This window comes from Anomaloglossus baeobatrachus, chromosome 5, assembly GCF_048569485.1.
Source record: "Anomaloglossus baeobatrachus isolate aAnoBae1 chromosome 5, aAnoBae1.hap1, whole genome shotgun sequence".
Classification (NCBI taxonomy): Eukaryota; Metazoa; Chordata; class Amphibia; order Anura; family Aromobatidae; genus Anomaloglossus; species Anomaloglossus baeobatrachus.
Window position 1 is genome coordinate 226,005,057 of NC_134357.1, and position 72,089 is coordinate 226,077,145.

A 72,089-nucleotide genomic window follows, 5' to 3' on the forward strand; every position below is an offset into this window, starting at 1 on the left:
CCTATTGAGTATCTTTGGAAATAGCTGAAACATGCCGTTTGGAAAAGGCAACCTTCAAACACGAGACAACTGGAGCAGTTTGCTGTTGAGGAGTAGGCCAAAATACCTGTCGAGAGGTGCAGAAGTCTCATTGACAGTTACAGGAATCATTTGATTGCAGTGATTGCCTCAAAAGGTTGTGCAACAAAATATTAAGTTAAGGGTACCATCATTTCTATCCAGGCCTATTTCGTGAGTTTTGTTTGTTTTTTTTTAAATTCTGTGAAAGCATGGTTGAAAAGCAATGTGTGACTTTCATTTGTTCCTCTTCATATTTCATTTTTTTAATTTGTTATTACTTTTGTCAGATTCAAGTTATCTCTGTGACCATTGTGGCTTCTTCTTTCATTAAACGAGGGGTACCAAAAATTTTGACCACATGTGGAATATCCCCCCACACACACTGCCCCTCTGTATATTATCCCCCCACACACACTGCCATCTGTATAATATCCCTCAAGTACATTGCCCCTTTGGATACTATCCCAGACACAAGCTGTCCCTCTTTTTATATATATCTCTTCTCACACACAAACTGCTCCATTGTATACTACCCCCTCACACACACACACACACATTACCCCTCTGTATAATATCCTCCTGGTATATATGTCCCCTTCCTGGTATGTATGTCACCATCCTGGTTTATTCTCCCCTTCCTGGCATATATGTCCTCCTCCTGGTATATATGTCTCAATCCTGGGACCCTCCTGGTATACATGTCCCTATCCTGGAATCATATATCCCATCCTGGTATGTATATCTCCCTCCTGGGCACATTCTGATATATATGTCCTCATCCTGGTTTTTGTCCCCTTCCTTGTATATATGTCCCCTTCCCCTGCGCGTGTGTGTGTGTGTGTGTATATATATATATATATATATATATATATATATATATATATATATATCCCCTCCTGAGCACATTCTTGTATAATGTCATCCTTATCCCAGTTTTTGTCCCCTTTTTGTATATAGTCTATGCCCTCTTTCTTGTATACATTTCCTTCCAGGGCCTCTCCTTTTATATTTGTCTGCCGCAAAAAAATAAAAAATAAGACATTTTACTCACCTTCCCGGGTCCCACATTGCGCGGCATCCTCTCTCACCCGCCATTCACATAGGCTGGCTGTGCACCCTCCGACGGGCATCCAGCTAAAGTAAGGCAGGGTCTGGGGACTACGGGACCCCCCACCACCCCCGGCGATCTTCAGCTCTTTGAGCGCCTACAATTCCCCAGTGGATATTGCGTCCTCACCACCTCCGCATTGCCCGCAGCACTGTCATGAGGTGCAAAGTGATGAACTCAGCACGGTGGGCTGCAGGATGATGCACCGCCAGCTTGCTTTACTCCACTCGCTCTGTTTCCAAGCACATGGCTAATTTGCATGCGATGCCCTAGAAGGGCTTCAGAGGCACCGTTGTCATACTCAGTGGCTGAAGCAACACTGCTGGGCCCCTCTGCTGCAGCTGCGACTGGGGCTCGTTAAGAGGGGGGGGGGCCCGTCCGGCTTAATAAAGCTAAGTAATTATCCTGGTCACGGCCAGGCTCCCCTATCTTCACTGGGCCCGGTACACCAGTCATGGTTGTAATGCCCTGATGGTGGCCCTGTTCTCTGTGCTTGTTATATGAGAATGTATATTGAATATGAGAACATTATAGAGAAACGAGCACATGTCCCATATAAACAGTGTTATAGTTTATTCCTTGTGCCTATTATATGGGAATGTACTAGAAATATGTGCAGATTACAGAGGAATGGTCACACATCCTATATACACATGTGAGAATACAAAATATTTATTTATATGCTTTTTACTGTGAGAATATATATATATATATATATATATATATATATATATATATATATATATATATATGCTTTTCTACAACCAAACTTTCTTTTTTATATGAGTTAGAAGGAAAACTCTGTTTTTGGATTACTGTTGGTATCAGGAAACTAAGTATGTGTATATCAAGGTCAGCAGCTGACGATTGATAAAAAGGAACGGAATGCAGATGTTGAGATCAAACACTGGCTATCTGTGCAAGTCCAAATTTATCACCTGAGGTGCTACTGTCACGACCTCACTGCCAGCGGATCCAGGAAGGCGGTGAGTGTCCAAGAGTAGAATGGACCCACTGGACCACAGGGGGAACCCGGACTTATCCTTTAGTAGATGGAGGGGCTTGACTAAGTGCCCGCTGCAAGGCGGGACGCCAGGTGCCACTCCCAGGGCAAGAGACCGGGACTATGGCAGCTGAGCGGGTCAGGGTGACAGCCGGACTGGGGGAGCAGAACACAGAGCAGGAACCTGAACAGGAACGAGCAAGGTAAGGACCAGCAGACATAAGGCACGAAACACCAGGAGTAGGATGTCAGGCATGGGTCCACAGGCATAGGTCATGGACATCGGGTCAGGCTCCAGACATCGAGCAGAGGTCATCAGACACCGGACATCAGGTACAGCAAGAACGGACCGCAACAGGGCAGTGCAGGCACTGTGGACCACAGCAGAGTGATGTCGGCACAGCAGGTACATCCAGACTTCAGGTTATATAAAACACAACTTTATTCACAGGACATGGCAGGATATCAGGATACATCACACGACAGGAACACAAATACAGGGCACAGGACCAGGCTGGAGTCCAGGGGGAATGCCAGTAACCAGATACACTGGTCCCTGAATATGCAGATACCTGAGCATGCTGGGACAATGGTTAACCAGACTGCAAACAGGATACCAGCTTCAGACAGGTGACCACACTCAGGGAGTTAACTGGACTCAGGAACAGAAGACCCCAGCCCTTCAGGAATACAGGAACAAGGACCAGGCTGGAGTGTTGTGAATGTCATCTGAGGGGGTGATGGTTTGGAGCTCTCTCTGGTGATCAGGACTGGGGGTGAAGCTGACTGTGCCTCAACAGGTGTGGGAGTTAATTGTAAGTTTGGGAAGCCCAATTGCAGATCAGCCTAGTTTATATATTAGAGCAGTGTCTGCTGGTTGGGGCCATTTATTGTTGTTCTTCAGTCTCTGAATTGGCTTGGAGTTGTCTTTCCGTTTTTCCTGTACCTGTCCCATTCTTTGCTTTATTGCCTGAACCACATCTAAGGGTGTTTGGTTGTTTTTATTGTTTTGCTTAAAGTCTGTTTTCTGGCAGGAGAGGAATTGTCTTTCTGTTTTGATGAGCATGGGGGTTCTCCCTCAGCAGGTCCCACTGCAAGAAAAGGAAGATTCTCCCTATTCTATTTGATTATTTGCACTTTTGTATTTCTTGTGGGGTTTTCTGGTATTTTATTTTTCTCATTATTTACAAGAGCACCTGATATAGTGGGGAACAGTCCGTGTGGTCTCAGTATTTTTCTTATCAGGAGATTGGTATTTTTCTGCTGGGTTTTTGCACTGATCGCAATCAGTTATGTGTCCTGTCCTGTTCTATCTAGGAAGTCGGGCCTCGCCTTTGCTAATCTATATTATCTTATCCTATCTGTGTATTGTGTTTTCTTACATCACCTTTGGATTTATATGTTGTGGGCTTGCTATTCCTTTGGGGACTATTCTGAGGCAAGATAGGTTTCCTCATTTCTATCTGTGAGGTGTAGTAAGTTTCTCCGGCTGTGACGTGGTGTCTAGGTGTGTTTAGGAACACTCCACGGCTACTTCTAGTGTGGTCTGACAGATAGGGGATTGTGGTCAACTCAGGTTCCAACTACTCTTGTGTTTTTTCTGCTGATGGGATTGTTGTGATAATCCACGGTGACCAGATCATAACAGTATAATCGGCCACACAAAAAACAGGTACTCAAAAGAAGGAATTTTTTTTCTTTATTCTATATATTTTTCCTCTTATTTTTGGGTTCCGTGGAAGATCTTCTGCTGGTATCGATACTAAACAATTGGCTAAGCGTGTTGAACATCTCTCCTCTGAGGTTCAGGCAATATCAGCTTATCTTAGACAGACACCTGTTTTAGAACCTAAAATTCCTGTTCCTGAATTGTTCTCGGGAGATAGGTCTAAATTCCTGAACTTTAAAAATAATTGTAAATTATTTTTTGCCTTAAGACCTAAGTCCTCAGGGAGTCCTGTGCAGCAGGTTAGGATTGTCCTTGTTGCGCAGTGACCCTCAGGACTGGTCCTTTCCTTTGGCTCCTGATGATCCAATTCTTGCTACTGTGGATTCCTTTTTTCAGGCCCTGGGATTGTTGTATGATGAACCCAATGTGATTGATCAAGCTGAGAAAGCCTTGTTGGCTTTGATCCAAGGTCAGGATTGCGGCACTTTTTCGGAAGGGTCTCGCGGATACAGTGAAGGATGTTATGGTGGGATTTCCTATCCCTTCTAGTCTTGATGCCTCTATGACTTTAGCCATTCAGATTGACATGTTTACGCGAGCGCAAAACGATACTTGCTGATGTATTGCTTGCGGAACAGTCTTCAGAGCCTATGCAGTGTGATAGGGTTCTCTCTAATGCTGAGCAGCAGGGTTTTAGACGGAAGAATAAGTTGTGTTTCCATTGTGGAGATGCGTCTCACCATATTTCTGTCTGCCCTAAATGGGAAAAAAGATTTGCTCATTCGTTTACTGTGGGTACTGTGCAACCTAAATTTCTTTTGTCCGTCTCTTTGATTTGCTCTTTATCCTCATTTTCGGCTATGCCCTTTCTTGATTCAGGGGCCGCCCTGAACTTGATGGATTTTGAGTTTGCTAAGGTTTTCCTAAGTTTTCCTTGAGTTTGCTAATTGTGGTTTTCCTATGGTGCCTTTGCAAACTCCTATTCCTTTAAGGGCTATTGATGCTACTCCCCTAGCTGAAAATAAATCCCAGTTTTGGACTCGGGTAACTATGAAGGTTGTGCCAGTTCATCAGGAGGTTTGTAAATTTTTAGAATTACACAACTTGCATGATATTTTGGTACTGGGATTCCCTTGGCTGTAGACCCATAATCCAGTTCTAGATTGATAATCCTTGTCTGTGATTAGTTGGGGTTGTCAATGTGTGCATAATAATCTTTCTGTGTTGTCTATTTCTTTTCAGCCACACGATGTACCTGAATATTTGTCAGATTTCCTTGAGGTGTTTAATGAGACTGGTTCTGATTCCTTGCCTCCCCACAGGGAGTGTGATTGTGCCATTGAATTAGTGCCAGGTTACAAATTTCAGATCATAACACTGGAGTCCAGGGGGATTGCCAGTATACTGGACTCAGGAACAGAAGACACCAGCCCTTCAGGAATACATAGCAGGTTACAAAGACACATACAAAATGCTCTGCCCCTCCTATCAGGGGGCAGAGCCTTAAATACCTGGTGCCTCTCAGCCATAGGCTGGGGACACCTTAGCAAGGTGCGCACATCTCCCTATAAAAAATGAGTGTGCACGCGCAGCCCCTAGGCATTAGAGCAGGAAACCCCTCACAACATGTGCAGAGCCTGCAGCCTAGGTGGGAGCAGCCAACAATGACGTGGGCATCAACCGGCAAACACAGCTGGGGACTGCATTTATACGCGGCGGCAGAGAAGAGGGAAGCAGGTACACTGCACAAGGTACAGAGGGATGGCGGCATCCCTAGAATGCCGGTATGACAGCTACAAGCCAAAAACTCTGCAAGATATGGAGTTGAAGATACAGGAGGGGCTGGAGGGGCAGTCCTTTTAGGGGGGACTGTGGGAATACAAAATATTTTTCTATATACTTTTTCTGTGACTATAAATATATATATATATATATATATATATATAATTTCCTATAAACAAACTTTTTTTTTTATATATATATATATATATATATATATATATATATATGAGTAAGAAGGAAGAGTCTGTTTTCTGATTACTGCTGGTATCAGGAAAGCAAGTATGTCTATATCAAGGTCAGCAGCTGAAGACTGAAGACGGTATGCGCAGGCTGTAGCAGTGCATGCCATGACCAAGTGGGCCCGCTCATTTCATATGCATGCATCCTCCCGCCCATCATCTCAGCGCTGAACTCGGCTCTGACAGGTGGGCGGGATGATGGACGGGGGATGTGCGCATACTTAGCAGCCGGCCCGTGTAATCACCCCTGGCAACTACAACCTGGAGTGATCATATGTGATCATATGTGGCTATATTCACTGTCCCCACGCATCATCATCAGCGCGGGGGGCAGTGAATAAGTACGGTATACTCACTGTTCCCTGCAGTATCGCGATGTCCTCCTGTTTGCCGGCCCGCTGATCTGTGCAGAGAGCGGTGAGCACAGCAATGACATCATTGCTGATCGCACTGCTCCTCACACTTCAGCAGGCAGACAGAAAGGAGGACATCGCAATGCTGCAGGGATCGATGACCGGCTCCACACAGGTCAGTGGCGCTGCTGCTGACACAGACACTAAGACGAGCGATGCTGCTGGAGTGAGGAAAGGTGAGTATAAATGTTTATTTTTTTTGTGTGCCACGGGATGCAGGTTATATACCAAAATGGGGGTATATAGCAGGATGAGGGTATTTATCAGGATAGGGGTATATAGAAGGATGGGGGTATACAGCAGGATGGGGGTATACAGCAGGATGGGGGTATATAGCAGGATGGGGGTATATAGCAGGATGGGGGTATTCATCAGGATGGGGTATATACCAGGATGGGGGTATACAGCAGGATGGGGGTATATAGCAGCATGGGGGTATATAGCAGCATGGGGGTATTTATCAGGATGAGGGTATTTATCAGGATGGGGGTATATAGCAGGATGGGGGTATATAGCAGAATGAGGGTATTTATCAGGATGGGGGTATTTATCAGGATGGGGGTATATAGCAGGATGGGGGTATATAGCAGGATGGGGGTATTTATCAGGATGGGGTATTTATCAGGATGAGGGACATATATACAAGGATGAGGATCATATACAAGGCAGGAGGATCATTACCAGGAAGGGGTACCTTAGTTAGAGAATTTGGAGACATTACCCCCATAACAGTGTTAGCAGCAGATCCTCACCCCATAACAGTGTGTCATGACCACATTTTTTGCTTAAAATTTTGTTTTCCTATTTTCCTCCTCTAAAACCAGGGTGCGTCTTATAGTCCGGTGTGTCTTATAGTCCGAAAAATACGGTATATATCTGCCTTCCCATTTTATCGACTTATAAAAATGATTTTTTTTTCTTCATTTAATAAATAATCACTCTCCCAACATGACATTAGAATATTAGCAAGCGCTGGAGAGGACTAAGGCGGGCTTTGCACGCTGCAACATCGCAGGCCGATGCTGCGATGCCGAGCGCGATAGTCCCCGCCCCCGTCACAGCTGCGATATCCTTGTGATAACTGCCGTAGCGAACATTATCGCTACGGCAGCTTCACATGGACTCACCTGTCCTGCGACCGTCGCTCTGGCCGGCGACCCGCCTCCTTATTAAGGGGGCGGGTCGTATGGCGTCACTGCGACGTCACACGGCAGGCGGCCAATAGGAGCGGAGGGGCGGAGATGAGCGGGATGTAAACATCCCGCCCAACTCCTTCCTTCCGCATATCATACGGAAGCCGCAGTGACGCCGGTAGGAGATGTTCCTCGCTCCTGCGGCTTCACACACTGCGATGTGTGCTGCCGCAGGAACGAGGAACAACATCGGACCGTCGCGTCAGCATAATCATGGATTACGCCGACGCTGCACCGATGATACGATTACGACACTTTTGAGCTCGTTAATCGTATCATCGAGCCTTTACACACTACGATGTCGCATGCGATGCCGGAAGTACGTCATTTTCAATTTGACCCCACCGACATCGCACCTGCGATGTCGTAGTGTGCAAAGCCCGCCTTACCACCCATTCGACATCCCAGGACCTGGAGAAAAAAATTGTTTGTCAAATAAAAAATAATTATGTGACAACAAAAAATAAATGGATTTTACAATGAAGTCTACTACTATTACAGGAAACATTGTATATTGCTTCATAAATCTCTGTAAACATTCCAAGGTTTTATCATGGGACATTGATGAATACAGAGATTTTACATCACTAATAACCCACGCATATTCATCAGACCAATGCATTTGATTAATAATATGCAACAGATGTTTCGTATCCTTATAAATGTTGGTGTTATGGATACCAGTGGTTGCAAAAATCTGTCTATCCAGGAGGGTAATCGTTCTGATAGTGACCCTTTACCTGCAATTATAGGACGTAATGGTGAGGGAAATTTTCACTTATGAAGTTTGGGAAATCCATGAAATATAGGAATCACTGGATAGTTGTTAAACAGATATTCACATTCAGGCTTAGATAAAAAAAACCCTTCATCTAATAATCCTTTTAGTTCGTTCTTAAAAACTGCTGTCGGATCTGAGCCCAATGTTTTATATGTGGCCGGATCCGACAGCATTTTCTTAATTTCCAATTCATATACAGGTCCGCCATCAGGGCATTACTACTGTGCCTGGTGTACCGGGCTTGGTGAAGAGACGGGACCTGGACAGGCCCGGGGGAATTACTTTGTTAAGCCCCGGGCAGGCCAGGCCTCCCCTCTTCACCGGGCCCCAGTCACAGCCCCAGCAGAGGGGCCCGGCGGTGTGGTTTCAGCCACTGCACACAGGCTAAATTGCATGCAAATTAGCCATGTGGCCGGAAGCGAGGCAGTGGAGCAGAGCAGGGAGACGGCGCGTCATCACACAGCACTGTGATGAGGTCATCACTCTGCGCCTCATCACAGTGCTGCTGCGGGCAACGCGGAGGTGGCGAGGACGCGGCATCCTGCGGGCAAAGGTTGGCGCTCGGTGAGATGACAATCGCCGTGCTTAGTGGGGGGCGCCCCTGCCTTGCTTTAGCTCAAATGTTGGAGCCACGGGCCTGTGATGAGTTTTTCTGCGGCCCCCGGGCAGATTCCCCAGGGCAGTAGTACTGTGTGCAGCCCCCCCAAACAGTGCTGTGTGCAGCCTCCCCCACAGTGCTGTGTGCAGCCTCCCCCACAGTGCTGTGTGCAGCCTCCCCCACAGTGCTGTGTGCAGCCTCCCCCACAGTGCTGTGTGCAGCCTCCCCCACAGTGCTGTGTGCAGCCTCCCCCACAGTGCTGTGTGCAGCCCCCCCACAGTGCTGTGTGCAGCCCCCTCCAGTGCTGTGTGCAGCACCCTCCAGTGCTGTGTGCAGCACCCTCCAGTGCTGTTTTCAGACCCCTCCAGTGCTGCGTGCAGCACCCTCCAGTGCTATTAATGCCCCCCAGTGGTGTGTTCCCTCTAATGCTGTGTAACACCCCCAGTGATTTTTGACCCCCTAGTGAGGCTCTGCAATTGCTGTCCGTGCCACCCAGTCCTGTTTGTGCCTCCCTAGTGCTGTCCGTGTCCCCCTAGTGCTGTCCGTGCCCCCCTAGGGATGTCTGTGCGCCCCCCTAGTGATGTCTGTGTGCCCACCTAGTGATGTCTGTGCGCCCACCTAGTGATGTCTGTGCGCCCCCCCAGTGATGTCTGTAATGTAATTTTTTGAGGGAAATACTTAAATCGGGAACAACTTCAAGGGTGCTAACACTTTTGGCCGTGTGTTTGTGTATATATGTATATATATGTGTGTGGGTGTATACATACATATATATATATACATATATATATATATATATATATATATATATATATATACTAGAAGGTGGCCCGATTCTACGCATCGGGTATTCTAGAATTTACGTATTGTGTAGTTCATGTATGATTTTTGTTATATATATATATATATATATATATATATATATATATATATACATGTTGTTGTGTGTAGTTACCAAGTGTTTGTGTAGGGCGCTGTACATGTTCTGGATGTTGTCTGGGTGTGATGGGGGGTGAGAGCGGTGTTGTTTGTGTGTTGCGTTGTTTGTGGAGCGCTGTGTGTCTGTAGCGTTGTGTGTGTGTTGCGCAGTTTGTGTGTGTGTGGTGTGTTTTGGGGGGAGGTATGTTTTGTGCAATGTGCGTGTTGTGCAGTATGTGCGTATATTTGTGTGTGCAGCGTTGTCTGTGTGTGTGGGTGTCTGTGTAGGGCAGTTGTTTGTGGTTCCCAGTGTGTGTGTGTGGTGTGGTGTGTTGTGCAGTGCGCGCGCGCGCATATGTGTGTGTGTTGGGGGGAGGTGTGCACTTCCCATCGTGCTCCATCCCCCATGCAGCGCACTCCCCATCGTGCTCCATCCCGTATGCTGCGCACCCCCCATCGTGCTCCATCTCCGATCCTGCGCACTCCCAAACGTGCTCCATCCGCCATGCAGCGCACTCCCCATCGTGCTCCATCCCCCATGCTGCGCACTCCCAAACGTGCTCCATCCGCCATGCTGCGCACTCCCCATCGTGCTCCATCTCCCATGCTGCGCACTCCCAAACGTGCTCCATCCGCCATGCTGCGCACTCCCAAACGTGCTCCATCCCCCATGCTGCGCACTCCCAAACGTGCTCCATCCGCCATGCTGCGCACTCCCAAACGTGCTCCATCCCCTATGCTGCACACCCCCCATCGTGCTCCATCTCCCATCCTGCGCACTCCCAAATGTGCTCCATTCGCCATGCTGCGCACTCCCAAACGTGCTCCATCCGCCATGCTGCGCACTCCCAAACGTGCTCCATCCGCCATGCTGCGCACTCCCCATCATGCTCCATCCCCCATGATGCGCACTCCCAAACGTGCTCCATCCGCCATGCTGCGCACTCCCCATCGTGCTCCATCTCCCATGCTGAGCACTCCCAAACGTGCTCCATCCGCCATGCTGCGCACTCCCAAACGTGGTCCATACGCCATGCTGCGCACTCCCAAACGTGCTCCATCCGCCATACTCCGCACTCCCCATCGTGCTGCATCCTCCATGCTGCGCACTCCCAAACGTGCTCCATCCGCCATACTCCGCACTCCCCATCGTGCTGCATCCCCCATGCTGCGCATTCCCAAACGTGCTCCATCCGCCATGCTGCGCATTTCCAAACGTGCTCCATCCCCCATGCTGCGCACTCCCAAACGTGCTCCATCCGCCATGCTGCGCACTCCCAAACGTGCTCCATCCCCCATGCTGCGCACTCCCAAACGTGCTCCATCCGCCATGCTGCGCACTCCCAAACGTGCTCCATCCGCCATGCTGCGCACTCCCCAACGTGCTCCATCCCCCATGCTGCGCACTCCCAAACGTGCTCCATCCGCCATGCTGCGCACTCCCCATCGTGCTCCATCTCCCATGCTGCGCACTCCCAAACGTGCTCCATCCGCCATGCTGCGCACTCCCAAACGTGCTCCATCCGCCATGCTGCGCACTCCCAAACGTGCTCCATCCGCCATACTCCGCACTCCCTATCGCGCTGCATCCCCCATGCTGCGCATTCCCAAACGTGCTCCATCCGCCATGCTGCGCATTTCCAAACGTGCTCCATCCCCCATGCTGCGCACTCCCAAACGTGCTCCATCCGCCATGCTGCGCACTCCCCATCGTGCTCCATCTCCCATGTTGCGCACTCCCAAACGTGCTCCATCCGCCATGCTGCGCACTCCCAAACGTGCTCCATCCCCCATGCTGCGCACTCCCAAACGTGCTCCATCCGCCATGCTGCGCACTCCCAAACGTGCTCCATCCCCTATGCTGCGCACCCCCCATCGTGCTCCATCTCCCATCCTGCGCACTCCCAAACGTGCTCCATTCGCCATGCTGCGCACTCCCAAACGTGCTCCATCCGCCATGCTGCGCACTCCCAAACGTGCTCCATCCGCCATGCTGCGCACTCCCCATTGTGCTCCATCCCCCATGCTGCGCACTCCCAAACGTGCTCCATCCGCCATGCTGCGCACTCCCCATCGTGCTCCATCTCCCATGTTGCGCACTCCCAAACGTGCTCCATCCGCCATGCTGCGCACTCCCAAACGTGCTCCATCCGCCATGCTGCGCACTCCCCATCGTGCTCCATCTCCCATGCTGCGCACTCCCAAACGTGGTCCATCCGCCATGCTGCGCACTCCCAAACGTGCTCCATCCGCCATGCTGCGCACTCCCCATCGTGCTCCATCTCCCATGCTGCGCACTCCCAAACGTGGTCCATCCGCCATGCTGCGCACTCCCAAACGTGCTCCATCCGCCATGCTGCGCACTCCCCATTGTGCTCCATCTCCCATGCTGCGCACTCCCAAACGTGGTCCATCCGCCATGCGGCGCACTCCCAAACGTTCTCCATCCGCCATACTCCGCACTCCCCATCGTGCTGCATCCTCCATGCTGTGCACTCCCAAACGTGCTCCATCCGCCATGCTGCGCACTCCCCATCGTGCTCCATCTCCCATGTTGCGCACTCCCAAACGTGCTCCATCCGCCATGCTGCGCACTCCCAAACGTGCTCCATCCCCCATGCTGCGCACTCCCAAACGTGCTCCATCCGCCATGCTGCGCACTCCCAAACGTGCTCCATCCCCTATGCTGCGCACCCCCCATCGTGCTCCATCTCCCATCCTGCGCACTCCCAAACGTGCTCCATTCGCCATGCTGCGCACTCCCAAACGTGCTCCATCCGCCATGCTGCGCACTCCCAAACGTGCTCCATCCGCCATGCTGCGCACTCCCCAAACGTGCTCCATCCGCCATGCTGCGCACTCCCCATCGTGCTCCATCTCCCATGCTGAGCACTCCCAAACGTGCTCCATCCGCCATGCTGCGCACTCCCAAACGTGGTCCATACGCCATGCTGCGCACTCCCAAACGTGCTCCATCCGCCATACTCCGCACTCCCCATCAGGCTGCATCCTCCATGCTGCGCACTCCCAAACGTGCTCCATCCGCCATACTCCGCACTCCCCATCGTGCTGCATCCCCCATGCTGCGCATTCCCAAACGTGCTCCATCCGCCATGCTGCGCATTTCCAAACGTGCTCCATCCCCCATGCTGCGCACTCCCAAACGTGCTCCATCCGCCATGCTGCGCACTCCCAAACGTGCTCCATCCCCCATGCTGCGCACTCCCAAACGTGCTCCATCCGCCATGCTGCGCACTCCCAAACGTGCTCCATCCGCCATGCTGCGCACTCCCCAACGTGCTCCATCCCCCATGCTGCGCACTCCCAAACGTGCTCCATCCGCCATGCTGCGCACTCCCCATCGTGCTCCATCTCCCATGCTGCGCACTCCCAAACGTGCTCCATCCGCCATGCTGCGCACTCCCAAACGTGCTCCATCCGCCATGCTGCGCACTCCCAAACGTGCTCCATCCGCCATACTCCGCACTCCCTATTGTGCTGCATCCCCCATGCTGCGCATTCCCAAACGTGCTCCATCCGCCATGCTGCGCATTTCCAAACGTGCTCCATCCCCCATGCTGCGCACTCCCAAACGTGCTCCATCCGCCATGCTGCGCACTCCCCATCGTGCTCCATCTCCCATGTTGCGCACTCCCAAATGTGCTCCATCCGCCATGCTGCGCACTCCCAAACGTGCTCCATCCCCCATGCTGCGCACTCCCAAACGTGCTCCATCCGCCATGCTGCGCACTCCCAAACGTGCTCCATCCCCTATGCTGCGCACCCCCCATCGTGCTCCATCTCCCATCCTGCGCACTCCCAAACGTGCTCCATTCGCCATGCTGCGCACTCCCAAACGTGCTCCATCCGCCATGCTGCGCACTCCCAAACGTGCTCCATCCGCCATGCTGCGCACTCCCCATTGTGCTCCATCCCCCATGCTGCGCACTCCCAAACGTGCTCCATCCGCCATGCTGCGCACTCCCCATCGTGCTCCATCTCCCATGTTGCGCACTCCCAAACGTGCTCCATCCGCCATGCTGCGCACTCCCAAACGTGCTCCATCCGCCATGCTGCGCACTCCCCATCGTGCTCCATCTCCCATGCTGCGCACTCCCAAACGTGGTCCATCCGCCATGCTGCGCACTCCCAAACGTGCTCCATCCGCCATGCTGCGCACTCCCCATCGTGCTCCATCTCCCATGCTGCGCACTCCCAAACGTGGTCCATCCGCCATGCTGCGCACTCCCAAACGTGCTCCATCCGCCATGCTGCGCACTCCCCATTGTGCTCCATCTCCCATGCTGCGCACTCCCAAACGTGGTCCATCCGCCATGCGGCGCACTCCCAAACGTGCTCCATCCGCCATACTCCGCACTCCCCATCGTGCTGCATCCTCCATGCTGTGCACTCCCAAACGTGCTCCATCCGCCATGCTGCGCACTCCCCATCGTGCTCCATCTCCCATGTTGCGCACTCCCAAACGTGCTCCATCCGCCATGCTGCGCACTCCCAAACGTGCTCCATCCCCCATGCTGCGCACTCCCAAACGTGCTCCATCCGCCATGCTGCGCACTCCCAAACGTGCTCCATCCCCTATGCTGCGCACCCCCCATCGTGCTCCATCTCCCATCCTGCGCACTCCCAAACGTGCTCCATTCGCCATGCTGCGCACTCCCAAACGTGCTCCATCCGCCATGCTGCGCACTCCCAAACGTGCTCCATCCGCCATGCTGCGCACTCCCAAACGTGCTCCATCCGCCATGCTGCGCACTCCCAAACGTGCTCCATCCGCCATGCTGCGCACTCCCAAACGTGCTCCATCCGCCATGCTGCGCACTCCCCATTGTGCTCCATCCCCCATGCTGCGCACTCCCAAACGTGCTCCATCCGCCATGCTGCGCACTCCCCATCGTGCTCCATCTCCCATGCTGCGCACTCCCAAACGTGGTCCATCCGCCATGCGGCGCACTCCCAAACGTGCTCCATCCGCCATACTCCGCACTCCCCATCGTGCTGCATCCTCCATGCTGTGCACTCCCAAACGTGCTCCATCCGCCATACTCCGCACTCCCCATCGTGCTGCATCCCCCATGCTGCGCACTCCCAAACGTGCTCCATCCGCCATGCTGCGCATTTTCAAACGTGCTTCATCCGCCATGCTGCGCACTCCCAAACGTGCTCCATCCGCCATGCTGCGCACTCCCAAACGTGCTCCATCCGCCATGCTGCGCACTCCCAAACGTGCTCCATCCGCCATGCTGCGCACTCCCAAAGGTGCTCCATCCGCCATGCTGCGCCAGCATCAGCCTCTCCGTCTCCAGCATCAGCCTCCCCATCCCAGCCTTCCCCAGGATCAGCCTCTGTCCTCTCAGCCTCCTCCAGCACGCCGTGCTCCTCTGCCGACACTCACAGATCCGATCGCATACACTCACACACACCCACCCGATCGCATACACTCACACACACCCGATCGCATACACTCACACACACCCGATCGCATACACTCACACACACCCACACCCCCCCACCCGATCGCATACACTCACACCCACCCGATCGCATACACTCACACACAAAGACACACACACTGACGATATTGCACATACGCGCTGATACTCACAACATCCGGAGATATCACATGCTTCTGGCCATGTGATCCCCCGGCAGGTCCTGGAAGCTCACAACAGCACAGTATCGCTGCCGAGAAGCAAGCGATATCCCAGGATGTTGTGAGTATTTGGATGCGATGTGATGTGTGAGGTGTGTGTGAGTGTGATCTGATTTGTGTGTGTGTGTGTGTGTGTGTGTGTGTGCTGTTATGTGTGTGTATGTTCCGCAGCTGCAGGACCTTGATGTGTGGATGCGATGTGATGTGTGTGTGAGGTGTGTGTGAGAGTGAGTGTGAGCCGGTGTACACTGGTAACTATGATACACATCGGGTAACTAAGGGACCTTAGTTACCCGATGTGTATAATGGTTACCAGCTTTCACGGCCTCCGTCAAGATCCCAGCATCGCAAGGTTATGTCTGGCGCTGCCGGGATCCTGACGGAGCCGGTGTAGAAGCAAGCGATATCCCAGCATGTTGTGATGTGTGAGGTGTGTGTGAGAGTGAGTGTGAGAGTGAGTGTGATCTGATGTGTGTGTGTACTCACCTGGGAATCGGAGCTCCGTGTCAGTTGGGCCAGAGCGAGCGTGCATTGCGTGAGGGGGCGGGGCCTGCAGAGAGCCGGGGCGAGAGGCCAATCCGTGTGGGGGGGCGGGGCCATGGCGAGCCCAGCGGCCAATCAGCTTTGTGTCACCATAAGGACACAATTTCGGAGCATGACAGACAGACAGATAGACAGAATAAGGCAATTATATATATAGATATATATATGTATATATATACACACACACATATATATATATATATATATATATATATATATATATACTAGAAGGTGGCCCGATTCTAACGCATCGGGTATTCTAGAATTTATTGTGTAGTTAATGTATGATTTTTGTTATGCTATATATAGATGTTGTTGTGTGTAGTTGCCAAGTGTTTTTGTAGGGGCTGTAAATGTTCTGGGTGTTGTCTGGGTGGGGGTGTGTGAGAGCGGTGTTGTTTGTTGGAGCGCTGTGTGTGTGTTGTGTTGTGTTGTTTGTGGAGCGCTGTGTGTCTGCAGTGTTGTCTGTGTGTGGTGCTGTGTGTGTTGCTCGGTTTGTGTGGGTGTGGGGTGCGTGTGTGTGTTTTGGGGGAGGTATGTTTTGTGCAATGTGTGTGTGTTGCGCGGTATGTGCGTATATTTGTGTATGCTGCGGTGTTTGTGTGTTGGGTGTTGTGTGTGTGCGGCGTTGTTTGTGTGTGTCGGTGTCTGTGTAGGGTGGTGTTTGTGGTTCCCAGTGTGTGTGTGGTGTGTTGTGCAGTGCGCGTGTGGCAGTGTGTGTGTGTTTTGGGTGGAGCTGTGCACCCCCATCGTGCTCCATCCCCCATGCTGCGCACCCCCCATCGTGCTCCATCCCCCATGCTGCGCACCCCCCATCGTGCTCCATCCCCCATGCTGCGCATCCCCATCGTGCTCCATCCCCCATGCTGCGCACCCCCCATCGTGCTCCATCCCCCATGCTGCGCAGCCCCCATCATGCTCCATCCCCCATGCTGCGCACCCCCCATCTTGCTCCATCCCCCATGCAGCGCACTCCCCATCGTGCTCGATCCCCCATGCTGTGCACTCACCAACGTGCTCCATCCCCCATGCTGCACACTCCCCATCGTGCTCCATCCCCCATGCTGCGCACCCCCCATCGCTCTCCATCCCCCATGCTGTGCACCCCCCATCGCTCTCCATCCCCCATGCTGTGCACTCCCTGTCGTGCTCCATCCCCCATGCTGCGCACTCCCCATCGTGCTCCATCCCCCATGCTGCGCACTCCCCATCGTGCTCCATCCCCCATGCTGCGCACTCCCCATCGTGCTCCATCCCCCATGCTGCGCACTACCCATCGTGCTCCATCCCCCATGATGCGCACTCCCCATCGTGCTCCATCCCCCATGCTGTGCACTCCCCATCGTGTTCCATCCCCCATGCTGCGCACTCTCCATCGTGCTCCATCCCCCATGCTGCACACCCCCCATCGTGCTGCACAGTCACACATCAGACAGTATACACGCACACATCTGATCGCATACACTCACACCCCACTTCTGCCTGTGCCCTCCAGTGGGCGGTCCCAGCAGCTGTGCTGCACGCCGTGCTCCTCTGCCTTCTGCCGACACGCACACACCCAATCGCATACACGCACACACACGATCGCACGGGAGCCCACACCAGCGTACGCCGGCAACCCCAGCAATGCGAGGGTATTTGTCGGCTGGGTTGCCGGCGTACGCTGGTGTGGGCTCCCGGGGGTACAACACTCACCTGGGAGTCGGGGCTCCGTGTCGGTTCTGGAAATGCGTGCGGGGGGCGGGGCCAGGGCGGGCGTTACTCGATGTGTACCATGGTTACCAGCGTACCCCGCCTCACGCACGCACGGGAGCCCACACCAGCGTACGCCGGCAACCCCAGCAATGCGAGGGTATGTGTCGGCTGGGTTGCCGGTGTACGCTGGTGTGGGCTCCCGGGGGTACAGCACTCACCTGGGAGTCGGGGCTCCGTGTCGGTTCGGGGAATTCGTGTGGGGGGCGGGGCCAGGGCGGCCGTGCAATGCGTGAGGGGGCGGGGCGTGGCCGAGTTGCCAATACGTGCAGGGGGCCGGGGCGAGAGGCCAATCCGTGGAGGGGGCGGAGCCTGGGTGAGCGGCCAATCCGAAGCTTGACGCGGTAACGACAGAATTTTGGAGCAAGACAGACAGACAGACAGAATAAGGCAATTATATATATAGATACACATACTAGCTGTAGTACCCAGTGTTGCCTGGTATAGTAACTGTCTCTTTGTCTCTCTCCCACTGTCCTTCTCTCCCAGCCTCTGCCTGTCTGTCTCTTTCCCTGTCTATCTCTTCTCTTTGTGTCTGTCTCTGTGTGTCTGTCTCTGCCTCTTTCACTGTCTGCCTCTTTCCCTGTCTGTCTCTTTCCGTCTTTCTCTCTGTCTTTCTCTCTTTCCCTGTCTTTCTCTCCCTGTCTGTCTCTGTCTCTTTCCCTGTCTTTCTCTGTCTCTTTCCCTGTCTTTCTCTGTCTCTCTTTCCCTGTCTGTCTCTATCTGTCTCTCCACCGAAATCATATCACCTCACACATAAGCTTCTTATACTAAGAATATCCTCCGTTACCTATAGCAACCAATCACAGCTGCTATTAATAACCTGTAGCTCGCAGCTCCATTAACTTTAATGGAAGCAGGTTTTTTGGAGAGTAACTGTAAAGCGCGGGGTTAAATTTTCCACTCAAAACAATAGTCTATGACAGTGATGGCGAACCTATGGCACGCGTGCCACCAGGGACACGCAGAGCCCATTCTGCTGGCACGCACGCTATCGCCTAATCCTGCCGGTTTGATCTGCTAGTGCAGTCGCGCCGGCAGATCAAAACTGTGTTGGAGCGGAGGAGACATTTCTTCTCGCTCTGACACTCCTCCTCCCCCAGGATGCAGGTGTGTTGAAAATGAAGAAAACGATCCAGCTGAGTGACCAGGTGATTTATTCAGTGCAGTTCAGACAAGGCATATGGTCGTGGTTAACGCGTTTTTGGCTTAACGCCCTTAATCATAATATAATCATTATGATTAAGGGCGTTAAGCCAGAAACGCATTAACCACGACCATATGGCTTGTCTGAACTGCACTGAATAAATCACCTGGTCACTCAGCTGGATCGTTTTCTTCATTTTCACTGTTGTGCGGCCAGGGCAGGGCTGGATCCGAGTCTGAGTCACGGTGAGGTCAGCCGTGGGTGAGCTGGATTCCTTTACATGCAGGTGTGTTGCCTAGGAGACGGAGGAGCGTCAGTGAGCGGCGCCGGCGTAATGAGGTCTTCTGGACGCGTGGGCACTGAGGAGCCAGCGGCGCGCACCGGGGGAGCGTGTGCAGGAAGGTGAGTTGTGTGTTGCTTTTTTTTTTTTTTTTTTTTTTTTATAACTCGTGTGCGGCTGTGCCAAGGTGGGGATGGGGGGGCCAGTGCCAGCATGGGGTGGCGGTGGGGGAACGCACCTGCCAGCATGGGGTGGGGGTGGGGGAATGCACATGCCAGCGTTGGGTGGGGGTGGGGGAACGCATATGCCAGCGTGGGGTAGGGGTGGGGGAACGCACATGCCAGCGTGGGGCGTGGGGAACGCACATGCCAGCGTGGGGGTGGGGGAACGCACATGCCAGCGTGGGGGTGGGGGAACGCACATGCCAGCGTGGGGGTGGGGGAACGCACATGCCAGCGTGGGGTGGCGGTGGGGGAAAGCACATGCCAGCGTGGGGTGGGGGTGGGGGAACGCACATGCCAGCGTGGGGTGGCGGGGTACAGCGATTGAACCCCCATGATCGCCATGACTAAAAACGCTCAAAAAGAAGCAGTAGAAATAACACGCAAACGCATCAAAAAATGCTCGTTTTTCAGTTGCTTTTTTTCGCTCCAAATATGCGTTTTTATGTGCAGATTTTCTGCACATAAAAACGCAATGTGGGCACATAGCCTAAAGTAGATTTGATGCAGTATGTCCTGGGAGGGTGCTTTATCTTTACAATACATGAGCTGACTTCAGCAACCAATAATTGGTGGATGAAGTGAGGAGAGCAGGCAGGGGAGTAACAATCACAAACATAGAGATTATTACCAGGCCCAAAGGTACAGGGGACACGCCAACCCGAGCTCCTACTTCAGCTGGATGTGCGTCTGAGGGCGCACATCCAGCTAAAATGCATCACAGCACATAGACCCGCTGGGTCCCTGCACTGCGATAAACGCTGCCGGGCAAACAGTGGCTGGTAGCTGACGTTTATATCATGACTGGGGGCAGTGCATGGTAGGACTGTCATGCTTTATAGCACACACTCCGATGTCAGCTGCAGGCCACTCCGCGCTCGCTAAAGAGGACACTGGGAGATGTGGGAGCAGAGGCAAAATGAGTAGAATTTTTTTAATTATGCATTAGAGACAGTCCCAGACCATATATACCAGGATTGGGGATATATATACCAGGATGAGGAACATATACTGTATATCAGGATGGGAGACATATATATATTAAGATGGGCCCAGGATGTGCGACATTTTAACTAGGATCGGCCCAGGATTGGATAACTATATACCAAGATGGGGACGTTATATACCATGTATACCAGGATGGGGGACATGTATACCAGGATGGGGACATATATACCAGTATGGGGGACATATGTACCAGGATTGGGAAAATTACTGCATAATGAAGGGGGGGAAGGGGCAATTAATATGTCTTTATAGGATTTAGAACGCTACAGGTGCTCGTTCATCTGACCAAAGTCCGGAGGGGGGCCCAGGTCCAACTTTTGCACCGGGGCCCATTGCACTCTAGTTACGCCACTGGTGAGGTTCCTCGCTCCTGCGGTGTCACACATAGCGATATGTGCTGCCGCAGGAACGACGAACAACATCGTACCTGCAGCTGCAACGATAATTGGGAATGGACCCCCATGTCACCGATTAGCGATTTTGAACATTTTTGCAACGATTCAAAATCGTTCTTAGGTGTCACAAGCAATGACATCGCTAATGCGGCCGGATGTGCGTCACAAATTCCGTGACCCCAGCGACATCGCTTTCGCGATTTCGTAGCGTGTAAAGTGGCCCCAAGGGAAAAACTGGGGTTAGGTATTTTACCCGTGTATATCTTTCAAATCACTATCAATATTTTCTTCCTGAGACTTCATAATTTATATATTAGTAGATGACGATATTTTATAGTATCTAGACATACCACTATTAGTAGTAATACCACTTTCACATTTCTCCTTATTTTCCTCATAAAAATGTCTCTTAATAGTGATACCTCTTATAAATTTATTAACATCTCTAATAGTTGAAAACAAATTAGCCCTTTTTGCAGGTACAAATGATAAACCTTCATTTAGTAGTTCTACATTCTTCTTGGATGCCCAACCCAGAGCCTGATCAACTCCAACGGACTACGGTAAGGCTGTATGTGCACGTTGTGTTTTTTCCCACATTAGCGCTGCGTTTTGAACTTCAGCGTTTCAGTGCCAAATTGCATGCGTCCTGCTTCTCCAGCAAAGTCTATGAGAAGTCCTAAAATTCAATGCGCACGCTGCGTTTTTGAACGCAGCATTTTGGATGCCAAAAATCGCTGCGGAAAAAAAAGCAGCATGTCACTTCTTTTGTGCGTTGTAGCTGTGTTCTCCACCCATTGAAATCAATGATGTGGGTCAAAACGCAACCAAAATGCACTTGGACTGTATTTTTCCTGCGTTCCACATGCTTTTTTGACAAACAAAAGGCAGGTCTTTTCAGTCTCTCTCTGTCAATGTCGGTCAATCTCTCTCCGTCGGTTGGTCTCTCTCTCTCTCTGTCTGTCTCTCTTTCTGTCCGTCGGTCGGTCTCTCCCCCTCTCTCATACTCACCGATCCCCGATCACTGACACGGCGCTGCACAGCTGTCACACAGCTCCGGTGGCTTTTCCTCTTTTGAAAATGTCGGCCGCTCATTATTCCATCTAGTATTCCCTGCTTTCCCCGCCCACCAGCGCCTATGATTGGTTGCAGTCAGACACGCCCTCATGCTGAGTGACAGCTGTCTCACTGCAACGAATCACAGCCGCCGGTGGTCGGGTCTATATCGTGCAGTAAAATAAATAAATAATTAAAAAAAACCGCCGTGCGGTCCCCGCCAATTTTGATACCAGCTAGGGTAAAGCCACACGGCTGAAGGCTGGTATCCTCAGGATGGGGAGCTTCACGTTATGGGGAGCCCACCAGCCTAACAAAATCAGCCAGCAGCCGCCCGGAATTGCCGCATCCATTAGATGCGACAGACCTGGGACTCTACCCTGCTCATCCCGAATTGCCCTGGTGCGGTGGCAATCGGAGTAATAAGGAGTTAATGGCAGCCCATAGCTGCCACTAAGTCCTAGGTTAATCATGGCAGGCGTCTCCTTGAGATACCTTCTTGATTAACCTGTAAGTTAAAGAAAATAAACACATACACCTGAAAAAAATCCTTTATTTGGAATAAAAGACAAAAAGACACCCTCTTTCACCACTTTATTAATCCCCAAATACCCCTCTAGGTCCGACGTAATAAACACGAGGTCCCGCGACGCTTTCAGTTCTGCTACATGAAGCTGACAGGAGCAGCCACAGACCACGACTGCTCTCTGTCAGCTCTACGCAGCAATTGAAGTGAGCCGCACGATCAGCGATGACATCACTCATTTTACCTGCGGCCACCGCTGGATCCTCCAACTGTGACAGCAAGTCGCCCGAGTGACTGAAGTGAGCTGGGTGATCAGCGATGATGGCACAGGTGAGTTGCTGTCTCGGGTGGAGGACTCCAGCTGGCTGGGGGTAACTTGAGTGACGGGACCGCTGCTCACTTCAGTCACTCAGGGGATTAGCAGTCACCGGTGAGTCCCTTACGGGTGACCGCTAATCAGGGCGCGACACACAGATAGAGCCATGATATGACAATGAAGTTGGGTGAAGTTCATCCGAGTTCATTTTCATCGCGCAAATCTGTCTGTGTCTGCTGTCAGTGGGCATGTAACTGTTACATCACCACCGGAGTCCACTCCAGCGACTTCTACTCCGATCGCCAGGTGACTCCGTGTTCCTGCCGTGGATGGTGCTGGTGATGAGAGGAGTCGATGCCAGCGGCACCGGTGGGCGCAGGCTCTGATTATCCACTGGGCTGGGTTATCTTGGGATCTGCAGTACCACTGGCTGACTATAGGTGGCGTGTGTCTTCCAGCTGAAGTTACCATCATTCAGCTACAGCCAATGGGAAGACACCACACCCTTCTTAATTCCCCTCCTGTCTGCTGACCTCTGCCAGAGATAGATCTGATATTCTGGCTCCTGTTCTGTTTTGTGATTCTGGTGTCCTGCCTGTTGTTTTTGTACTTCGCTGCCCGATCCGGTTTTGACCTCTGATTGTTTCTGATTACGTCCTTGCCTACTGATTCTATCCCTGTTCTGCAATTCCTGGTTTGACCCTGCCTGTCGACTACTCTCTTGGACTGCTACCTTCCACAGGTAGTGAACTCCAGGGCCCTGTGTAATTCCAAATCTCTGTATAGGGGTTAAAGGGTTTCAGGGTTCTGGGGGTCCTGCTTGGTGAGTGGCTTCCTTCGATCCTGTCCATTACAACCCGTCTGAGTGTGTGGATCCAGGCAGGCGTTACAGTAACAGAGCTGAATTGCTGGGGGAACGCACTGTCAAAAATGCATCCAAAACGCATGGAAAATGCATCCAAAATGCATGTGTTTTGGATGCATTTTTTTTTGACAAACGCAGTGTTTACATTTGTCCAGTCTGTCAGAGGGTGCGTTCTTTTCCGCACTGCACAGAACGCACATGTGACGCCCTGGACTAGCCAGTTCGTCCCAGGTAGTCACACACACACACACTCCTCCCTAAAAAGGTGACAGCAGCCAAACTACAAAACCTTGTCACCTCCCTCCAGGTTTGATGTCCACACCAGGGGGTGGAGCCAGGCGGCTGGCTCCACCCACCAAGGAGTTCACAGGCCTGGAGGTGGGAAAAACACAGTTGAGGAGAGATTAACTTGGACAGTGGAGTGGAGTAGTCAAGTTCAAGGGCAGACCTGTGACCAGGCCTTCCATAGTCTACTCAGGTGTCTGGGTTGGAGCCCAGTCACCTCTGGCAAGGAGGCAGACGGTGGTGGCCGCCTGCAGGAGCTGGGATTACAGCCAGTGGAACCGTAGGGAACGGTGACGGGCGGTGACCCAGTATGAGGCCCAGAGCCAACAGGGCTGAGTCAAATCAACTGATTGAGGACTGGACTTAAGGACCTATCCCACTTAAGACCCGTCTGAAGACAACAGCCCAACCATACAGGGTAACGCCACCGCTCAGGCATAGAGACCCAAAGGGCCAGCGTCTGTGGCAAAGAGGGCTCCCCTGGCACAAACCAAGCCAGGGAGCGGACTACCGTTGCTCAGGCATAGGAGTCAATACAGATTACACAAGTTAGGTGCAGGAGAAAGGTGGAAACCATCAACCTATTAAGGGGAGAAAACTGCAGCCGGCTGTGGGCACCGTTCACCATCTTGTTTGGTTTACCAGAGACTACAGCGTGTTTATTCATAGTGAGTACAACAGTGCCTTCGGGTCGCGCACCGCACCGCACCGACACCCCAGAACACGTCCACTTCCTCGCCTCAGCACCTCCCTCGGGCTCCCGGGACCATCATTCCCCTACCCACAGAGGGGTCAACACCAAGCTGCGCAACACCGTCCCCGGGAGGCCTAGTCAACGGCAGCGATGGTGTCCATCCATTCACCACAACCCGTGGGTGGCGTCACGAACTCAAATTCCCTACAAACCACCGCGGCTCTGGCCGTGGACTGGACCTCCCCACCGAAGTCCCTACGTGCAGCGCCAACCCCCCTTTCAGAGCGACGTGACCAGCGGGTCCGTGAGGAGCTCGAGCCATCTACCGACGAGCACGGATCTGAGCAGCTCTGCAGCCGGCCGAGCCACGGGGCGGTACACACATACCCTAAGAGTTTTGATTTTTAATCATTCTCTTATCTGTGTCCTTGGACGGCTCTCATTAGCCTGGGGAAGTCTAGTCTGTCTCGTGAGTCTACTATCTCTACAACAGGATTCCCTTCTTCCTGGGTGACCTAAGGCTACATGCGCATGCTGCATCTTTTGTGTTCACAAACTGCAGCCAAAACTGCAGCCAAAACTGCACCCTGTCAGAGAGAGCCTGGAAATGTCACAAAACATGCTTGCAATTGTAGGTACGTTTTTGCTGCGTTTTCGGTGCGTTTTTGGTGCGGTTTTTACAACATGCATTTTTGCTGCGTTTTTGTGACAAATGTTGACAAAAACGCAGGAAGAATGAACCTGCTGCATTTTTTTGTCACAAACATTTGACAAATAAAACGCTGACACATAAACTGCACTGTGCGCATAGCAAATCTGACTTCTCATAAACTTTGCTGGGAAGTCAAATGTCAAAAAGTTCTGACAACAAAACTGCAGCCAAAAACGCAGCAAAAAACGCAGTGTGCGCATGTAGCCTTAAGAACCGGAAAAGGTTGTAGGCTACTTGCGCACGCTGCATCTTTTTGTGTTCACAAACTGCAGCCAAAACTGCAGCCAAAATGCAGCCAAAACTGCATCTTGTCAGAGAGAGCCTGGAAATGTCACCAAAAACGCATGTAATTTTAGGTGCGTTTTTGCTGCGTTTTCGGTGCGTTTTTTGTGCGTTTTTCACACCATGCGTTTTTGCGACAAATGTTGACAAAAACGCAGGAAGAATGAACATGCTGCATTTTTTTTTTGTCACAAACCTTTGACAAAAAAACGCTGATAAATAAACTGCAACGTGCGCATAGCAAATCTGACTTCTCATAGACTTTGCTGGTTAGTCAAATGTCAGAAAGTTCTGACAACAAAACTGTAGCCAAAAAAGCACCAAAAATGCAGCAAAAAAAGCAGCGTGCGCATGTAGCCTGAGGGGCACTTTGCACACTACGACATCGCAAGCCGATGCTGCGATGCCGAGCGCAATAGTGCCCGCCCCCGTCGCAACTGCGATATCCTTGTGATAGCTGCCGTAGCGAACATTATCGCTACGGCAGCTTCACATGGACTCACCTGTCCTGCGACCGTCGCTCTGGCCGGCGACCCGCCTCCTTATTAAGGGGGTGGATCGTATGGCGTCACTGCGACGTCACACGGCAGGCGGCCAATAGGAGCGGAGGGGCCGAGATGAGCGGGATGTAAACATCCCGCCCACCTCCTTCCTTCCGCATATCCTACGGAAGCCGTAGTGACGCCGGTAGGAGATGTTCCTCGCTCCTGCGGCTTCACACACAGCGATGTGTGCTGCCGCAGGAACGAGGAACAACATCGGACTGTCGCGTCAGCGTAATCATGGATTACGCCGACGCTGCACCGATGATACGATTACGACGCTTTTGCGCTCGGTAATCGTATCATCGAGCCTTTACGCACTACGATGTCGCATGCGATGCCGGAAGTACGTCATTTTCAATTTGACCCCACCGACATCGCACCTGCGATGTCGTAGTGTGCAAAGCCCGCCTTAGTGTCTGTCTGCTGAAATTGTTCTCGGGGATATGTCTAGCTAGTTGTGTTTTCTGATGCTGATTTTTCTGTGTGATTTTTATTGTGTAGACCAGGTATGCTTGATTGGTAGTAGTGGCAGGCTTAAATGTCATAAGGCCCGTTCAAGGTGTACGCCATTGCTGCAGATTTCGGTCTAGCTGTCTTCTGAGTAGTGGGAAAAGGCCAATCAAGGTCCTGGCTGGGTGTCCCCCTGTGTGGACACGGGTGTCCCCCTGAGTGGACATGGGGTTAGGTTTCTGTCTCACAATTCACAATTGGGAGGGGAGGAGTCCTGCGAGGATAATTTGCGTATTCCCAGTGCCATCTGGGATAAGTGAAGAGTCACCGCGAGCTCAAGGAGAACCGGGTTTTGGCCGTTACAGCCGGAAGGAAGACTTCTGAAATCCAGGGGAGGAGTCTTGCGAGGATAATTTGCATATTCCCAGTGCCTTCTGGGATAAGTGAAGAGTCACCGCAAGCTCAAGGAGAACCGGGTTTTGGCCTTACAGCCAGAAGGAAGACTTCTGAAAACCAGGGGAGGAGTCCTGCATGGATAATTTGCATATTCCCAGTGCCTTCTGGGATAAGTGAAGACTAGAGTCACTGCAAGATCAAGGAGAACCGGGTTTTGGCCGTTACAGCTGGAAGGAAGACTTCTGAAAACCAGGGGAGGAGTCTTGCGAGGATAATTTGCATATTCCCAGTGCGAGGGTACTGAGAATGTAGAGTCCCTATGGGTGGAGATAAGGGGAGGGAGAATGAATAATAAAATAGTGATAGGGGTGTGTTATAAGACGCCGAATATTATGGAAGAGGTAGAGAATCTCCTCATAAAGCAAATTGATAAAGCAGCGAGTCTCGGAGAGGTAATTATTAGAGTTGAGCGCGGTTCGCGGTTCTCCAGTTCGCGGTTCGAGTGATTTTGGGGGGTGTTCTAGATCGAACTAGAACTCGAGCTTTTTGCTAAAAGCTCGACAGTTCGAGTTACTTCGAGAACGGTTCTAGCAGCAAAAGCAGGGCTTTTTACAGCTACAGTGTGCAGGGAGCCATCGCTGGCAGGCTGCGGTAAGCTGGAAACCAAGATAAACATCGGGTATCCAAGCAAAGCGCTTTGGTTAGTAACCCGATATTTATCCTAGTTACGTGTGCAGGGAGCCGACACTTCTCCGCTCAGCTCGCTCCGCCCCCTCCTGCACGCGGCAAGTACATGTACACACTCACACTCACCTGTACCCAGCCATGCGGTCCTCGACGCTGACGTCCTGAGCGCCACATGGCCCCGCTAGGCTCCACCCACTTCGCCGCCAGCACACATGGCCCCGCTAGGCTCCACCCACTTCGCACTCCGCTGCCCGCACACATGGCCCCGCTAGGCTCCGCCCACCTGGTACTCTGCACACATGGCCCCGCTAGGCTCCACTCACCTAGCACTCGGCACACATGGCCCCACTAGGCTCCGCCCACCTAGCACTCTGCACACATTACCCCGCTAGGCTCCACCCACCTGGCACTCTGCACACATGGCCCCACTAGGCTCCCCCCACCTGGCACTCTGCACGCATTACCCCACTAAGCTCCGCCCACCTGGCACTCTGCACACATGGTCCCGCTAGGCTCTGCCCACCTGGAACTCTGCACACATGGTCCTGCTAGGCTCTGCCCACCTGGCACTCTGCACACATTTCCCCTCTAGGCTCCGCCCACCTGACACTCTACACACATGGCCCCGCTAGGCTCCGCCCACCTGGCACTCTGCACACATTACCCCGCTAGGCTCCGCCCACCTGGCCCTCTGCACACATTACCCCGCTAGGCTCCACCCACCTGGCACTCTGCACACATGGCCCCGCTAGGCTCCGCCCACCTGGCAGTCTGCACACATGGCCCTGCTAGGCTCCGTCCACCTCGCACTCCACACACATGGCCCCGCTCGGCTTACCTGCGGTGATGAAGTCCCGCCCTCCCGACCTCAGCGCTGTCACTGTCCTCCATGGCCGCCGCTTGTCACATCACCTTCTCTCGCTTCTGACCCGAGACTGTCACTAGCGGTGATGTCACGGGCCGCTCGCGATACTTGGCTGTGAAGGTCATTGAAGTCAGTGACGGGTGCTGTCAGCAGTGCAGGAGATCACCGTAGTTAATGTACCTCGCTGACAGCAGCACTTGTCATCCCCTGCAGTGACCTGGGCTGACCTATTGATGTTAGCTCCGGTCACTGCACAGCCAATGGGGAACATCCTGCTCTTCATTGACTGGGACAGTGTGGATCGTCATGGGAACCCCTTGGATTACAGCAGACCTGGATTTGTTTTTCTTTCTAATAAATTGGTGAAAGATGGAATGTGTTGGGGATTGTTTTTTCAAATAAAAATGTGTTTGTCGTCTATTTTTTTTTATTACTGACTGGGTTGGTGATGTCGGGTATCTGATAGACGCGTGACATCACTAACCCCAGGGCTTGATGCCAGGTGACATTACACATCTGGTATTAACCCCATATATTACCCCGTTTGCCACCGCACCAGGGCACGGGATGAGCAGGGGCGAAGCACCAGGATTGGCGCATGTAATGGATGCGCCACTTCTGGGGCGGCTGCGGCCTGCTATTTTTAGGCTGGGGAGAATCCAATAACCATGGACCTCCCTAGTCTGAGAATATCAGACCCCAGCTGTCTGCTTTACCTTGGCTGGTGATCCAATTTTTGGGGGACCCCCACGTGTTTTTTTTTTTAATTATTTATTTAATTTAAAATAACAGCGTGGGGTGCCCTCAGTTTTGGATTACCAGCCAAGGTGAAGCTGCCAGCTGTGGTCTGCAGGCTGCAGCCGTCTGCTTTACCCTAGCTGGCTACAAAAATAGGGGGAACCCCACGTCATTTTTTTTTTCATTTTTTTGGTTAAATACAAGGCTAAGCACCCCTTAGTGCCACATGAAAGGCACCAAAGGGTGCAGAATTACAAAATGCAGGAGAGTGGGACATTATGTGTCTTTCTGCCATTATAATGACAGAAAAGACTAATATGAACTGTACAAGCACAAGAAAATCACCAGAGCTCTCTACGCTGTGAAAAGCAGTAGAAAATGGCACTGGAGTGAACATGTGACCGCCTCATGTAGGTTGAAGCTATGGATCTGTACCGCCCTGGGGGCTCGGCTGCTCTCCGCCGAGATGCTCGGATCCGGGCTCGGGTTGTCGGTGGCTCGAGCGCCTCCGGACCGAGGGCCACGTCGCTCTGGAAAGGGGGGGGTTTGGTTGTTTGGTTTGGGGTGGACCGGTATCACGGCCGGAGCCGCGGTGACCGGTAACAGTTCGTGACGCCACCCACGGGTCGTGGTGAGGTGATGGGCACCACTGCTGCGGGGGCTCGTCCGGGATCGGTGGTGGGTCGCAGCTAGGTGTTGACCCCTCCGTGGGTAGGGGATTTGTTGGTCCCGGGGCCAGGTGGCAGGAGCGGGGGGTTGCAGGACGCAGGGGCTCGCTTGCAGCGCGGTGCCTGATGGCACTGGTGTACTCACGATTAAACCACACAGAGTCAATGGTAAACCAAGTTCGGTGTAGATCGGTGCCCGCAGCCGGGTACATGTGTCCCCAGTGAGGTTGGTGATGTCGCCTTTCTCCTGCACCTTAAAATTTGCTATAGCGACTCCTATGCTTCAGCAACGGTAGTCCGGTCCCCGGCTTTTGGATACCGGAGGAGCCCTTTTGCCTGCAGCCGCTGGCCCTTTGGATCTCTGGCCCATGGCGTTGTCTCTTATCGAGAATGGGTGGGCTGTTGTCGTCTATCGGGACTTTGGGTGGGAATGAACCCCTGAGGTCCAGACCGCAATCAGTAGATTTGTCTGAGCCCGGTTGCTTCTCGGCTAGAACGGGGTCTGAGTACCCTGCCTGGTGCTCCGGTTGACTTGTTAGCTCCCCGGTTCGGGTCTGAAGGGTTACCACCCACTTCTCGATCCCTACAGTTCCGCAGTTCAGTCCCTGACTGGACTCCTGCAGACGGCCACCACCGTCTGCCTGCCTGACCATTCCACGGGGTCCTAGGCTCCGTCCTAGGCCCCTGACTCTCAGCTCGCTACTTTTACTCCTCTCCCCACTCGACACACTTGTCCTTTCCCTGCCTCAGGCCAGCAGACTCCTCGGAGGGCATGCCTATCCGCCTGGCTCCGCCCACCTGGTGTGCCTTGCTAGACCTGAGGGAGGCGGTCAGAACTTGTTGGCTGCTGGTGCCTCACTGGGGTGGGGGTGTGTGTGGTGTTGTGTGTTGTTAACTGTGACCCCTGGGGGTCCAGGGCATCACAGATCCTGGGTAAATTTATGTATTTTCCCTCCTTAAGTTTTTTTGCAGTACGCAAACAAACGGAAGGCACACGGATGACATACGGACCGTATATGGAACAGAAACGGATGCCACACAGATGCACCCGTAAAAAAAACTAACCGTTTTTTGCGGACCACAGAAACGGATCGGTCGTGTGAATGTAGCCTTATTCTGATCTGCCGTTTATAAACAGCAGGCAGAAATAAGTGAATAGCGCCCCCCAGCGTCAGAAAATCTCCGGGGTTTCAGGGGGTAGCTGAGACCCTGGAGATCATGATTTAGGCCGGTTTTTCCGGTCCTCGCTCACGTGATCACCGGTATACACCGTATACCGATGGTCACGTTACAGTAAATGACAGCGTCGGTAAAAAATTATTTATCTCCCATCTGGCATAAACAAATATGATAAATTTCCTCCCCGGTCCCCTCCGGTCCCCCGGTGTCGCCAAAGTGCCCCCCTGACCCCCTCCTGGAAATCCAAGATGGCCGCGCGCACAGCAGCGCGCCGGCCGCATTCACCCTACTCCTCTGATTTCTGTCGCATGTGCCATGACACATGCGACAAAAAACTCCTCCCCAGGCCCTGCCAGGTCACCCCCTATAACCCCACCGGTGTTCCCCGGTGTCCCTTGGTACCTGTGCAACGTTGATCCCCCACGGCCCTCTCCTTCACAATAGACGCTGCCGCATGCACGGCTGTTAGCTCAGCTTCCTGTGTTCAGACACAGTGAGTGGTGGTTATGCATCTGTAAGCTAAATGGGCGGCACGGTGGCTCAGGGGTTAGCACTGCAGTCTTGCTAGTGCTGAGGTCCTGGGTTCAATTCCCACCAAGGACACCATCTGCAAGGAGTTTGTATGTTCTCCCCGTGTTTGCGTGGGTTTCCGCCGGGTACTCTGGTTTCCTCCCACACTCCAAAGACATACAGATAGGGAATTTAGATTGTGAGCCCCAATGGGGACAGTGTTCCCAATGTATGCAAAGCGCTATGGAATTAATAGCGCTATATAAATGAATAAATTATTATTATTACTGCAATGCCCTGCTCATGAGATAAGGAACATAGTTGATCAGGAGAGCTATATACTACATTTCCAAATTTGATTTTATAGTTGCCCTGCTGAACGACTACCAAACATGAGAGTCCGTTATACGCCACAAGAAAACACATCTAAATAGTGAGCTCTGTTGTTTAGTATTCATTTAGCTGGATAACTAGACTTAATGGGTATTCCATCTCCAAGATCCTATCCCGAATATATAGTAGGTGGAATAGCAATAATATCAGCAAATACAAATATTTGGAAATGTAGAATAGTTCTCCTGATTAGGCATCCCCTTACCTCATGAGCAGGGCATTGCAGCTTTGGTAGCAACCGTTACGACATGGACTCTGCTGCTGTGGACTCGGGGAGAGTGAGTGCAGATTCATTGCACCCACACTCCTCACATGGAGGGTCTGCACTCCTAGAAAATGGGGGATACGTTCCCTGAGTGTCTCCCCCCATATTCTAGACGGTCGAGAGTCGTCGTGGGACCCCCTTATTTTTTTTCTTACAATAAATTGGTGAAAGAGGGAATGTTTTGGGAAGTGTTTTTTCAAATAAATTTTTTTTGTCGATTTTTTTTGTTAGTACTGACAGTTTATGATGTCGGGTATCTGATAGACGCCATGACATCACAAACTGCTGGGCTTGATGTCAGGTGACTTTACAGCTAGTATCAACCCCATTTATTACCCCGTTTGCCACTGCACCAGGGCACGGGATGAGCTGGGGTGAAGCGCCAGGATTGGCGCATCTAGTGGATGCGCCACGTCTGGGGTGTCTGCGGCCTGCTATTTTTAGGCTGTGAAGGCCCAATAACTATGGACCTTCCCACCCTGAGAATACCAGACCACAGCTGTCCGCTTTACCTTGGCTGGTGATCCAATTTGGGGGGGACCCTACTTCTTTTTTGTAATTATTAATATTTATAAAATAATTATAAAAAAAAGAGCCTGGGGTGACCTCCACATTGGATCCCCAACCATGGTAAAGCTGCCAGCTGTGGTTTTCAGGCTAAAGCCGTCTACTTTACCCTAGCTGGCTATCAAAAATGGGGGGACCCAACGTCATTTTTTTTTTAACTATTTTTTAAATAGAAAAAATTAATGGGCTTCCCTGTATTTTGATTGCCAGCCAAGGTAACGCCAGGCAGATGGGGGTGGCAACTCATAGCTGTCTGCTTTATCTGCGCTGAGAATCAAAAATACCGCGGAGCGCTACATCATTTTTTGATTTATTTTTTACAGCACTGTCATGTCAGGCAATCAAAATACAGGGAAACCCTTTTTGTTTTTAGTTATTTAAATAAATAAATAAAAAATATATATATGGGCTCCCGCTGCATTTTTTGTATTGCTAGCTAAGGGTAATCCAAGCAGCTACTGGCTGCTAACCCCCACTGCTTGGTGTTACCTTCACTGGCAATGGAAAATCCTGGGAAGCATTTTTTATTTTTATGCCAAAAAACTACAAAAAAAAATGACGTGCGCTTCGCCATATTTTTGTATGCTAGCCAGGTACAGCAGGCAGGTACGGCTGCCCCCAACCCCCAGCTGCCTATTTGTACCCGGCTGGGAACTAAAAATATAGGGAAGCCCTTTTTTTACTTAATTCATGAATTTTATGAAATAATTAAAAAGAAAAAAAACGACGTAGGCTTCGCCCCATTTTTGTGTCCAGCCGGGTACAATTAGGCAGCTGGGGATTGGAATCCACAGCACAGGTTGGCCCGAGGTTTCTGGGCCCCTCTGCTGAGAATTGCAGTCCACAGCCGCCCCAGAAAATGGCGCTCTCATAGAAGCGTCATCATCTTGCGCTGTATCCAACTCTTCCAACAGCCCTGAAGCCGGGTGGCTTGTTGGGTAATCATGAGTTAATACTGGCTTTGTTTTACTAGCTAGTATTAAGTCAGAGATTCAGACTCAGACAGGCTGTAATGGACAGACTAGGGGGGAGCCCCTCACCAAGCAGGACCCCCAGAACCCTGAAACCCTTTAACCCCTATACAGGGATTTGGAATTACACAGGGTACTGGAGTTTTCTACCTGTGGAAGGCTGCAGTCCGAGAGAGTAGTCATCAGGCAGGGTCAAACCAGAAATAGCAGAACAGGGACAGAATCGGCACGTAAAGATGTAAACAGAAAACGTAGCAGTGGTCAGATCCGGGTCGGGCAGCGAGGTCCAAAAACAACAGGCAGAAGGGTAGTCAGGAAACACGCAGAAATCACAGGAATCACAATACAACCAGCACATGAACCAGGAGTACAGAACTATCTCTGGCAGTGGTCATGTGACAGGAAGGGGAATAAGAAGGGTGTGGTGTCTTCCCATTGGCTGTAGCTGAATGCTGGCAACTTCAGCTGGAAGACACATGCCACCCAGTGTCAGCCAGCAGTACTGCAGATCCCAAGATAACCCAGCCCAGTGGATGATCGGAGCCTGCGCCCACCGGTGCCGCTAGCATCGACTCCTTTCCCATCACCAGCACCATCAACGGCAGGAACACGGCGTCGCCTGGCGACCGGAGCAGAAGTCGCTGGAGCAGACTCCGGCGGTGACGTAACACTGTGTCAGCCGGTCAGGAGCCGGCTTCTGCGGACACTGGTAACTACGGTAAACATCGGGTAACCAAGAAGCCCTTACCTTGGTTACCCGATGTTTACCTTCGTTACCAGCGTCCGCCGCTCTCACGCTGTCAGTTCCGGCTCCCTGCTCCCTGCACACATAGCTAGGCTACACATCGGGTTAAATTAACCCGATGTGTACTCTGGCTAGGAGTGCAGGGAGCCAGCGCTAAGTGGTGTGCGCTGGTAACCAAGGTAAATATCGGGTTGGTTACATGATATTTAGCTTAGTTACCAAGCGCAGCATCGCTTCCACACGGCACTGCTGGCTGGGGGCGGGTCACTGGTTGCTGGTGAGATCTGCCTGTGTGACAACTCACCAGCAACCTGTGTAGCGACGCTCCAGCGATCCCTGCCAGGTCAGGTTGCTGGTGGGATCGCTGGAGCGTCGCTTAGTGTGACGGTACCTTAAGGGAACGGGGAAGCAGAGCGGGGAGTCGACCGTGTGCTAGAGCATGTTGCCAGTACACGGCGATACCCAAACGTGCACCGTGTAACAGAGAGATGCAATGACAGGTCCTAGCATGAGGCGTCATAGTCATGTGACCAGTCTTTAGCCAATGAGATAACAGACACGTGACTGGTCACATGCTATTTTGATGATGTCACGTAGGTCCTGCATCACTGCTGGTTAACAGGAGGACGCAGCGATTATCGGGAGGAATAGCGGCAGGAGACAGAGTGCAGGACGCATCCTGGGGACAGGTAAGTGTTATGGCAATGTTTATTAACTGTATGTGTACATTTATAATGCGTTTTTATGTGTTTGTGATTGCCTCCCATTGTTTCCTATGGGTTCGAGTGGTTCGCCGAACCGAACTCGAACTAGACCTCGGTTCGGCGAACCGAGCTCGAGCCGAACCACAACCAGTTCGCTCATCTCTAGTAATTATTATGGGGGACTTTAACTATCCTGATATAAATTGGGGAACAGAAACTTGCAGTTCCAGCAAAGGAAATAGATTTTTGATAACAATGAAAGATAATTACCTTTCACAAATGGTACAGGACCCCACAAGAGGGGGAGCACTACTAGACCTTGTACTAACCAATAGGCCAGACAGCATATCAAATATACAAGTTGGGGGTTACTTGGGGAATAGTGGTCACAAAATAATAAGTTTTCATGTATTCTTTAGTAAGATGTATCGTAGAGGTGCTACAAGGACACTAAACTTCAGGAAAGCAAATTTTAAACGGTTGAGAGATGATCTTAGTGCAATAAACTGGGATGATGTACTAAGTAATAAAAGTACACAAAGCAAATGGGAGACTTTTATGAGCATCCTGAATAGGGCTTGTGCAGAAAATATACCCTATGGGAACAAACATGCTAGAAATAGGAGGAAACCCCTATGGCTAAATAGAGCTGTAAGGGAAGCAATAAAAGAAAAACAGAAAGCCTTGAAAGAATTAAAGAGGGTAGGTAGTGATGAGGCATTATATAATTATATAAAATTAAATAAAATATGTAAAAAGCAAATTAAGTTAGCTAAGTTTGAGACAGAGAGACTCATTGCGAGAGAAAGTAAAAATAATCCTAAAATATTCTTTAACAACATAAAGAGTAAAAAACTGAAAAGCGATAGTGTTGGCCCCCTTAAAAATAGTCTTGGTGAAATGGTGGAGGGGGATGAGGGTAAAGCTAACCTGCTGAATGACTTTTTTTCTACGGTTTTTATACAAGAAAATGCCATGGCAGATGACATGACCTGTTATACCATAAATTCACCCTTGAATATTACCTGCTTAACCCAGCAGGAAGTACGCCGCCGCCTCGAAATCACTAAGGTTGACAAATCTCCGGGCCCTGATGGCATACACCCCAGAGTACTACAGGAATTGAGTTCTGTGATAGATAGACCATTATTTTTAATCTTCTTAGATTCCTTAATAACAGGGTCGGTACCGCAGGACTGGCGCATAGCAAATGTGGTGCCAATATTCAAAAAGGGGACAAAAATTGAGCCGGGAAATTATAGGCCGGTAAGTTTAACCTCTACGGTTGGTAAAATCCTTGAGGGTTTCTTGAGAGATGCTATACTGGAGTATCTCAAGAAAAATAAACTTATGACAGAGTATCAACATGGGTTTACGAGGGATCGATCCTGTCAAACTAATTTGATCAGCTTCTATGAAGAGGTAAGTTCAAGCCTGGACCAGGGAAATGCAGTGGATGTGTATATGGACTTTTCAAAAGCTTTTGATACGGTGCCACACAAAAGGTTGGTACATAAAATGAGAATAATGGGGATAGGGGAAAATATGTGTACCTGGGTTAAAAACTGGCTCAGTGATAGGAAACAAAGGGTGGTTATTAATGGTACGTACTCGGACTGGGTCTCAGTTCATAGTGGGGTACCACAGGGGTCAGTATTGGACCTGCTTCTTTTCAACATATTTATTAATGACCTTGTTGGGGGCATGCGGAGTACAATATCAATATTTGCAGATGATACTAAACTTTGCAGGGTAATCAATACAAAGGAGGATAATTTTATATTACAGGGAGATTTATGTAAATTGGAGGATTGGGCTGAGAAGTGGCAATTGAAGTTTAATGTAGATAAATGTAAGGTCATGCACTTGGGTAGAGGAAATAAAATTTATAATTATGTACTTAATTGTAGAACACTGGGTAAAACAGACACAGAAAAAGACTTGGGTGTATGGGTGGATGGTAAACTTCACTTTAGTGGACAGTGTCAGGCAACTGCTGCCAGGGCTAATAAAATAATGGGATGTATTAAAAGAGGTATAATTGTTCATGAAAAAATATAGTTCTACCTCTGTCACTAGTGCAACTGCACTTAGAATACTGTAATATAAAGGAGAGCAAGTTGTGATGTATTATTCATCTTAAGACACTAAAATAAGGTCAATCATGATAATTAGGACTTGAATGATTATGGGCAAAAATCGCAGGACATGTTACAGAAAAAAGAGAGAAAGAGGCGATCATGAAAGCCCAAAAGACCAATAGACAGGAATTACAGTACAATGTACTTTTTATTAATATTTTATTATGTATTTTTCATATAAATATAACAAGTGTGAGTGTGGGAAGAACAAACATACGCCAATGTATACATACAGCGGAAAATATCATAGTTCAGTCAATACAATTAATTACATAAGGCTGCACATTCCTGCAACTTATATGCAATATTCAAAGAGAGGACTCTAGTATCTGTACATGCAAGGCACTCCAATTGATATCATGTATATATACAAATCCAATAGCACAATCTTTATAATATATATGTTTATACCAAGGATAGATAGATAACCATATACTTCATATTGGAGAACCTAAAAGCATGTAAAAGTACGGAGTCCCCATCTCATTCATGGTTACAGCTCAAGGTTCCTGAAGTAGTCATTATACGGGACGCCACTAGGTGTCACTATAACCATGTGGGTATATATAACTCGTATCTGGTTAATAGTAGCTCCCTATCTATCACTAAACGTATTAGCATCAATAGATGCGATCAGTCAATATGAACCAGAGCTGACCGCTAGATAAAACACAGGAAAACAATCTATTTACTTGCAATAAGTGGATTCCCGCTAATGGTGATAAAGCTCCCCATTCATGGTTACAACTCAAGGTTCATAGGGAAATCATTATATGGGACGCCACTAGGTGTCACTATAACTATGTGAGTGTATATAACTCTCACCTAGTTAATGGTGGCTCCCTATCTAACACTAACGTGTTTATATCAACAAATGCGATCAGTCAATAAGGACCGGAGCTAACCACTAGATAACACACAGGAGAGCAGCCATAAAAAACAATCCATTTAGTTACAATGAGTGAATTCCCGCTGATGGTGATAAGGCTCCCGACACGTGTTTCAGTTCACTACCTTCGTCAGGGAGCGACGTTAGTGTTAGATAGGGAGCCACCATTAACTAGGTGAGAGTTATATACACTCACATAGTTATTCATTATTTAGTTTGGAAAAACGAAGGCTTAGGGGGGATCTAATCACAAGGTATAAATATATGAGGGGACAGTACAGAGACCTTTCCAAAGATCTCTTTACACCTAGGCCTGCGACTGGAACACGGGGGCATCCGCTACGTCTTGAGGAAAGAAGGTTTAATTATAATCACAGACGAGGATTCTTTACTGTACGAGCAGTGAGACTATGGAACTCTCTGCCGCATGATGTTGTAATGAGTGATTCACTACTAACATTTAAGCAGAGCCTGGATGCTTTTCTTGAAAAATTTAATATTGCCAGTTATGTATATTAGATTTTATGACAGGGTGTTGATCCAGGGAACTAGTCTGATTGCCGTATGTGGAGTCAAGAAGAAATTTTTTTCCCCATTGAAACTTGTTTGCCACATTGGTTTTTTTTTTTGCCTTCCTCTGGATCAACATGTTAGGCTACGGGTTGAACTAGATGGACTTAGGGGTACTTTGCACGCTGTGACATCGCAAGCCGATGGTGCGATGTCGAGCGCGATAGTCCCCGCCCCCGTCGCAGCAGCGATATCTTGTGATTGCTGGCGTAGCGAACATTATCGCTACGCCAGCTTGACATGCACTCACCTGCCCAGCGACGTCGCTCTGGCCGGCGACCCGCCTCCTTCCTAAGGGGGCGGGTCGTGCGGCGTCACAGCGACGTCACACGGCAGGCGGCCAATAGCAGTGGAGGGGCGGAGATGAGCAGGATGTAAACATCCCGCCCACCTCCTTCCTTCCGCATTGCAGCCGGGACGCAGGTAGGAGATGTTCCTCGCTCCTGCGGGTTCACACACATCGATGCGTGCTGCCGCAGGAGCGAGGAACTACATCGTACCTGTTGCTGCATCGGCATTATGGAAGTTTCGGACCCTACACCAATGATACGATAACGATGCTTTTGCGCTCATTAATTGTATCAAAAAGGATTTGCACACTACGATATCGACTGCGACGCCTTATGTGCGTCACTTTTGATTTGACCCCACCGACATCGCGCCTGCGATGTCGTAGTGTGCAAAGCCCGCCTTAGAGTCTCCCTTCAACCTTAAAAACTATGATACTATGGTTGGAAAATTCCCCAAAAAATGGACGCCTTTAAGTCCATTTTTAAGTCCGATGGTGGCTTAATCCCCGGACACATGAAAGCAAACATGTGACAAAATGAAAAGTTGATGTGAATTTTCAGTATCTCAGAATGTGGTCGATTACAATATGAACAATGGAATAAGGCAGAACAGAAGGGAACTTTGGCAGATGAAGGATTATTTGGGACAGTTCAAGCTTGGTGTAGAGTAGCCTGCACAATTGTAAAAGAATGTTATATGTGGAGGAAGAAGTACATGATAAGAAAGGCAATGTATTGTGTTATGCTTACTAAAAGTCTCTGCTACAACTACCACTCTGTAATGGCGCTGAGGGTCCATAATATTCTCTCTGCCCACACTGTGCCCAGCAAAACCCTTCCACTGTTTTGTTCTGTTTCTTGTGGGACGGCCCACCCCTTGCACACATGTCCCTGTATTTACACCCCCTATGCCCCCCTTGATGTCAAACTGCCTCCATTCAGTGATGCAGTTACCCATGTGGCAAGCTCCTCCCCAAACGGCCATCTTGGTAAACCCAAGGTGCCGAATACACCCAGTCCCAGCCATATTTCCTTATGTCCATTGCAGGAAGCTGATGGAAGTTACTGCATTCCTCCGGAACATGTAGCAGCCCTGTTCCCAGACTTACCGTCCCCGGAACGTTTTTTTCATGCTCCTGCTTTTAACAATTCTCACTGCAAAAGACGTGATGTTATTGAACCCAGTGAGACTGTCCCTGATCCTGGCCTATCAGTTACTCCTCCAGAGGAAACAGGTCCCGATCCCCAGACCCGCAGTCGGCTGATACCTGCCATGGTAACCTTCTCCACTCCTAACCGTTCCTCATTAACTAAAGATGAGGACATTCCTGATCAGAGGTACACCCTCTCAGTTTCAGAGGTGCTTGAAATCTGAGACCCGATCATGCATTCCGAAATATGGACGAATACTACCCTTATGGTAGGCATAGGGCCCATTGAGACCCAAAGACTTTCTGCTATTGACAATTCGGCCAACTTGTCCCTCCGACATAGTGGGGGAATAGGCAAAGCTATAGTACAAGCAGAGGGACCAAAAATACAATCTGATTGTCACTCCATCATTAGGAAACAGGGCAAAATCTAAGTCACTGACCTGGCTGTTACAGGACCAGGAAATCTCCCTTGTAATATAATCATACATGTATTCGGACCCCGACAAACACCAACGCTGTGTGAAGGATCTACAGTTTACCATACTCCAAGTACTTGAACTGACCAGGAAGAAATGTCTCCAATCCATTACCATTCCTGCAATCAGCTCTGGGATCTTTGGTTTCCCAGTCAAACATTGCACACAGGCTATTGTGGATGCAATCATTAAGGTCCAGTCACACTAAACAACTTACCAGCGATCCCAACAACGATAGGGATCGCTGGTAAGTTGCTAGGAGGTTGCTGGTGAGATGTCACACAGCGACGCTCCAGCGACCCCACCAGCAACCTGACCTGGCAGGGATCGCTGGAGCGTCGCTACACGAGTTGCTGGTGAGCTCACCAGCAACCAGTGACCAGCGCCGCGTGGAAGATGCTGCGCTTGGTAACTAAGGTAAATATCGGGTAACCAACCCGATATTTACCTTGGTTACCAGCGCACGCAGCTACACGTGCAGAGAGCAGGGAGCAGCGCACACTGAGCGCTGGCTCCCTGCTCTCCTAGTTACAGCAAACATCGGGTTAATTACCCGATGTATGCTGCAGCTAAATGTGCACAGAGCAGGGAGCAGCGCACAATGCTTAGCGCTGGCTCCCTGCTCTCCTAGTTACAGCACACATCGGGTTAATTACCCGATGTGTGCTGCAGCTAAATGTGCACAGAGCAGGGAGCAGCGCACAATGCTTAGCGCTGGCTCCCTGCTGTCCTAGCTACAGCACACATCGGGTTAATTAACCCGATGTGTCCTGCAGCTACGTGTGCACAGAGCAGGAGCCGGCACTGACAGTGAGAGCGGCGGAGGCTGGTAACAAAGGTAAATATCGGGTAACCAAGGACAGGGCTTCTTGGTTACCCGATGTTTACTGTGGTTACCAGCCTCCGCAGAAGCCGGCTCCTGCTGCCTGCACATTCAGTTGTTGCTGTCTCGCTGTCACACACAGCGATCTGTGCTTCACAGCGGGACAGCAACAACTAAAAAATGGCCCAGGACATTCAGCAACAACCAACGACCTCACAGCAGGGGCCAGGTTGTTGCTGGATGTCACACACAGCGACATCACTAGCAACATCGCTGCTACGTCACAAAAGTTGTTCGTTAGCAGCGATGTTGCTAGCGATGTTGCTTAGTGTGACGGGGCCTTAAATCACTGTCCCATATCTTCACTAGAAGAAATCTGTCTGGTCACTACAAGTCCTGACACTGCATGGTACTTCAAAGAAGCAATTCGTCTTTCGGCTATGACCCCTAACTACCCCAGTCACTTACTTCAGCCAGAACGTATTTCCATATCACCACCTCCAGGGGCATTGGATGAATTACTACCTGGCCTACTAACACCCCCTGTTGTCATGCTCCCACTAGCCCCAACAGGGGAAACTATTCCAGACGCTAAATCAGAAAAACCCAAGTCTATGCCTTTTTACAGAAGACTTCATTAAATTTGTACAACCTATTCTGCAACTTGGAAGGATCTTTTCCAACTTAGCCAGCATCAAAGCCAGTACTGTTTTTTACCTAGTCATGCAATCTGTTTTAGACCAGAGCGCTTTGGATTCGATGGAGGACTTTAGATCCAGAGTTGAGTTCTGCCGCCAAGTCCAAGCATGGGCAAAAGATCGCCTAGTGGCCTCCACCAATATCACCGACGCATCTCAATAAGACAATGAGTCGGCTGAAAAATTCTACATGAGATTATTCACTTCCTTTGGTGATCAAGGCTTTGACATGTCTGTCCCGCTCCAACATGTTCACTTCATAACTTCCTTTGTCAAAGGACTTAAGGACTCTATCAGATCGAAAATTGAGGACACCAGACCCGAATACCCAGCGCACCCCACTCAGAGCCGGCTCCAGGTTTTTGTGGGCCCTGGGCGAAAGAGTCTCAGTGGGCCCCATCCACACATAGAGTTGCACAGATACATACACATACAGGCATACGTACACATATATATTTAAAGAGAAATTCACAAAAATACATATATATATAGACATAAATCTAGACACAGTTATATACACTGACATACATAGTGTCAGGTTTCCAGGTTTTCCAGTTCTCTTTTGAATGAGCTTGCCCTCAGTTAACATGGAGTTTAAGGTTCTGTTGCCCTACTTCCTGTCCAGCTGCTTAAAAGGCCGCCTCTCAGTCCAGTCCAGTGCCTGAGTATACTGCTTGCTGTGTGCTCCTGCTTTGCTGTTTCTACTTCCTGATTGCCTTGGATTCTCCTGAAACTCTACCGACCGACTCTGGACCATACCCGGTTTTCTTCAAGCTGTGCCCGGACTCCGTCTGCCGTCTTTGATCAGCACTCTGCCCGGTTCGTAACCACTCTGGACAATCATCCCGTACGGACACTCCTGGACTATACCACTTGCCCCTTGTGTACCGGCTGCCGCACATTTAGGCCTTCCAGGGTTGATTGCTGGACAGTCCCTGTACAGGGGTTCGCTCTGGTGGTCTCCCTGGGGGAGTCCGGTGCGTGGCCCCGGGAATCCCCTTTGCTCCGTTTTGTGTGTTGTTTTACTGTGTTTATTCCCGTTGTGTATCTACCGTGGTGACATATTATATAACATCTTGTACCAAGAACTCGTCTCTGTTGTCATTGCCCTAACGCAATCGAAATCCTCAGAACATACAGTAGTATTACATTATACTCAGGCCATAAGAGGATTTCGCTGGGGCAATGACTGAGACACGAGTAGATCAGCTCTTTTCCATGATCAACTCCTTGCAGCAGGAGATGGAGGCGGTGCAAACTAAACTCAGAGATGTGGAGGCACAGCTGGGCCATGATCACCAGGTACTGGGTCCGGCTATTCAGGATTTGCAAGTCAGAGTGGAGGCTCAGGAAGCCGTCCCCACTACGTCCGTATCAGCTGCCGGTATGCCTAGGTTACCCCCATTCCGTTTCAATGGTGATCGTAGTCAGTTTCGTGGATTTGTGAACCAATGTATACTGTTTTTTGATGTACATGCTGATTATTACCGTTCTGACCGGTCCAAAGTGTTATGTATAATCATGTTATTAACCTCACGAGCACTGGCTTGGGCTAATCCTATGATAGAGAATCGGGACATCCGTTTAAATCACCTGGATGACTTTCTGAACGCAATGGCGCAAATGTTTGATGATCCGAATCGCCGTGCTACCGCTGAATCGGCTCTCCTTTCCTTACGTCAGGGAAAGCGTTCTGTCGTTGAATACGCCACTGAGTTCAAGAGGTTAGTGGTAGACACCGACTGGGGAAACAATGCATTATTGTCTGTATTCAGAAAAGGTTTGTCCAGTACCATCAAGGACGAGTTAGCTCGTTCCGAATCTCCAGGGGATTTTGAACTGTTTCTCCAGCACTGTGTGCGTATTGATACTCGCTTGACGGAGCGTAGACAGGAAAAATGGGCAGCTGTAAACCGTGTAAACAACTTTGCGTTTCCTTCTAGAGAACCCGCTCTCAGGACACCACGGGAGGCCGAGGACGTTCCTATGCAAGTGGACTCTCTGCAAAAGCGAGAGACCAACGAACGTCGCGAACACCGGCTCCGTGAGCGTTTGTGTTTCTATTGCGGTCAATCGGATCATTTCTTGATCGACTGCCCGAAACGTCCGAATCGCCCAAATAAGGTATTGGCAGCCATGGCAGAGTGTGACAACACGGACGCAGAGTCCGATATCTCTGAGGCAAGTGGGCACTTGGATGCGGTATTTCCCTTGACTGTAATGTCAACCTCACCGAAGGACTCAGAAGGGAAATATACCCATTGCTCGCTCCCCATTCAGATCCGGTGGGAGGGGCATCTAATACCTACCTCTGCAATGATAGATTCTGGGGCAGGGGGAAATTTCATGGACTCCTCTTTTGCCAGGAAACACGGTATCCGGACTCAGCAAAGATCCTCACCGGTTACCATGGAGACGGTAGACGGATCTCCGTTAAGCTCTGGACCAGTGGATCAGGAAACAGTACCGCTAGAATGCGTGATGAAGCCAGGTCAGCAGGAGACCCTTGTTTTCATGATAATTTCTTCTCCTCATTTTCCGATTATTTTAGGTATTCCGTGGCTACGGTCTACGAATCCGGTCATCGATTGGGAAACTAAGGAAATAACCTTCCCACCGCAGAGTGGTCCGACCATTAGTCCAACTGTTCCGGTTCCAGTAACACCGAATGCGGAGGGCACTGTACAGGTACCTGTTCTACCCCCGGTTTATGATGACTTTGCTGACATATGCGACAAAAGAAAAGCCGATCGGCTTCCCCCGCATAGACCGTATGATTGCCCCATAGACTTACTTCCAGGGGCGGAGATTCCGTTTGGCCATGTCTACCCGTTGGCGGCACCTGAGCTAGAAGCACTAAAAGAATACATTGATGAGAGCCTAGCCAAGGGATTTATTCGCCCGTCTACCTCACCAGCAGGGGCACCCATCTTTTTCGTGAAAAAGAAAGAGGGGACTCTGAGACCCTGTATTGACTACCGGGAACTGAATAAAATAACCATCCGGAACCGGTATCCGTTACCGTTGATTCCTGAGCTATTGGAGAGGGTCCAACAGGCAAAAATATTCACCAAATTGGATCTCCGTGGGGCATATAATCTACTTCGCATACGTCCCGGAGACGAGTGGAAGACCGCGTTCCGATGTCGGTATGGACATTTTGAGTACCTAGTGATGCCTTTTGGACTTTGTAACGCTCCCGCGGCTTTCCAACATCTAGTTAACGATATTTTTAGGGATATCATGGACCAATTCATGGTGATTTATCTGGACGATATCCTAATCTTTTCTGATTCCTTACAGGAACACCAGGAGCACGTCAAGACCGTACTTACCCGGCTGAGGGAAAATCACCTGTACATTAAACTGGAGAAATGCGAATTCCATTGCTCACAGATACAATTCTTAGGGTATGTCATCTCTCCTCAGGGACTGAACATGGAGTCTGGCAAGATACAAGCAATTCTGGACTGGCCGGAACCGGGTAACGTCAAAGAGGTACAACGCTTTGTCGGTTTTGCCAACTTTTACCGACGTTTTATCCGTAATTTTTCAGAGATCGTTCGTCCCATCACTCTGTTAACCAAGAAAGGACAGAAGTTTGTGTGGTCCGCCCAGGCCCAGGAAGCCTTCCATCGTCTCAAGGTTTGTTTTACCTCAGCGCCTATATTGGTACATCCGAATCCCGCACTTCCCTTTATCGTGGAAGTCGACGCTTCCGACTACGCATTAGGGGCCATCCTTTCTCAAAGGACTGGGGACAAGAGTCTCTTACATCCGTGTGCTTTCTTTTCCCGCCGGTTGTCCCCTGCAGAAAGGAACTATGACATTGCGGACAAGGAATTGTTAGCGATTATTTCCGCTTTCAAGGAATGGAGACACCACTTACAGGGAGCCGCGCAGCAAGTGATAGTACTCACAGATCATCGTAATCTGGAATTTCTTAAGTCTGCCAGGTGCCTGTCTCCACGGCAAGCCCGTTGGAGCCTATTTCTTAACCAATTCAATTTTGTCGTTACATACCGTCCAGGTTCACGTAATGGGAAAGCCGATGCCTTGTCCCGAATCCACGCCGTGGACTCCGTGCCTGGAACCCCGTCTCAGACCGTGTTATCGGATGCCAATTTCGTTGGAGTAATCCAGGACCAGGACTTGTGGAAGGACATCAAGCTGGCCTATGATGGTGACGTATTTCTTGCTGCCCCCCCGAATGATGTAACTCTTGTTCTTCGGAATGGTGTGTGGTTGAGAGAGCGACGCATTTATGTCCCGGAGGCCGTAAGACTTCGGGTTCTCAAGTTGGTCCATGACTCCGTGTTGGCTGGTCATAGGGGGGTACAGAAGACGCAGGAATTTCTGAGCCGTTTTTTCTGGTGGCCTACCTGTCTAAAGGATGTAAAGGACTATGTCCACTCATGCATGGTTTGTGCCCGGTGCAAGGTCCCTCGTGTGGCTCCTACGGGACTCCTCCAACCGTTACCCGTGCCATCTCGCCCTTGGGGGTCTATCTCCATGGATTTTATTGTGGAGTTGCCAGTCTCAGGCGGGCACAATACCATCTTAGTGGTGGTGGATCGATTGACTAAAGCTGCTCACTTCATTCCGTGTACCGGTCTTCCCTCAGCCGCAGAGACAGTGGATTTGGTTATCCAGAACGTATTCCGATTGCATGGGGTACCAGACGAGATCATCTCTGACCGGGGCGTGCAGTTCACGTCTAGGTTCTGGAAGGGCTTTTGTACGGCACTCCAGATTGATGTCTGTTTGTCTTCTGCATACCATCCTCAGACAAATGGGCAAACCGAACGGACGAATCAAACCCTGGAACAATACCTTCGATGTTATGTCAGCCATCTCCAAGACGATTGGTTGAAGATGCTTCCGTTGGCGGAGTTCTCCTATAACAACACTCAGAGCAGCTCCACTAAGGTAACGCCCTTTTTTGCTAACTTGGGTTATCATCCGAATGTTTTGCCTAGGTCACCGGTTGCGGTTTCGGTGCCGGCGGTGGAGGACAGATTGACAGAGCTTCGACAGAATCTGGAGGTTCTAAAGGACACTGTGGCTACGGCCCAGGAGCGTTACAAGAGGTCGGCAGACACTCACCGGAAACCGGCACCCATGTACAAGGTAGGGGACTCTGTATGGTTATCCACCAAAAACCTGAGATTGGGTGTTCCTTCGCAGAAGCTGGGACAAAAATTCATCGGTCCGTTTAAGATCACCGGGATCGTGAGCCCTGTGGCCTGTCGGCTACGGTTGCCGCACCATCTAAAGGTACACCCGGTCTTTCATGTGTCTCTCCTCAAACCTGTCTCCCCTAATACGTTTCGTGGTCGTGTTGTGCCTCCTCCTCCGCCTGTGATGGTCGACGGCGAGGAGCAGTTCGTGGTTGAGGACATTATTGACTCCCGGCTCCATCGTCGTCGGCTTCAATATCTGGTACGTTGGCAGGGGTACGCCCCCGAGGACGATTCCTGGGAACCGGTGGGTAACATTCGGGCACCCCGGAAGATCGCTCAGTTTCATCGACGGTTCCCGGACAAGCCGGGCCCTGATCCGTCCTGAGGCCGTCTCTGGGGGGGGGAGTAATGTCAGGTTTCCAGGTTTTCCAGTTCTCTTTTGAATGAGCTTGCCCTCAGTTAACATGGAGTTTAAGGTTCTGTTGCCCTACTTCCTGTCCAGCTGCTTAAAAGGCCGCCTCTCAGTCCAGTCCAGTGCCTGAGTATACTGCTTGCTGTGTGCTCCTGCTTTGCTGTTTCTACTTCCTGATTGCCTTGGATTCTCCTGAAACTCTACCGACCGACTCTGGACCATACCCGGTTTTCTTCAAGCTGTGCCCGGACTCCGTCTGCCGTCTTTGATCAGCACTCTGCCCGGTTCGTAACCACTCTGGACAATCATCCCGTACGGACACTCCTGGACTATACCACTTGCCCCTTGTGTACCGGCTGCCGCACATTTAGGCCTTCCAGGGTTGATTGCCGGACAGTCCCTGTACAGGGGTTCGCTCTGGTGGTCTCCCTGGGGGAGTCCGGTGCGTGGCCCCGGGAATCCCCTTTGCTCCGTTTTGTGTGTTGTTTTACTGTGTTTATTCCCGTTGTGTATCTACCGTGGTGACATATTATATAACATCTTGTACCAAGAACTCGTCTCTGTTGTCATTGCCCTAACGCAATCGAAATCCTCAGAACATACAGTAGTATTACACATAGGTACACATCACACATGCACACCCAGACACATTAGAGATATTTCTAATATTGGGAAGCCGGCAACAGCCTCATTCACCTCCCGGCTTGTGTCCATCCAGCTCCTCCTGGGCATGTGTCGGTGCCACGCTGACTGATGGCAGTCACTAACAGACATGGCCGCACATAGAGAACACTAACACTGCTGTATATACATCACAATAGAGGTTGGGGACATACACATTACTGGGGGGCATACATATTACTGAGGAAAGGGTTATACAGCAATGGGGGGTATATATCTCTAGAGGGGGGCAGTGGCTCTGGGTTGCGGGGACAAAAATCTCTGAGGTGGGGGGTTACATGCAGCTCTGGGGGTATACAGCTCTGGGGTGGGGGGGACATACAGCTCTGTGGGGGTATACAGCACCGGAGTGGAAGAGACATACAACTCTGGGGTTATAGTAGTATGCAGCCCCCATATTCCTCCATATAGTGTTATGAAGCCCCCATTGTCCTCCATATAGTAATATGTAGCCCCCATGTAGCACTATGCAGCCCCATATGGCACTATGCAGCCACCATATGACACTATGCAGCCCCCATAGAACATTAAGCAGTCCCCATACAGCACAATGCAGACCCATATAGCATTAGGCACCTTCATGTAGTATACAGTCAGCATATAGCACACTGCAGACCCAGATACCATTAGGCACCTTCATGTAGTATACAGCCCCATATAGCACAGTACAGACCCAGATGGCATAAGGGACCTTCATGTAGTATACAGCCTGCATATGGCACAGTACAGACCCAGATAGTATTAGGCACCCTCATGTAGTATATAGCCCCCATGGTCGTCTGGCCACAGTGACTAGTACATACTTCTCCTCGTTCCTCCACTGCTCCGGTCTCCTAGGCACGTCCACTGCTGTCCACTGCTCTGACCTCACTGCATACCGCGCGGTGGTGACGTCACAGAGTTGTCAGAGCGCCGACAGTCATAGCAGGAAGAATGATAAGAGAGGGAGCGCGCTGCTCCCTCTCCCATCATTGTTTTGAATTGTATCGGCAACTGCGATGCCGATGCAATTAAAAGTGTGATCCTCGGCGGGGGGAGGCTGGTGACGGCGCGAGCACCGGGCCCCCCTGAGTGGCGGTATGCCACTCCTGCCACCGCGAGTGGGCCCCCCCGGCTGCCCAGGGCCCCGGCCTTTGACCGGGTTTGCCGGGTGCTGACGTCGGCCCTGACCCCAATAAATAGGTTCTCCTCATTGCTAAGTCCATTCAGAAGAAATCTGCCTCCACCAATTTTACCCTTGATACTACGCCAGTTATGTATAATGCTCCTGTTAACCAAGACCAACAGACCCAACGCCAGATGTATCCTCCACTCCAAGTATACTCACCTCAACATCCATATCCAGGCGGGCCCCATCAACGCCTCCCACACAGGAAACTTAAAGATACTATGTGTTTGAGATGCAGAAACTATGAACATGTCAGAAGAAACTGCAGAAGTTGTATGCATGAAGCACTCCCCGCCGGAAACAGTGGTCACCCACAGAACAACTACGTTTACCATCCATAACGAATAACCCGTCCATAGGAAATCGGCAAGCCTGTGTTAAATGCTTTTACAAATATTATTGTCAAATATTTTTAAAAAATAACTTTTAATAAATCCACTAAAATGTGATAAATAATCACAAAAGACAAACAAATAACATATAAAAGAGTATGGCCCTCCTGTCTCTTCAAAAGATATGTATAAGCCAAAAAAAATATTTGGACTTTCACCCCCAATGCAATCGGACTTTTGGAACCATATTTATAGGTGCCAATTAACATTAGCGTCCACTAATAATACAGAATCAGATTAGTCTTACCTCTCTTCACACTAAAAAACGAATTGGTCTCACCAAATTTTTTTGGATGCCATCTTTTCAATAACTGGGGTCCAAAGAAATACCCCTTGACAGATCAGTTGTACCTCCCGCGCGCGTTTCGTTCAGGAAAAAACTCTTCAGGGGAGTCTCAAATGTATCACATCTTTTTTAGGTCCCTTAAATTATGAACCTACCATTTGCATAACATGCAATTAGTATAGACTCATCACATAATCAATTTGTGACATATCCAATTCCGGTCCCAACAAACTATGGACCCATATCCTATATAACGTGCACGTGACTGGAGCGGCCGTGCTTATCGCTCTATCAAATATGAAATTTGATAGAGCGATAAGCACGGCCGCTCCAGTCACGTGCACGTTATATAGGATATGGGTCCATAGTTTGTTGGGACCGGAATTGGATATGTCACAAATTGATTATGTGATGAGTCTATACTAATTGCATGTTATGCAAATGGTAGGTTCATAATTTAAGGGACCTAAAAAAGATGTGATACATTTGAGACTCCCCTGAAGAGTTTTTTCCTGAACGAAACGCGTCGGGAGGTACAACTGATCTGTCAAGGGGTATTTCTTTGGACCCCAGTTATTAAAAAGATGGCATCCAAAAAAATTTGGTGAGACCAATTTGTTTTTTAGTGTGAAGAGAGGTAAGACTAATCTGATTCTTTATTATTAGTGGACGCTAATGTTAATTGGCACCTATAAATATGGTTACAAAAGTCCGATTGCATTGGGGGTGAAAGTCCAAATATGTTTTTTGGCTTATACATATCTTTTGAAGAGACAGGACGGCCATACTCTTTTATATGTTATTTGTTTGTCTTTTGTGATTATTTATCACATTTTAGTAGATTTATTAAAAGTTATTTTTTAAAAATATTTTTCCGGAGTAAGTGAAAAGTTGCTATTTACTATCTGATAATTGAATTTATACCCAGTGGCTATTTGCAATTATTATTGTCACCAATACTCCTTCTAAATCAGGCCCCATATCAACAGTACCTCTTGATGTTAATGGGAAAACCTTGCCTTTCCTGATCGACACAGGTGCAGCCAGATCAGTTATACCCCTCCAGGACTAAGGCGGGCTTTACACGTTGCAACATCGCTACCGATATATCGTCGGGGTCACGTCGTTAGTGACGCACATCCGGCGCCAGTAGCGACATCGCAACGCATAAATCCTAGGTGCGACGATGAACAAGCACAGAAGCGTACAATATCGCTGGTCTGTGTAACGTCGTACATTTCCATAATGTCGGTTCGACCGCAGGTACGATGGTGTTTGTCGTTCCTGCAGTTCCACACATCGCTGTGTTTAAACCCGCAGGAGCGACAAACATCTCCATACCTGCGTCCCGCCGGCAATGCGGAAGGGAGAAGGTGGGTGGGATGTTATGTCCCGCTCACCTCCGCCCCTCCGCTTCTATTGGCCGGCCGATTAGTTACGTCGCGGTGACGTTGCTGTGACGCCGAATGCACCTCCCCCTTGAAGGAGGGATTGTTTGGCAGTCACAGCGACATCGCCGACCAGGTATGTGCGTGTGAAGCTGCCATAGCGATAATGTTCACTACGGCAGCTATCACCACATATCGCATGTGCGACGGGGGCGGGTGCTATTGCGCTGGACATTGCTAGCAATTGCTAGCGATGTCGCAACGTGTAAATCCCGCCTTAGAAGACCTATCTTTGATATCCCCAGATTGTTTGACCTGTGTAGGGGTTGACGGTAGGCACATCTCTTTCCCACTAACTTACCCTATTCCTGTTGGACAAGCACAAAAGGTTATTTCACGGCTAATTGTCTCACTCACTTGCCCACTTTATTTACTTGAAGCAGATCTACAGAAACTCAGAGCTTCATTTGTATATAATGAAGATGGGATGCACTTGTCTATGCCCAATTCTCTGATGCCAGAAGATGACTGCCTTCTCAAAGCCGCCCTGTTCCTCTTCATGGCCACGGCCTCTGATACCGAAATACTATTTCAATCAAATCCTTTCAGATCTCTGGTCGAAAAGCTCAGATGACATTGCACACCTTCTGGTTTCACTTGTACAGGTTTTCCTAAAACCAGGAGCTACCATACCTCGATGAACTCAATATCCCCTGAAGGCCAACCAAGAGAAATGCCTTGAGGAACAAATCCAATCCCTCCTTGCAAACGGTGCCCTGATCTGATGCGCCTCTCCTGCCAATACCCCTCTATTTCCGGTAAAAAAAAAGAAGGCTGCCAAGAGGGACCAGAAAGGAAAAAAAAAACAAAAAAAAGAAGATATTATCCTTTCACCCTGTCATTATCCTTGTCCCAAATGATCTCAAAGCTATCCTCGAACAAAGTCAACAGAAGAATATCAGAATATCTCCTCGCAAAGCCATACAAGACTCCAGTGTGCCTTGCTCCTGTCCTCCAACGTTACACTCCAGCACTGTATTACTCTCAATCCATCGATACTGCTTCCTCTTTCAAGGGGGAAATACTTCTCTACATGGGATATCCTCTCCAGGCCTATGGACATTGACTATGAAGACCCAGACACCCAGGAACATAATTGCTTTGAACTTGCACTGCGATCTGAGTAGTGATGGGCGAACCCCCAGATGTTCATGTTCGGGAGACGTGCCAGAACGTTTTGTAAAGACCGACTTCTGAGATAACGCGAACTTGAGTTTGAACACCGAACTTGGACTTTATAGTTATGGGATGGGGCGGGGGACTGTAAAAAAAAGAATACAGTTAATAATAAACACTGTCATTATACTTACAGGTCCCGCGACACGTCCTGCAGACTCTGACTCCCGCCGCTTCTGCTTCCGATCATCGCTGTGCCCTCCCGGTAACCAGCACTGACGATAGGACCTTCCGTGACGTCATACCCATGTGACTAGTCACTTTTGCATTGTTGGCTCACCTCATTGGGGCCGTCCGTAATTTTTGTTCATCCCCTTTTGAATCCGCTTTTTTTGTGGTTTCCTTTGGATTGGCCTTTTTGGGCACTTTGCGAATTGGTGAACTTCTGTCCTTGTCAAAGCATCGTCCCGGTGGCCTCCGGCACAATGATGTTACAGTTTGCAACGGGGGTTTGCGTATTCGCATCCGCAAGTCCAAAACGGATCCATCTGGCAGGGGCTCTTGGATCCCCTTATTCTCTATTCCTGGCCCTGTCTGCCCCATTGTTTTGGTTAACGACTATTTAGCGGTGCGCCGCTCTGGTGTGTCCTTCTTATCCCACGAGGATGGTTCACCACTCACAAAGTTTCAGTTTTTGTCCCTCTTTCATAAATGCCTTCGATCGTTTGGCTTAACCCCTACCGAATTTGGTACACACTCCTTTAGAATAGGTGCTGCTACCGAGGCCGCGAGGGCTGGTTTGTCCAATTCTGAGATTCAGCGCATCGGTAGATGGCGTTCTTCTTGCTTTGCGCGCTACGTTAGACCTGATTTATTGCTTTATTAATTCTGTTTCTCTCCATAGGCGGTGCAAGGCCGGCGGTGTGGCTGTTGGGCCACTCATATTTTTTGGGCTGGCCAGAGAGCGGCAAATTGTACGGGTGGAAGGCATCTCGGTTTTGCGGCCTCGATGTGCATTGGAGAGGCATCAGAGGCCTGATGTGGCCGCAGGTTCTCCCGGAGGTGGTTGGCATCGCTCAAGTTGCTGCGTCTCTGGTGATTCTACTCCTACATGCCGGGGGCAATGATCTTTGTTCCTGCCGGATTGCGGAGCTCCTGACTACTATGAGGTCCGACGTGGATAAATTCCACGGTTTCTTTCCCGAGCTGGTCCTCATTTGGTCAGAGGTAATCCCCCGCGTTGCATGGCAAGAGGCTCGCGACGCGGCAGCGGTTGAGCGGTCACGCCATACTCTGAACGCGAGAATGTCCCGTTTCATTCGCTTTAAGGGTGGTGTAGTCGTCAGACACAGGCAGCTGGAGGGGGACAACTGCAGCCTTATGTTGCCAGATGGCGTCCATTTGTCGGACATTGGCCTCGATATTTTCTTATCAGGCCTTCAAGATGGTATTGAGCAAGCACTCCTTTTAATGGGTGGGGGTTGGAGCACTGTCTAGGGACTTTGCTCCTCCGTGGCGGTCAGTTTTGGAATTGTGGAGATCAAGCAAAGGCTGATTGCGCCGGGAGTCTGGCCTGGCATTACGCCTCGTCTTGATAGCAGTAAAGATTGGTTGGATATTTGCACAAATTAATGTTAAAGCTGTGACCGACCTCAACCCAGCAAAAGATGAGAGTTTTATATGTTTGCATTTGATTATCTCTCCAATAAAGTTTACTTGTTTTATTACAAATGTGTGTTTTGTTCGGGCATGGGGGGTTGGTTTGCTGGTGGGGTCTCAGCAGTCAGTGCATTACACCGCATGTCCTGTATCAAATTGAATGCTATGTACAGTATCTCAGATATGCTGTATGTTGTACTGAGTACTTTCATTTGTTTCTTGTAGCTTTACACTGATCCCATCAATAAATGTTGTAAAAGACCCTAAGCGTCCGAGTAAATGCATCAATGGGAAAGAGTTTAGCTGTCTGTCAACTTGTTCTTCTTATATACAGAGTGAGTGTAACAGAGCAGTAAAACAACTACTATAAACGGGGTTGAAGCATAGATGCCGACTTCTATCAGAGAAAAGTCAAGCCGCAGAAAGACACAATGTCAGATAGAGGATCCGAAGTTTATGTGCGCTGCAATTGCCTCCGCCAGGGCGAAAGTGGAAGCCACCAAAGTGAGAGCTGCCTGAACAAGAGTTGACATTAAAGAAGGAAAAAGCATGTCTAGAAGCTGACCTTGCAAAACTTGCTGTAGACACGGAAGCAGCAGAAGCTGAAGTACAGGCTTTAGAAGAAACAGCACACATCAACAGTAAAAGTTTCAGCTTAAGGCTCGGACCTGAAGTTAAGGCCCCGTCACACTAAGCAACTTACCAGCGATCCCAACAACAATAGGGATCGCTGGTAAGTTGCTAGGAGGTTGCTGGTGAGATGTCACACTGCGACGCTCCAGCGATCCCACCAGCAACCTGACCTGGCAGGGACCGCTGGAGCGTGGCTACACGAGTTGCTGGTGAGCTCACCAGCAACCAGTGACCAGCCCCCAGCGCCGCGTGGAAGATGCTGCGCTTGGTAACTAAGGTAAATATCGGGTAACCAACCCGATATTTACCTTGGTTACCAGCGCACGCAGCTACACGTGCAGGGAGCAGCGCACACTGAGCGCTGGCTCCCTGCTCTCCTAGTTACAGCACACATCGGGTTAATTACCCGATGTGTGCTGCAGCTAAATGTGCACAGAGCAGGAGCCGGCACTGACAGTGAGAGAGCGGAGGCTGGTAACAAAGGTAAATATCGGGTAACCAAGGACAGGGCTTCTTGGTTACCCGATGTTTACATTGGTTACCAGCCTCCGCAGAAGCCGGCTCCTGCTGCCTGCACTTTTAGTTGTTGCTGTCTCGCTGTCACACACAGCGATCTGTGCTTCACAGCGGGACAGCAACAACTAAAAAATGGCCCAGGACATTCAGCAACAACCAACGACCTCACAGCAGGGGCCAGGTTGTTGCTGGATGTCACACACAGCAACATCGCTAGCAACGTCACAAAAGTTGTTCGTTAGCAGCGATGTTGCTAGCGATGTTGCTTAGTGTGACGGGGCCTTTAGTCATCGGAATATCTTACAACGCACTTCAGACTACATGCTACAGCATGCCTCATTAGACAACCATCTACATTTGAGAGTCTGAATTCAGCCATCAACTTTCATTCACCAATCATCCCACGTTAAGGGCTCTGTCAGGTTTCCGGGTTTTCCAGTCCTCTTTTGAAAGAGCTTGCCCTCGGTTAACATGGAGTTTTATGTTCTGTTGCCCTACTTCCTGTCCAGCTGCTTAAAAGGCCGCCTCTAAGCCTAGTCCAGTGCCTGAGTATACTGCTTGCTGTGTGCTCCTGCTTTGCTGCTGCTACTTGATTACCTTTGGATCCTCCTGAAAATCTACCGACCGACTCTGGACCACACCCGGTTTCTTCAAACTGTGCCCGGACTCCGTCTGCCGTCTTTGGTCAGCACGTCTGCCCGGTTTCTTCCGGTTCATAACCATTCTGGACTTTCATCCCGTACGGACACTTCTGGACTTTACCGCTTGCCCCTTGTGTCCCGGCTGCGGCGCATTTAGGCCTTCCGGGGTTGATTGCCGGACAGTCCCTGTATAGGGGTTCGCTCTGGTGGTCTCCCTGGGGGAGTCCGGTGCGTGGCCCCGGGAATCCCCTTCGCTCCGTTTCGGAAAGGTATTTTCATGTGTTTGTTATACTGTGTATTTCCGTTGTGTATCTACCGTGGTTACATATCATAAACATCTTGTACCACAAACTCGTCTCTGGCTGTCATTGCCCTACGCTATCGAAATCCTCAAAACATACAATAGTATTACAGGCTCATTCAGATAACCGTTCCATTTGTCCTGGTCAGTTCCTGTTTTTTGCGGGCCTACTGACAGGACCATCTTTTCAATGTCTTTTGTGTAGGATCGGATGGCGCACTGAAGTAATCCCGTGAACCCACGAACAAGTACGCCTGCTCCAGTCCGCAATCCCAGAGGCTCGCCTATCACCGTACACAAAACGTATGTGTCTGCTACAGATTCATCACACAAGACCACAGTGCAACAGAACCCGAAGTGTCGCTAACAATCGACCCAGACAGGGAGTGCCCCCTACATAAAAGGCCTAACCCACTGCAAAAGTGCAGGAGTTTTAGGGGAAAATCTCTTAAAGACCATAGAATCTTCCTCAAAGAGAACAACATATGTTACAGATGTTGCGCATCTACATCCCATTTAGCTAGAAACTGCTTCACATGCACTCACCTGCCCTGCGACGTCGCTCTGGCCGGCGACCCGCCTCCTTATTCAATTTGACCCCACCGACATCGCACCTGCGATGTCGTAGGGTGCAAAGTGACCCTTACAGTTTACCCTATAGACCACAGTGAAAAGGTGATTAAACTCTATGCTATACTCGACGACCAGAGTAATAGATTGCTTTCTAGCTCGGCTTTCTTTGACATCTTTGAAATCGAGGGACTTAGCTCCTCCTACTCACTGAAAACATGTACAGGAGTGAGTGAAGAATCTGGGAGGAGGGCGACAGGTTATCAAATCGAATCTCTGGATGGGAAGACATCCTTACCCCTTCCTACATTAATCGAGTGCAATTCCATCCTGAACAATAGAGAAGAAATCCCCACTCCAGAAGCGGCCCCATTTGAGAAACATAGCGCATCTCATTGCTGAAGCCAAGTTGGTCATTTTGCTGGGGATAGACATCATTAGAGGTCACAATGTGAGGAAACAGATAAATGGTCTTCATAACTCGCCCTACGCTCTTGAAGCCAGATCTGGGACTGGTAGTTATAGGGGACGTCTGCCTCGGAAATGCTCACAAGCCGAACAACGTCCACTCTCTCTACATGAACACATTGGAGAGGATCCATCCATCCTTTTTACTACCCTGTCCCAACAAATTCCTAGTAAAGAAGAAGCTCACCAACTATCCACGTTTAAATGGTAGGGAAGACAGATACGCCATGGACGACTTATGCAATGGAGATAAAGATCACCTTTGACGCCACCCGTGGGTTGCGTTGACAGTTGGTAGCACTGCCGCTGCCTGGTGATGGGATGACCGGGGCTGATGGAGTGGGACGGCAGGATGGTATCCCCTCCACGGGTAGGGGAGGTGTTGTCCCGGGGCCCAGGTGAATGGGACTAATGGCTGCGGAGAATGTCATGCAGGGTTGGACCGGGGATGGATGGTGTACTCCAGTTCCAAAGATATGCACACAGAGTCCAGTGGTAAACCAAATTGCCACTGACCAGTTGCCTCCGGCGGATGTATTCGGGTTCAACACCCTGGTGTAGCAAACAGGGGTCCCTTCATCCTGCACTCAGTGTTTGTGTCTTCAATGGGACAACTCCGCTTGAAACGGGGAAGTCCACTCCCGGTGCTTTGTATGTTGGGAGCTGTGGCCCGTGAAATCTGACCCTGAAATCTGATCTGTGGGTTCTGGCGGACACCCTATCCCCCGCGTTGGGCTTCCGTTTCGCCCTCTGGGCTTACTGTGGAACAAGGCCTGGAACCTTGTCCCCGGCTAGTCAATTGACAAGGGGCTTGAAACCTTCCTCGCCGTAGGGTCCAGGCACCCCGACTGTGCATGGCCTCCGGACCGGATTCCCACTGTCGGCACCAGCGGGCTACAACCCTGCCCCAGTCCACTTAAGGTCTCCCATGACCGAATCTCCATTGCCTGTGGTCCTGCTTGCCGTCTGCCACCTTGTCAGTAGTCCGGTAGTCCAGGGGCCCCAACCCTGACTCCGCTGTCACCTCACACTCCTCACTCCTCAACTTCACTTCACTCTTTCCCAGACTGTTGTGTTCCCCACCCCTGACACCTCAGGACCACTAGGTGGGCACTCCCATCCTTCTGGTCCCACCCACTGTTGTGTCCCTATTGTCATGGGGGGTCACTAGGCTTTACTGGCTGGTGTTGTGCACCTGCGTGTGGGTTTTGTGTTGGGATGCCAAAGGAGGATGAAGTCTTACAAGTTTTATACAACCTCTGTGACTACCTGGTTTTGCCAGGGCGTCACAAAAGCGCCTTACCTACCTAAAGCACAGTTGCTCAAGGAAGCCGGAAATAGACAAAATATTCAAAAATGGTCACGCGGAGGTAGCTCCACCTTTGAAACAGTACAATGAATGCTGGTATCTCCCGATGTTCGGTGTATATCACCCCAAAATGCCTGAACAGATACGTGTAGTATCGACTCCAGCTCGCGATTCCAAGGACTCTCCTTGATTGATGTCCCCGACCTCAACAATTCGCTCATTGGTGTTTTCATCAGATTTCGGAAAGAAACAGTTGCCATCACTGCAGATATACAACAAATGTTTCATTGCTTTCTAGTCGATGAAGAACATAGAGACTTCCTACGATTCGTTTGGTTCAGAGATAATGAACCTACTAAAGACATTGTAGAATACTATATGAAGGTGCATGTTTTTGGCAGTAGCCCATTCCCTGTGATTGCGAACTATGGTTTTAAGCGATCTGTGCAAGGAAATGAAAAAGATTTTGATGAAGACGTTAGACTATTCATTGAAGGAGACTTCTACGTAGATGACAGACTAAAGTCTCTTTACTCACCAGAGGCTGCAAACAGCCTACTCAAGAGAACTCAGAATGCACTTGTGCCGCCCCCGTGTCAGCAGCCGGGCTGCTCGGATCCGGATCCGCGGTGGCTCGAGGGGCGTCCGGACCCGGGGGTCGTGCGGCCACTCAAATGAAAGGGGTATTTACAGGGGATTATATATTTAGAAATCGTAACGCCACCCGTGGTGTGTGGTAATGTGGAGTACCACCGCTGCAGTTGGGAGTACCCGGGGCGATGGAGTGAGGCAGTCGAATGTTAGAACCCTCCACGGGTAGGGGGAATACCCCGAGACTCGGTGATGGTGTTCGGGGAGTGCCGTGGGGAGTGAAGGGGGTCACTTGCGTACTCACTCAGTCCAACAAGCTGACACCGACAACTGGATAAAGCAAAGTTCTGGACACCGCTGCCGCTGAGGGGAGCTTGTTTGGGTCCCGTCCCCGCTGGTGTTGCTTGGTGATCTGTGCCTTACTCCTGAAACTAAGTTCTTTCTTCTTTTGGTCCCGGTAGCATAAAACTAGTCGGGTCCCATTCCCCATTGTGGCTAACTGTGGGAGCTTGCTCTCAGGGTTCACACTTTGGATTTTCTAGACCGTTTTTGTGGAAAGTCCTGTCCCCCTCGTTGCGCTAGTACCCCGATTTTGGAGCGGGTGGAGAGTAGATCTTGAAAGCTCCGTTCTCGTTGGGTAAATTGACAGGTTGCCTGAAGCTACTCCCTGACCTAGGGTCCACATACCCCGTCGTGCCCTGGTCCCAGCCCGGTGATGGTACAAGGCCGCCGTCTGTCCTCCTCGACAGTTCCCTGCCCCTTGTCATGATCCCCGGCTACTGGGAGTCCAGCTCCTACTAGGCCCAGACCACCGTCTGCCATCTAGTTTTTTCCAAGGAGCCCAGCTCCTGACCTTTTCTCTCCTTCACTCTGAAACTCCAACCTACAACTGAACTGGTCCTGACACTCCTGACCTCCCCTTAACCAACCCCCCAAGTGGGCGACCCTATTCCACTCAGGCAGTCCACTGGTGTGTCTGGTGGGTGTGGTGCAGAGTGTACCTAGGACTTTAATTGAATGATGTTGGCAACACCATGTAGTTGGGGACCCATAACCAAGGAGGAGGTGGATATTGCACAGAAGGGCAGATTGTACAATACCCTGTGACGACCTGATAGTCCAGGGGTGTCACACACTTGCTTGTTCTAATCTCAGATTGCATAAGATAGCTTCTAATAGCAAAACAGTGATGGATGCCTTTTCCGCCAAAGACTACGCCACCGATCTGAAAGACTTATGGGTACTTTGCACGCTGCGACATCGCTACTGCGATATCGTCGGGGTCAAATCGAAAGTGACGCACATCCGGTGCCGGTAACGACATCGCAACATGTAAAGCCTAGATGCGCCGATAAACGATCACAAAAGTGTCGAAAATCGGTGATCTATGTAGCATCGGTCATTTTCATAATGTCGCATCAATAGGAGACACGATGTTGTTCCTCGTTCCTGCAGCAGCACACATCGCTGTGTGTGAAGCCGCAGGAGCGAGGAACATTTCCTTACCTGCCTCCACCGGCTATGCAGAAGGAAGAAGGTGGGTGGGATGTTTATGTCCCGTTCATCTCCACCCCTCTGCTTCTATTGGCCGCCTGCCGTGTGAAGTCGTTGTGATGTCGCACCACCCGCCCCTTAGGAAGGAGGCGGGTCGCCGGCCAGAGTGACGTCGCAGGGCAGGTAAGTGCGTGTGAAGCTGCCGTAGCGATAATGTTCACTACGGCAGCTATCCCAAGATATCGCATGTGCGACGGGGGCGGGTACTATCGCACTTGGCATCGCTAGCATCGGCTAGCGATGTCGCAGTGTGCAAAGTACCCCTTAGACTTATCTACAGACTCTCTTCCCATACAACGCGGTCTAGAGCTCAATTGGGACTTAAAGTCTGATACCTTCATGTTTCAGGTCGACCTAGAGCAAAGACCCTTCACACGACAAGGAGTCCTGTCCACAATCAACAGTCTATAAGACCTCCTCGGATACGCTGCACCGGTGATCATCCAAGGTAAGGCCTTTCTACGAGAATTAATTGTAGACTTGGTTGATTGGAACACCCCACTCTCCCCTGGGAAAGAAGTTCCGTGGGTAACCTGTAGGGACTCTCTAATGACATTATCTGACCTGCATATACACAGGCCATACACGTGTATTTCCTCAGAGAATGTTCTCTCTAGGAAGCTGTGTGTATTTAGTGACGCCTCAGTTAAAGACATAGCTGCAGTCGCATACTTGAAAATGATAGATGTGAGAGGTAATGTCCACATAGGTTTCATCATGGGAAAGGCCAAGTTGACTCCATGTCCCGAATCCACCATACCCAGACTAGAACTCTGCACTGCTGTTCTTGCCATAGAACTGGCAAGACTTATCACATCAGAACTCGACCTACAGCTTGAAGATGCAGAATTATTCACAGATAGCAAAGTACTGTTAGGCTACATTCATAACGAGACTAAGAGATTATATGTCTACGTGAATAACCAAGTACTTAACATTAGGAAGTCTTCACAGCCTTCTCAGTGGAGATATGTGCCGACTGACCAGAATCCTGCAGACCATGCGACCAGAGCGGTACCGGTATCACGCCTTAAAGACACCATCTGGCTAGTCGGGCCTGCACTTCTGTATCAACCAGTACCCACAGCTCACAAGACACCTACACATGAACTCATAGAACCCGAATCAGATGTAGAGATCCGGCCTCAGGTTTCTGCACTTAAAACAACGATCAACAACAGGCGCCTTGATTCCAGCCGCTTCCTCAGATTCTTCACCTGGAGGTCAGTCTACAGAGCCTTGGCTTGCCTGATTCATTTTATTAGATCTTTTAAAAACACACAATTGGGATCAGTTCTATGCAAAGGCTGGCATTGTTGTCATAAAGCTTACTCAGTGAACAAGCTCATGCAAGCAAAACATGCAATCATCCGTTGTGAACAGCATGAAGTTTATACCCAGACTCTAGAATCCCTCTGAAATCAGAGGCATCCCTAAAGATAGTCCCCTTAAAAAACTGGACCCATTTGTGGATACACAGGTGTCAGAGGGGGCTCTTGTCCTCTGGCCTGGCTGCCCCTAGAAAGACAGCATGGTCCAGGGCTCATCCCAACTGAAAATCCGACCTCCTTAACCGTGGGCGGAACACTACTCAGACAACACAGGGTGAGGGAATCACAATATTAAGACTTTATTGGATCCCCAAACAATTAACAGCATATGGCACATAACCAGCAAAACCACAAAATGTAACCGGAAACAGTTTCTCACCCTTCCGCTGGCTCACCAGGGATAGCAATTAAGGTATGAATATGTCAATAAATTTACATATGGAACTAATATGAGCCACTATTATTGATATAGACATAAGTATTTAGCCCACGGCAAATGAATTGTGCAAAATCTGTATGACCATACTTTGCATTAAGATCAGCATTTATCATATGATTTTATTCTTTTGTACTATAACCATAACAGCATGTGTAAAACCTCCGCATCATAGTGTATTTCAGCACACTGTAACACTGCATCCTTTTAAATTCATGTCAAATGTTTGTCTTCAATTTTGTTTGGTGTCTTGAATAAATTATATTTTTGCATTCACAATATGTGTAATTACTCCATTCTCTTCCTTTTTTGTAATTAATGGCTTGAGGAGTTAGCATAAAATATCAGATAAAATGAAAATCTGGATTTATTGTGTACTAATGGCTCACCAGGGATTAGAATGTCCGTGCCTCAGAGCTTCCAGGGCTACTTACGCCAAACCAGCAACACCCCACTTTCGGCCGGCACCCACTGAGAATGGAATAACGCTAGATTAAAGAAACTGGCTGAAGACCGCAAAGCCTGTAGTCAGGTGATTGGATTGTCCCAAGCTGGATTCCTTCCTTCGGTAGTCTTTGATATCTCAGCAGAATTCTTGCATTCAATGCTGAAGTCCATGTAGTATTATAATCCAGGTTCGATTATGGCTTGCCAATCAGATCCGCAGATCCTAGATTGGTATCGTGTAGCAGGAGTCTACCCAGGCAATGGACAGTCCTCCTTCTTATACCCCTGAGCTCTCCATTCAGACCATTGGGGTCTTCACGATTGGTGGATAATACTGGGCTCTTATTGGCTAGATTTCAAACCGTATACAAAATATTCAGCTCCTGTGGGAAAACCACCCAGAAGAAAATAATGACTTCAGAAGAATCTATTTCTTATAGAGGAATAGTTTTTTTTATTTCAATTTGAATTTTTTTTATTAACACTTCAGTTAAAAATTACAATTAGTTAAATAATGGAGCCTCCAATGCAAGATACCCACAAGATGCACACAAACACAAGGAGGCTGCTGGGAGGGTATGCAGAGAAAATTATCCAAAACCAATCCAATACGTAACACCAGCACAGTTATATGAGTCAACTGACAGAGATCCCTGGTGTGGTACGGGTAGCCATGGTGTATATACACTCCAAGTATAATAAGGGGATCAATTCACAAAATTAACCCACCAGATATACTGCCTGCTAGTGACCCATTAGCACTAAACTACCTGCCATGCTAAAATACAGGTGCCCCTAAAATAAAATGGTGCAAAGCTGCATACCTTGATGTAACCAAATGGATAAATAGCTCCTAGCTCGCCTCACAAGCCGACGTGCGTTTCGTTAACATGACTTCCTCAGGGGGTGTGTCAGAAGGCAGTGACAATGCTGCTCTTTTATACTGCCGCGGATTAGCTAATGGGATCCTGCTGGGACCTAATGATGCATGCGCTGTGGCCGTGTAATAGAGCGCTGTAATCACCTGATCCATCCCTCATCATGTGACCGCCGACTTTCCGGCTGTGAGACGCAGAACAGCAGCGCCATCATGGAAACAGACGGCGGTGCGTGTCAGCTCCTCTAATTGCCCGCAATCCAGAAGTCAGAGAGGGGACCACGGCGTACAGCGCACCACAGCAACAGGGAAAATAGAATCAAGATATCTCCAGAATAAGGCATGCCATATTAACTACCATTACATTAGAAGGTGATGCATATACATATTTACAAACTGCAATATAGACATTAAATTGTTGCTAAACCATAAAGTGATCTAAATATATATACATTCTCAAAATATTAAAATTAACGTTATCAAAACACTACACCCATATTATAAAAATTAGAATAAATAGATAAAGAGATATTAAAATCCCATTATAAGCCAAATAATAAATATACACTATGAAATAAATACTACCATAGATTTACTACTACCATAATACTACCAAATTATACGCAATAATGTGAATATATGTATAACCATAATAAAAAAGTAATAAAACAACCATAAAGAAGTATGAATGTGAAATAAAAAATAATAATAAATAAACATTAGAGTGAGTGAATAAAAATCATGTTGTTGAAACATAATAGCTGTATGTGAGTGTAAAAAATAATAAACATTAGAGTGAGTAAATAACAAATCACGTTTGTAAAAACATGATCACTGAATATAAGTGTGCTCTGCTAATAAAAATTTGTTCTATAAAAATGTGCAAGTGCAAACCATAAGTCTATAATTAACAGACAAAGACTAGTCATAAAAAACATAATTTTAAATGCAATCCCAACTCCAATTTAAATAATTTTTTAATTAATTTAATTTTTTTCTCTTGATTGTAGGGTCTCCCATTGATGTTTACTTCTGGATCACCTCCACCAGTCATGTTTTTCCACATCCGAACCAAGGTCCTCATCTCTCTCCACACGGTAAGTATAATAGCAGCAATTGTCAAGTTCTAATAACAAAACAACTATATTAGTACTAGTATTGAAAACAAATAATTATGAAAACAATGCTAAAAATTACCCGCCCTTCTTAAAATAACCTAGCCACAAAGATTAATTATAAGAATGTATTAAATCTGAAACTCTCATTAAGCCCAAATGGAACAATACTATTCAATCTAAAAATCCACTTACTTTCTAATTGTCCCAAATTCCTGCCAATGTTGCCTCCTCTAATACCCAAACTAACTTTGTCAATACCTTGTAGTTTCAACAGGTTTGGGTTACAGTTGTGATAGTAGAAGACATGTCTTGCCAGAGTTTTCAATTGGGAAGGGTCCTCCGCAGTACTCCTCTTCTCAATATCTCGCACATGTTCCCTTATGCGGACTGTCAATTCTCTTGATGTCAGCCCAATATATATCTTTCTACGTGGGCATTCCGCCAAATATATAACCCCTTTGAGAGGCAGGTAAGATGATGCCATATCTCAAAAGTCCTTGAGCTGTCAAAATTCTGAAAGTTTTTACTTTTCATCATACTTGAACAGGCCTTACATTGCCCACATGGATAGAAGCCTTTCACACTCATTCAATTTTCCTTAAGGGCACTTTACACACTGCAATCTCTCTGGCGAGATCGCTAGCGTATTTTTTGCTTTTACCTTGCCAATTTTATCTGTCGTTGGCTGTAGCCCCTTTCCTGAAATCTTCATCTGAGGTCCCGTGCCTGGTCCTCAAAATAGTCATCATCTATATATATAATTGCCTTATTCTGTCTGTCTGTCTGTCTTGCTCCAAAATTGTGTCCCGGGACATGTCCTTACGGTGACAAACAGCGGATTGGCTGCTGGCCTCGCCATGGCCCCGCCCCCCTGCACAGATTGGCCGCTCGCCTCGCCTCGGCTCCTCCCCCCGCACAGATTGGTCGCTCGCCTCGCCTCGGGTCCGCCCCCCCCTCGCACGGATTGGCCATGTCCTTACGGTGACAAACAGCGGATTGGCCGCTAGGCTCGCCATGGCCCCGCCCCCCTGCACAGATTGGCCGCTCGCCTCGCCTCGGCTCCTCCCCCCGCACGGATTGGTCGCTCGCCTCGCCTCGGGTCCGCCCCCCCTCACACGGATTGGCCATGTCCTTACGGTGACAAACAGCGGATTGGCTTCTGGGCTCGCCATGGCCCCGCCCCCCGCACGGATTGGCCGCTCGGCTTCACGGATTCGCCATGGCTCCGCCCCCCTGCACGGATTGGCCGCTCGCCTCGGCTCCTCCCCTCGCACGGATTGGCCGCTCTCCTCGCCCAGGCTCCGCCCCCCGCATGGATTGGCCGATCGCTTCGGCTCCTCCCCCTCGCACGGATTGGCCGCTCTCCTCACCCAGGCTCCGCCCCCCTCGCACGGATTGGCCGATCGCCCAGGCTCCGCAGCCCACACGAGGAGAGCGCATCAAGGTCCTGCAGCGGAGGAACGAACGCACGCACGCACGCACGCACACACACACACCGCATCCACATACTCACAACATCCCATGATATCGCTTGCTTCTCGGCGGCGATACTGTGCAGTGATCTTCCAGGACATGCCGGAGGATCACATGGCCGGAAGCATGTGGTATCTCCGGATGTTGTGATTGTGTCAGCGCGTGTATGCGATCGGATGTGTGTGAGTGTATGCGATCGGATGTGTGTGAGTGTATGCGATCGGGTGAGTGTATGCGATCGGGTGTGTGTGAGTGTATGCGATCGGATGTGTGTGAGTGTGTGTGAGTGTGAGTGTATGCGATCGGATCTGTGAGTGTCGGCAGAGGAGCACGGCGTGCAGCACAGCTGCTGGGACCGGCCACCGGTGGGCACAGGGAGAAGTGGGGGGTGTGTGTGAGTGTATGCGATCAGATGTGTGCGTGTTTAATGTCTGATGTGTGCCTGTGGAGCACGATGGGGAGTGCGCAGCATGGGGGATGGAGCACGATGGGGGGTGCGCAGCATGGGGGATGGAGCACGATGGGGGTGCGCAGCATGGGGGATGGAGCATGATGGGGAGTGCGCAGCATGGGAGATGGAGCACGTTTGGGAGTGCGCAGCATAGGGGATGGAGCACGATTGGGAGTGCGCAGCATGGGGGATGGAGCACAATGGGGAATGCGCAGCATGGGGGATGGAGCACGATGGGGAGTGCGCAGCATGGGAGATGGAGCACGTTTGGGAGTGCGCAGCATGGGAGATGGAGCACGATGGGGAGTGCGCAGCATGGGGGATGGAGCACGATGGGGAGTGCGCAGCATAGGGGATGGAGCACGATGGGGAGTGCGCAGCATGGGGGATGGAGCACGATGGGGGGTGCGCAGCATGGGGGATGGAGCACGATGGGGAGTGCGCAGCATGGGGGATGGAACACGATGGGGAGTGCGCAGCATGGGGGAAGGAGCACGATGGGGGGTGCGCAGCATGGGGGATGGAGCACGATGGGGAGTGTGCAACATGGGGATGGAGCACAATGGGGAGTGCGCAGCATGGGGGATAGAGCACGATGGGTGGTGCGCAGCATGGGGGATGGAGCACAATGGGGAGTGCGCAGCATGGGGATGGAGCACGATGGGGAGTGCGCAGCATGGGGGATGGAGCACGATTGGGGGTGCGCAGCATGGGGGATGGAGCACGATGGGGAGTGCGCAGCATGGGGGATGGAGCACGATGGTGAGTGCGCAGCATGGGGGATGGAGCACGAAGGGGAGTGCACAGCATGGGGGATGGAGCACGATGGGGAGTGCGCAGCATGGGGGATGGAGCACGATGGGGGGTGCGCAGCATGGGGGATGGAGCACGATGGGGAGTGCGCAGCATGGGGATGGAGCATGATGGGGAGTGCGCAGCATGGGGGATAGAGCACGATGGGGGGTGCGCAGCATGGGGGATGGAGCATGATGGGGAATGCGCAGCATGGGGGATGGAGCACGATGGGGAATGCGCAGCATGGGGGATGGATCACGATGGGGTATGCGCAGCATGGGGGATGGAGCACGATGGGGAATGCGCAGCATGGGGGATGGAGCACAATTGGGAGTGGGGATGGAGCACGATGGGGGGTGCGCAGCATGGGGGATGGAGCATGATGGGGGGTGCACATCTCCCCCCAAAACACACACACACACACACTGCCACACACGCACTGCACAACACACCACACACACTGGGAACCACAAACACTGCCCTACACAGACACCCACACACACAACGCCACACACACTCAACACCCAACACACAAACACCGCGGCACACACAAATATACGCACATACCGCGCAACACACACATTGCACCAAACATGCCTCCCCCCAAAACACACACACACCCACACAAACCGCGCAACACACATACACAATGATACAGACACACAGCGCTCTACAAACAACGCAACACACAAACAACACCGCTCTCACCCCCCGCCACACCCAGACAACACCCTGAACATGTACAGCCCCTACACAAACACTTGCTAACTACAGACAACAACATCTATATATATAACAAAAATCATACATTAACTACACAATACGTAAATTCTAGAATACCCGATGCGTAGAATCGGGCCACCTTCTAGTTAGAACATATTCTCCTTATTCGTAGTACTGACCCACCAGTATTCCTTTTACAACAGGATGAATCTGCTAATAGGAATTAATTTGTGGCCGTCTCTTTTCTATAGATATCAGTTGTTAGAAATCAACATCCGTTCTTATTGAAATATCAAGAAATTCCAAGTTTCTGCCACTCTTATATGTCAAAGTCAAATTGACATCATTGTGATTCAACCTCGTCATCAGTTCATCCAATTCTGTTTTAGTGTCCTGCCAGATGAACCAAATGTCATCTATGTAACGCATCTATTGTTGTACCTTTTCTGTACCTTCGATGGGGCTGCATGAGAAAATGTCCCTTTCCCAAGCACCCAAAAATAAATTAGCATATTATAGGGAGCATGCAGACCCCATCGCCATACTTTGCAGCTGTAAATATATTTGATTACCAAATACAAAAGAATTGTGGGTCAGAACAAACGCCAATAGAATCAAATTAGTAATATGGATCCCAAGATGGAAGAGTTAGAGTGTAGAAACCAGGTAATAGCTTTCAGCCCATCAGGATGTCTAATGGAGGTATAAAGAGACTCAATGTCTGCCGTAACCACAATGGAACTTTCTGTGAGTTGCATCCGATCCAATCTTTGTAGGGCTTCCGTAGTATCCCATATAAATTATGGTAAGGTGGTAACCAGCGGTTTAAGATAATGGTCTGTAAAAAGACAAATCATCTCACAATGTCCCTCGTTCCCCGAGACTATTGGTCTTCCAGGGGGTTCACCAATATGTTTTTGAATTTTAGGGGTAATATAAAAAGTAGAGAGTTTAGGAATAAGGTCTCGGATTGTTTTCACTACTTCTTTAGGAATGATTTTTTTCTTTGGACACTTTCTCAAGTATATCCACCAAAGATGCCTGGAATTTTGGTAATTGATTAGATGGGAGCTTCCTATAACAATTAATATTATTTAGCAGCTTATTAGCTTGCCAGATATACATTTCGTTGGGCCAAATCACAAGGTTGCCGCCTTTGTCCGCTGGCTTAAAGACACCATCTCCCCACTCCTGTAACTCTTTAATATCTTTTCTTTCTCCACAATTCAAATTCTTTCTCCAGTTATTGCTCAATGCCAATTTCTTAATCTCATCGGACACTAATCTAGTAAATATGTCCACCGCTGAGCATATACTCAAAGACGGAAATTTTTTTGATTTATAAAAAATATCCTTAGGGAACTGACTTACCTCCATCCTAGATTTGTTTTCTTCCAAGAGAGATTCCAGAACCCTCAATGCTTCCATTTCTTCCTTAATGTCATTTTTATGATGTAATTTCTTCAGGATGACCTTCCTTGCGAATGAATGGACATCCTTATTTGTTAAGAATGGATCTAAGCACCGGGAAGGAGAAAACGTTAGCCCTTTGTTCAAAACACTAATCTGTGCTTCTATACAAAATATCTTCTATACAAAATATTCTATACAAAATATCCCTAGTAGTAATGGTCTCTGGTAGAGACGAGGGAGAGACAGCTAAGTTAGGCTATGTCCGCACACTGCGTTTTTTTGACGCTGCGTTTTTGTGCATTTTTGGCCGCTAAAAACGCACAAAAACGCACCTGCGTCGAAAAAACGTGGCAAAAAACGTACGCGTTTTGCCGCGATTTGGTGCGTTTTTTTGCTGCGTTTTGCTGCGTTTTTGCTCACTGCGTCCTTATGCGTTTTTTATCAGTGAACAAAAAAAAAAGGTCTCATGTCATTTCCTTCTTCAATGTGTTCTTCATTCTCCACTAGTGTATGCAGAAGAGCAGACAGCTGCAGAACTACAAGGCTCAGCATACTCCATCCAATAGTGTATGCAGGAGAGCAGACAGCAGCTGCAGAACTACAAGGATCAGCATGCTCCATCCAGGACTGTATGCTTGAGGGAGAGTCAGGGGGAGCAGACCTACAAGGCTCAGCATCCTCCATCCAATAGTGTATGCAGGAGAGCAGACAGCAGCTGTCGAACTACAAGGCTCAGCATCCTCCATCCAATAGTGTATTCAGGAGAGCAGACAGCAGCTGTCGAACTACAAGGCTCAGCATCCTCCTTCCAGGACTGTATGCAGGATTTCTTTGCCCCCCCAAACAAAAAAAATGACGTGGGCTTCGCCATATTTTTGTATGCTAGCCGGGTACAGCAGGCAGGTACGGGCTGCCCCCAACCCCCAGCTGCCTATTTGTACCCGGCTGGGAACCAAAAATATAGGGAAGCCCTTTTTTTAAAAATTATTTCATGAATTTCATGAAATAATTTAAAAAAAAAATGACGTGAGCTTCGCCCAATTTTTGAGTCCAGCCGGGTACAACTAGGCAGCTGGGGATTGGAATCCACAGTGCAGGGTGCCCATGCTTTCTGGGCACCCCCGCTGTGAATTGCAGTCCCGCAGCCACCCCAGAAAATGGCGCTTTCATAGAAGCGCCATCTTCTGGCGCTGTATCCAACTCTTCCAGCTGCCCTGATGCCGGGTGGCTCGCCGGGTAATAATGGGGTTAGGGCTAGCTGTATAGCTGGCCCTAAGCCCGAAATTCATGGTGTCACGCCAATATTAGACATGGCCACCATGAATTTCTAGTAAAGATAAAAAAAAAACACAACACACAGAAAAATATTTTTATTAGAAATAAAACACAACACAATTAGTGACTCCATCTTTATTGAAATAAAGAACCCCCCCTCCGCAGTAATCCTGGGTCAGGGTCCCGCGCCGTCCAATCCGGATCCAATATCATCTGATCGGTTTGCTGGAAGGCAAAGCGATCAGATGATGTGTCAGGATCAAGTGCCTGAATCCCATCACACATCAGCTGATTGTATAAAAGCCGTTTATACAATCAGCTGATGCATCGGTGCAAAAAAAAAAAAATAATACTCACTTATGTGCTGATTACCGGCAGCTCCTGGAGCGATGGGGCGGGAGTCTGATCCTGTCCGATCGCTGCAGCAGCTGCCGGTAATCAGGGATGAAGTCTCCTGACGCATCCGCTGATACCGGCCGGGCGCCCGCGTCACCGCGATACTTACGATCACCTGATGCGTCAGGTGACTGCATCGGGTGATCCATCGCCAGGTCCTGCATCCATCGGAGGTTTCCCGGCCG